At 40.2% G+C, this 72,089-nt stretch overlaps 4 protein-coding genes across 5 annotated transcripts in view; 2 read left to right on the top strand and 2 right to left on the bottom strand.

Annotated features, from left to right (window-relative positions):
* Nucleotides 1–1,205: 1,205 nt before the first annotated feature.
* tgfbrap1 (transforming growth factor, beta receptor associated protein 1) lies at nucleotides 1,206–15,991 on the bottom strand. Of its 2 annotated transcripts, XR_007971857.1 has the most exons (13): nucleotides 15,881–15,991; nucleotides 13,937–14,638; nucleotides 12,845–13,039; nucleotides 10,544–10,698; nucleotides 10,355–10,437; nucleotides 8,014–8,355; nucleotides 7,635–7,692; nucleotides 5,291–5,434; nucleotides 5,036–5,182; nucleotides 4,565–4,724; nucleotides 3,850–4,286; nucleotides 1,516–3,753; nucleotides 1,206–1,291 (listed from the first exon to the last, which is right to left on the bottom strand). XR_007971857.1 is itself a non-coding variant. In XM_052140493.1 (12 exons), exons 2-12 carry the CDS (start codon nucleotides 14,622–14,624, stop codon nucleotides 3,559–3,561), a joined length of 2,604 nt encoding a protein of 867 aa, XP_051996453.1. In that variant the 5' UTR covers nucleotides 14,625–14,638; nucleotides 15,881–15,991; the 3' UTR covers nucleotides 1,493–3,558. The 2 variants fall into 2 exon arrangements, 1 of the variants encoding a protein (XP_051996453.1); XM_052140493.1 differs by lacking the exon at nucleotides 1,206–1,291 and having other exon boundaries at nucleotides 1,493–3,753.
* Nucleotides 15,992–18,701: 2,710 nt separating this feature from the next.
* fhl2b (four and a half LIM domains 2b) lies at nucleotides 18,702–25,670 on the bottom strand. The gene is made up of 6 exons (XM_052140497.1): nucleotides 25,540–25,670; nucleotides 23,045–23,218; nucleotides 20,731–20,905; nucleotides 20,339–20,508; nucleotides 19,659–19,845; nucleotides 18,702–19,221 (listed from the first exon to the last, which is right to left on the bottom strand). The coding sequence occupies exons 2-6, from the start codon at nucleotides 23,198–23,200 to the stop codon at nucleotides 19,070–19,072; spliced, it is 840 nt and encodes a 279-aa protein (XP_051996457.1). The 5' UTR covers nucleotides 23,201–23,218; nucleotides 25,540–25,670; the 3' UTR covers nucleotides 18,702–19,069.
* Nucleotides 25,671–35,196: 9,526 nt separating this feature from the next.
* LOC127653709 (diphthamide biosynthesis protein 3-like) lies at nucleotides 35,197–45,346 on the top strand. Its single transcript, XM_052140500.1, has 3 exons — nucleotides 35,197–35,380; nucleotides 35,484–35,558; nucleotides 45,031–45,346. Exons 1-3 carry the CDS (start codon nucleotides 35,273–35,275, stop codon nucleotides 45,103–45,105), a joined length of 258 nt encoding a protein of 85 aa, XP_051996460.1. The 5' UTR covers nucleotides 35,197–35,272; the 3' UTR covers nucleotides 45,106–45,346.
* A 7,598-nt stretch (nucleotides 45,347–52,944) lies between these two features.
* The window catches only part of nck2b (NCK adaptor protein 2b), a 36,397-nt gene continuing 17,252 nt past the window's right edge, over nucleotides 52,945–72,089 (top strand). The window contains exon 1 of the mRNA XM_052140496.1: nucleotides 52,945–53,455. The gene's annotated coding sequence lies outside the window, so the exon portion shown is untranslated. The remainder of the gene's footprint in view (nucleotides 53,456–72,089) is intronic.

Genomic DNA, 72,089 nt, shown 5'->3' on the forward strand with positions numbered 1-72,089 from the left:
GTTGTATAGCCTTAAGTGTTTTAGGCTCCAAGATTTCATCTTTTAACTACTACATTACTGCTTCATCATTAAGGCATATCACATCAGAGAGACACAACAGATGGAGTAATTGCCTATGTAAACATTTATCATGGCGGACGAGAGTACGCACCAGCTAATGCGAAACACTCAGGAAGGAGTGGGACCCACCGCTCGGGATGGCCATTTTTACACAGAGAAAATAATACTACTAAATCTACAGTACAGGTGTGAAATAAAGTTAAACAGCTATAGCTTTAATATTCATTACTGTTTGGGAGTCGCGAGAGATGAAGGTAATCGCACACCCTCTCTCTCGGTCTCTCACACACATCCTTGTTTCTCAAATGACTTGTTAGAAAGAGCCCAAGCCATCGGTTCTAGTCCTAAAGTGATGTTTTTGAAAAGCGACGTAATGGAGGTTTGTGCACATCTGAACTAGCAATGGCAGATTCCGATCCGTGGTGTAAGAAAGTAGTTCCATGCACAGGTGCGTTTTTTTGTGACAGTCCTTTGATTTTCCTATCTTTTCTTTACTTGTTGGTTGATCTGTTGTAAAAAAGCAATATCACACACAATCATGCTGTATGGCCATATGTCAGCACGGATGGGGCAGAGTAACAGCCTTGCTGATGTAGGTCCGTACAGCACTCTTGCTCGTTTAATATTGCTTTAATATAAAATGCAACATTATAAACAGTGCTTCACTCATTTAAGCAGTTTTGTTTATTAAAATGGACGTCTTTACATTCTGTACATTCCACCCACACTGGCACTGATTTACAAAGCAACAAACAGTTATTAATACAGTATGTACACACCAGTATCTGTATTATTTCAGTATAAAATACATTAAATGATATAAAGAGATGTAGCAATGAAGAGGATATGAAGCTGAAAAATGAAGCATCTCTCATTAGACAATTAATGGGAAAGGAGAATTTGGTTCCATATACAGTATGACAAAACGTTTATGGAAGAAGCAGTTTGACTAACATTAGCAAATGAAAGCAAAGACCTCATATAAAGAATGTAAATTTTACAATAGAGACATTTTAAGATTTAGTTAGCATATTACATGTGCATGTGTAACTAGTCCTGCTCAACCTGCTTCGAGCGGGATTCGAACCGCGGTCTCCAGCAAGGGAAGGGGGCACACTAACCAGGAGGCTAAAGGCTACAGCCCCTAGCATCAGTCGCTAGTGCGCCTCTTGAGGCCAGGGGAGTGAGGCTTACACACTACATAGCTACCTACCAGCTGGCTACCATTACACTCACCCCATAAACCTCATTCCCATCCGGGTCACGGCACCACTGTCACTGGTCCTGATCAACCCGCTTTGACTGGGATTCAAACCAGGGGCACGCTAACCAAGAGTCTAAAGGCAACAGCCCCTAGCATCAGTCGCTAGTGCGCCTTTTGAGGCCAGGGGAGTGATGTTTACACACTACATAGCTACCTACCAGCTGGCTACCATTACACTCACCCCCATCAACCTCACTCCCATCCGGGTCACGGCACCACTGTCACAGGCTCGACCCGCTTTGAGCGGGATTCAAACCGGGGGCACGCTAACCAGGATGCTAAAGGTTACAGCCTCTAGTGTCAGTCACTAGTGCGCCTCATGGCACCACTGTTACCAGTCCTGCTCAAACCACTTCAAGCGGGATTCGAACCAGGGTCTCCAGCATGGGAAGCAGGTGTGCTAATGAGGCGGCTAAAGGCTACAGCCTGTAGTGTCAGTCGCTAGTGCGCCTCTTGAGGCTATGCACTTGTTCAGGGTCTATAAACCAGGGGATTATGTACAATACCCAAAGTGTTTCTTATTTTTGTTTTTACGGTTTCATCATCCTTATAACTAATGATCACTAATGATGTTAGACTCATGTTGTAGGCGACTGCTTATCCTACGGTTCTGGTCCTACGTAGCCGAGGTCACTTTAGTATTGATTTAGTAGGCAGTGTTTATTGTGCTCTTTTTTTTTTATCACAGCTTAAGCACTCTTAAGACATGAGGACACATGCCCACACCAAATGCATTTGAGAAACAAAACGGTAGTGATGTAATAATCAATTTTAGCTTTTTGTTCTATCATGTTTAACAAGCACAGCACAGCCGGAGTCCATTGATTAGTTTAAAATGGTTAATGATATGCTTAAAATATTCTTTATATTATAAGATCTTTATAAGAATAATGAGATACTGTATAGTCCCGGTTCAGTACATGTTAAGCTCAATCAACAGCATTTGATGCATGTTGATTACCAATAAATTAATTTCAACTTGTCCCTCTTATTATTATTGTTACAGTAATGCACTAACAATGGAAATGGACGATGAACATGTGTGTTAACATTATAGCCTGTAAGTTATATCCAATTTTACAACTTCATTGACATGACAACGCAATGGTGTTAATCCGAAAATGACTTAAATTCCATTTGTAAGCCCCTCATATTATCTTCGATTTTTGGTTTTAAGAAAAGAGTCAAAACAATGTTTTGTGGGTATCAACATTATGCAATAAATACCACGGATTGTACTGAACCCGGAATATTCATTTAAGATCACTTTGCATCCTAAACCAAACTTCAGAGGGAAATATTAAGCCGAATCACCCCTCCAGCTCGGGACAATGGAGAAATACACCCTGTTGGGTTGTTTACTCTTCTCCATATCACTGCGATGTAACTTTAAATAGCAAAGCAGTCTTCTCCGATTTGGCTGTAGCTAGATGAACAAGGAACAGTTTCGAAAATCTTCCCTTTTATCCGGTTTAAATGTCTGCGACTAAACGGTTAAAGCCAGTTATTATGATGACAATCATATTCATAATTAAATCAGCATTTTGTCCCATCAAGTATTTAATGGACCAGGACAGAGGGTGTAAGCAATGATGTAAGGCTGTAACTGTCACTCTCGGAGCAAAGAGAAATGAACTTTGGTGTTTGTTAACACATAGCATACACACCTTTTTAACAATTCTGCTTTCTTGGGAAGAGATGGTCAGGACACTGAAATATAAGGATTTTGACCTCAACCATGCTAATGGTTTGTAAACAACCGTTAAATTGTAAGCATGGACTGCACTTCAGCTGCAATAAGTGTCCACTGATTTTGAGTTTTAAAACATTTACAATGCATTTATATATTTAAAAGCAAATTAATTTCAAAAGGGCCTCTGAATCAGCCGTCATAAAGCAATGCTAAAGAGATAAACCAAGAGACAATGTTGATGTTTTTTTGGATCTATAACTTTTTGTTTGACGTTCATTAAAATGTTCAATCTCTCGTATTCATTGACAGTGTTGCATGTACACACAGAGGGACAATGGAATAAACAGTTCTCAAACACTCGCACACTCAGTCACTGGCTAGCTCCGTCACACAGGAAACTTGATTTGTATAGCAGGGTCTTGCTCGCTGCGAACGAGCATGTATGGGCTTTGAACGGGTGCCCTATGCACTCAGCCCTCACTCCATGCATGTGTGCTGCAAAACAGCATCTGTTGACTGTCCGACACAGTACTGATCAGCTTCATGTGTGGTTGCTGTGGTGGGCGTTTTCATTTTGCCGCTCTACTGGCAAGTCCAGGGCTTTCTTGGCGACACAGTGAATATGGACAGGCGTTCCGCCGGGCAGGCAGGCGCAGTCTGGCTCGCTAAAGGTATTGTGGCACAGCCGGCATCCCTTATTTTCAGATACTAATATTGGGCCTCCTCGATACTTCAGCTGCGCAACACAGAAAAAAAATATATATCGAGTTTTGACGCTGTATTAGCGATCTCATAGAGAACTGCATGAAGTTAACACTTAGTTTCAACTCACCCGGTCATGCTGAAGCTGGAGGTTTTCTGCTCGTGCCAGCCCCACTGCAACCTGTGAAGTGCAACGTGCATGCACACTTGCCCTTACTGCCCCACACAGGAAAGGACGGAGCAGCGGCAAAGACCACTCCTCTGGGAGGAGCTTTAAAACCAACACCGCGTCGAAAACGTCAGCATGCTGGTTAAGCAAGTCAACGGCGGCTACGGTTTGAGCCCCTCCTGGTACATCCGGGTCCAGATAAACACTCAAGAGTTGGTGGAAAAGGTTCTGACGGTAGGCCTGGTCCTGACACGCAGAGGCCCAGGAGCAGTATTCCTCCGCAGCAGGGGAGTCTTTGAGCTGGTGCACTAGAATGTGTAAGGCCTTGTCATGTTCCTCTAACTTCCCATGTAGTGTAGCTCGCTCAAGTAGCAGCAACTCAGAGTCCTGAAGTTTACCTGCAAGCACACAAGCAGCTAGCACTGGCACCACATTACAGTTAAAAATGAATGACAAACGTCAACGTGCGTGCATGAACAGTCGACAAATACAACGAGCCATATCTGCAAACCCAGGGAAGATCAATAGATCTTTGCATACATCAATACAACCATCTGCTCCGCTCTCACGTCTGCTGGTGGTGCCTGCCACCCACTGGAAATTGGAAAGGGAAATAGAGCAAAAGGAAGTGAGAAAGGCTGTCCAAGACATTGGTTCACAAGTAGTGGGTACCCACCTAGTAGTAACTGGACTTTATACAGACTGGACTCTTTCAGTAACCGTTGTAGTTTCTGGCGGGCAGCAGACAGTTGCTCCTCAGTGGCTGATGGTCGTGAGATAAGGCTCAGCACTCTGTCTGCATACAGCACAGCCAGATGTGTGTGATACTTCTCTTTCTGAAATAGCACAGACACAATACACGAAGGGGACTTGAGGAAAATGAGAGCCTTGTCACTGAGTAGACGATTTTGTCCAAACTGCCTGGGAGAATAGTTGCAGGGACAGCGCCAAGAGCAAGCTGGGATCAATTACTTTGCCTTTACTGTCTATACTGGAATCTGTACTTTGATTTGTGGACTGCTCCGACCAGGGCTAGAGCCCAAGACTGCTTACCAAGATCCTTCATTACTATACAAAGACCACCCAACTGGTTGTAGAGCACTGGAGTGAACAATAGAAAAATGCTTAGGCACAGTAGTGATCTTACTTGCAATCTCTTCTCCAGTACCAGGTGTTCCAGGTAGAGCAGAAGACCTTGATTGTGCTTCTGCAAATACGTAACAACATCATCTGGGTTTAACTGCCCCCTCTTTTCCTCAGAGATTGGCCTTTTGGTGAAGATCTGTACACCAATCTGTAGGTGATACATGAGAAGGCATACTAACAGTCAATAACATCCTGTAGGTGAATGACAGGGCCCATTAAATATGGATCCCACTCATTACAAGCATAAAACACACACCTTTTGATCTTTCTGTAATGCCCAGTCTGCATGCTGCCACACAAGGTCAAGGTTGGAACAGAAACTAAGAAAGTCCACAACATATTCAAACAGATCTTGTCTTGTTGAGTCCAGGAGATCCCCGTTGACAATCTTAACCCACATCTAAACAGGACGAAAGAAGAGTTCTTGTTCATACATTACGGTGATGTTATTTTAATAGAATTACATCCTACTTGAAGGAGAATTTTAGGTGTCATTATGTGTGTAATTACTTCCATGTTAAAACACAAAATCACATAAAAGGCAGCATAAAAGTAATCTATAAGACTATTCAGAAGAGATATGATAAGTGTGGGTGACAAACAGATCAATATTTAAGTCCTTTTTTACCATCAATCTCTACTTTCACTTTCTTTTTGCTGATTTGCAGTCTTTGTGCATATCGCCACCTACTGGGCAAGGAGAATATATAGTAAAAAAAATATAGTTACTCACCCACACCTATCAAATCACTTCTGAAGACATGGATTAAAACACTGGAGTCTTATGGATTACGTTTATTCTGTCTTTATGTGCATTTTGGAGCTTCAAAATGTCATGTCTAGACATTGTATATTGGCTTCGCTATTCGCAACGCATCATTTTAATTAATTTCAACTGACTGAATACTATTCGCAAGACTACAATGTCATTTAAATATAAAAATTATGGCGCACCGCATCACGTGACGTCAATTTCTGTGAAGTGCTTCTACGGGATTAGTGTCTCTAGTTTTGTTTGATATGCAGCTTTAAATAAGCCATACATTTTTTGCACTTCAACGTGCTGATAAACATGACGTGACATGCATGTATATGGACATAAGGACCACATCAAAAGTTGAAAAAACATGTGTTGTGTTTAATAATTTTCAACATTAACACATCTGTGGGTCATTTCACTACATTTTAATATAAGTTGTTATATTTTATTATGTCATCAAATTAATCCCTTACACCAAAATACCTAATTTTGTACAATATGATTCTTTTCATTAATATTAGTAAATGCATTTATATATAATTTCTGTATATTATCACATTGAGAATGTATTCATGCAAAAGCTGATAATGTGTCTTTCAGAGGCTTTATATGGAGTTAGGTTGAAAACAAGCTGCATTTCAAACTGTTCTGAAACCAGTGCTGACAGACAGCACACTGGAGGTTAAGTCATTCACTAAATAGGGAGCATCCTATATCTCTCCATGCAGTTAAGTGCATTCACTAAATATGGAGCAAGGGAGCATCCTATAGCTCTCTATGCAGTTAAGTGCATTCACTAAATAGGGAGCAAGGGAGCATCCTATAGCTCTCTATGCAGTTTAGTGAATGCACTTAATAGGCAGCAAGGGACCATCCTATAGCTCTCTATGCAGTTAAGTGCATTCACTAAATAGGGAGCATCCTATAACTCTCTATGCAGTTAAGTGCATTCACTTAATAGGGAGCAAGGGAGCATGCTATAGCTCTCTATGCAGTTAAGTGCATTCACTAAATAGGGAGCAAGGGAGCATCCTATAGCTCTCTATGCAGTTAAGTGCATTCACTAAATAGGGAGCAAGGGAGCATCCTATAGCTCTCTATGCAGTTAAGTGCATTCACTAAATAGGGAGCAAGGGAGCATCCTATAGCTCTCTATGCAGTTAAGTGCATTCACTAAATAGGGAGCAAGGGAGCATCCTATAGCTCTCTATGCAGTTAAGTGCATTCACTCCTAAAATCTGATTAAAAGTTCAGTTTCAGGCTGCAGATGATGTTTGAATCATGGGACAATGATCATCAGTACATAGATTCACAATTTATAACGTATAATTGTATTTTAACATGGTTGGCAGTGATTGGATGATGCTGGTCATTACTTTTAATCAGAATTGTTTATTCAGCTTTATAGAAAATCAGCTGTAACGTCTGTAACATCTCAAAAACAAGAATAACCAACAAACACTCCCGGACACATAATGCACAATTTGATGAAAAAAATAATATTCTATAGCTTGGTATGAAGCTGTCCACATCTGCTTTGCATGTTTATTTGGGGCTACAAGTTACAAATCAAAAAGGTAATGGAAAATGCACACAGCAGTCACGCTCGAGTCTCAGGAGGTTAAATGGACCTACAGCGCTGAAATATTCTTCTAAAAATCTTTTGTCATTTGTGTTCTGCACAAGAAAGTCATACACATCTGGGATGGCATGAGGGTGAGTAAATTAGAGAATTTTCATTTTTAGGTGAACAATCCCTTAAACATTTGCAGAACACTTTACTAGCTTGTAACAATAACCAAAAAGTTCAAATAGATCATAGTGTAGAAGCAGATCCCACCTGTAAAGCAGCAGAATCTTGACCATTGTAGTGATATAGAAGCCCAAGAGCAAAATACCTGAAGAGAGGAATGCCATTAAATGTCAAATCACACACAATCATTCAACCAGTGTCAAACACTAACATTTAAAGCTTTTATTCATGTGCTGCCATGGCAGCTTCAAATTCTGCAACTGCAGTGAATAACTGGACACAGGGCATGGATGACTCATGCATCATAATGGTCAAGAGACAACAACCAAAAACACTACAATTCATATTCAGCAAAGGTGTTGCAAACATGGAACTATTGCATTCTTTGCTTTCTTGAAAAAAAAAAAAAAAGTTGTATAAGGTCAAAACTGGACTGACTCAAAGAACAATAAAAGTGAGTACCCACTTGTGATGTTTCTCCAGCCAGGGGGCACAGTCTGCCAGGAGGCAGGCGTTGTCAGAGGCCAGCAAATCCAGAAGACTTTCGTGGCCGGTCTCTGCGTAAAGCTTCAGCAACGCCGTGTCCACATCTTCACGGAAACCATTAGCACTGTCGCTGCTGCGCACCTCGTGCAGGTAGCTAATGAGGAAACGTTTGAAATGCTGTACTTTCTCCTGGTTTCCCTGCGTCAGATGGTTCAGGTCAGCAAATTCGTGAAGTGGTGGATGGCACCGTGTGAAGGAGGAAGAGGCGGGCAGGAGCAGTGGATAAAGGGAGATCAGCTCCCGTACATCCAGCTGACCCTTTCTGAGATATAAAACAAAATACATAAAATGAGACACTTCGTATCTGAATTATTTTCCCATTTAAATGAAGAATTCAAAGACAGCTTTATTGTTGAGGCAATGGATGAACACGTTTGATGCAGTCATTAATAAATAAACATTCTTGTTTTTTTGTCTTTATTAATAAAAATAATTTTAATGCTGTATTTAAAAATACACATTATTGTGGAAAAGCTTTCATGTTTGAGTAATGTTTTTACCATGAAAGCCAATCCAGTCGTACCTCTTGCCTAACAGGTCTACACAAGTGCAATGTGTTAAATATTACAGCTGAAGTCAGAAGTTTACATACACTTAGGTTGAAGTAATTAAAACACATTTTTTAACCACTCCACAGAGTTCATATTATTAAACTAAAGTTTTGGCGAGTCGTTTAGGACACCTACTTTGTGCACGACATGAGTAATTTTTCCATCAATAGTTTACAGACCGATATTTTCAAAAATTCCAGAAAATTATGTCAGGCCTTTAGACAAATAGCCAATTAGCTTCTGATTGGAGGTGTACCTGTGGATGAATTTTAAGGCCTACCTTCAAACTCAGTGCCTCTTTGCTTGGCATCATGGTGAAATCAAAAGACCTCAAAAAAAATAATTGTGGATCTCCACAAGTCTGGTTCATCCAAATGCCTGAATGTCCCACGTTCATCTGTACAAACAATAGTACACAAGTATAAACACCATGCAACCACACAGTCATCACACCGCTCAGGAAGTAGAGGCAAAAAAGTGCAAATCAATCCCAGAACAACAGCAAAGGAGCTTGTGAAGATGCTGGAGGAAACAGGTGGATGAGTATCTATATCCACAGTAAAACGAGTCCTATATGGACATCACCTGAAAGGCTGCTCAGCGAGGAAGAAGCCGCTGCTCCAAAACCACCATAAACAAGCCAGACTACAGTTTGCAAGTGCACATGGGGACAAAGATCTTACTGGAGAAATGTCCTCTGATCTGATGAAACACAAATTTTAACTGTTTGTCCATAATGACCATCGTTATGTTTGGAGGAAAAAGGGTGAGGATTGCAAGCCGAATAACACCATCCCAACCATGAAGCATGGGGGTGCAGCATCATGTTGTGGGGGTGCTGCAGGAGGGACTGGTGCACTTCACTAAATAGATGATGACATCATGAGGAAGGAACATTATGTGGATATATTGAAGCAACATCTCAAGACATCAGCCAGGAAGTAAAAGCTCAGTCACAAATGGGTCTTCCAAATGGACAATGACCCCAAGCACACCTCCAGAGTTGTGGTTAAATGGCTTAAGGACAACAAAGTCAAGGTATTGGAGTGTCATCACAAAGTCCTGAAGCAAGGAGGCCGACAAACCTGACTCAGTTACTCCAGTTCTGTCTGGAGGAATGGGAGAAAATTCCAGCAACTTATTGTGAGAAGCTTGTGGAAGGATCCCCAAAACATTTGACCCAAGTTAAACAAATTAAAGGTAATGATACCAAATATTAACAAAGGGTGTGTAAACTTCTGACCCGTTGGGAATGTGATGAAAGGAATAAAAGCTGAAATAAATCATTCTCTGGACTATTATTCTGACATATTATTCTTAAAATAAAGAAGTGATCCGAAGACAGGGAATGTTTTCTACGATTAAATGTCCGGAATTGTGAAAATGTTTTTGGCTAAGATGTATGTAAACTTCTGACTTAAACTGTACATAGTTTTGGCAATCTCTGAGATGAATTAATTAATATTTCTTGCCATTTGACAGAAGTGGTAGTTTCAAACACATGCCAAATTCAACACTGACAATTCTCTGAGCAATTTATTCAGCTATTAGACAAGTTTCTGTTCTCCATTCATCAGCGTGCAGGGTCAGGTGTGCAGAGGGAGAAGCAGCAATTAGTAAAGAAGTTAATTAACTCTATTCAGTCATCCTCTGAAACATCTGGTCCCGAGTGGCAGTTAACAGTATTAATTACAGGACAAAACGATTCACCTAAAATGTTCTTTTGCTTCTAAAAACTCAAGCTGGCCAAACTGGATGAATCCTGCTTGTTGGAGAATTCTTTTGTGCAATTTCTAAAACAAAAAAAGACAAAAGGAAAAACATCATTTAATATTGCCAGTCTTCCATCAAACAAAGGCGCTCTCGTGTCTCGCCATTTGGAAGAACAGTTTGGTGTACCTGATACTTTTCTTTGGGAATATTTCTCTGTGCAGCTTCTGTGAGCGTCAGCGCCTCTTCGACTCGATGGCTTGCTAAGAGGTCTTGGATCTGACGCTCCAGAGGGAGAGGCACCAACATATACACTGCCTTAGTAGAGGCCAACACCACCTTACCTGAGAGAAGGGACAAGACACCATCTTACCAAGGAGAGCAAATGAGGGAATGACGCAATTCAATGGCTTCTGGGAGGAAAAAGACATTAGGTGTTCTAAATTTACAGAAAAGCCTGTATATGTGAAAGGTACAAGTTCAACTCAATGGACAGCATTTGTGGCATATGTTGACATGAAAATGTGAAGAGGCCTGCAATCAACTGCGATCACGGCAGTTAAGGTGTTTACATACCACACGAAATCGTCATAATGGGCAAAAAGAGTCAACTGGTTTATTCTTACAGCATCCCCATTTTCCATACATATAAAAGGAGCGTGTTACTGTCATATAATTATGACTGACATTCAACAAAAAAGCAGTTAATGCACAAAAGAACACAAGTCTATATTTCTATTCATATGATTCATTTCATTAAGCCCATTCAACACTACCAACTTCTTCTAAATGTGCTGTCTGTTTATATCGCTGGTGCTTGAGGAAATGGACTATATAACGGGATGCAGATGATGCAATAACCGGAGAAGAACCTCAGAATTGAATTGCACTTGACCCAGCCCATTAGCGCATTGAGCGTGCAATTTGCCAAACCCACTTGCGCCTAGACTTAGCACATGCTTGCATGAAAACACCAAATCCTCATGACCATTGAGCTTATGATTTATTGGCGGCTAAAAAAAAATCAGATTAATCACAATCTTCATTTAAACTATCTTGATATCAATTCTTAAATCCCAAATCAATCTTTTACTCTATGCACAACCCTCCACTTTAATGAGAAGAAATCACTCACATTTGCAACCAAATTTTGCGCTATACGACTAAAATGTAAACACAGTATGTTGAAAGGCTGGTAAATGTTCAGATTTCACTCCCCAGTAATTGTGTAGTTTAGTGGTGAAGTGTTCAGCAGTGAGATGCTTTTACTGCACGTTGAGAGTTTAAAGTTGACGCGTGTAATGCGTGTCCAAAGACAAGATCCACGCGACCCATTTATCATTGAATAATGTCTCTTTTAAAACCCTTTACAGTCAGTTATTGATCAAAAACAACAAACAATAAACATTTCATTCTAATCATGCATCGCACAGATGAGATAAAGCCGTTCGAGTCCTCTCTCGTTAACATGCGCTCATTTAAAGGCGCGGTTTACAGAAGTATTTTTCTTAAAGAGACAGTACCGCTTTTAGCACGTGTTCAACAAATCAATGTAAATACTTGTAAATAATGCAAATTATGCATTTAAACAACAAACATATAACAAATACAATATGAAGTATAATATCTTATCTATTGATTAAATACATGGATTCTTTTCATTTCGGAATCATTCGGAATGTAATTGGGAAATCTGTATCAATACCCAGCCCTAGTGCTCAACACAAGTGACACGAAAGGCCCTTGAAGCTGCAGATTGCTGGTGTTGTTAACATATAAAACACTGATTTCACAACAGCCAGATTTATGGAAATAAATGCACTAGCATTAAATAGACAACACTGAGAAAATATGAGAATGTGACAGGTACAAGATTCAACAGCTGAAAAGTAATCAAATTTGTGATCGCCATAATAGTGTGTCTTTGCTGCAACGCGTTGACTGGCTTGATTTAATCTTGTCATAACACATTACATAAGGTGTTTCTGATCCTGACTAAACTGCCTTCTCTACATTCTCTGCACTGCGTGTTTTATCAAAACACTAATGAATCTGGTTTACCCCTTCTGATTCAAGCCGTCACACGGCTTGACAGGACAAAATTTCCTTGCTGCTTTGTATGGAAATTTACCTCAGCAGCACTTCAGAGAAATCAATACTTAGGTAGTACCGCAGTCTAGTGTTCCTATCTAAAGGAATCCCAACGAAGACACTGGATATCTTTCTATATAATTGTCTTAATTGGTGACATTTCTGCTGCCTCGATAAACTGTTCTTTTTATATGGCCTCCAGAGACTCTATGGTTGATAGTTTCCAGTCAGCATTCAAATTAAAGCACAGGGTGAATATGTAGCTTAAACGCAAGGCACAAATACAGTTTCCATCTCAAAGATTGCAGAAAGCATCACATACTCTACTGTAAATGTGAACAGTTTGCAATAATTATAAAAAAATCTAAAACAGGCCTAATTATGGGAGCGAACTCATACCTTCAAAATCCTGCAGGAGTTGTCCATCTCTAAAGGACAGTGTCTGTTTGAGCTGCTGGTCCAACATGCTGTGAATGGTCACAAAACCTTCATCCAACGCAACCACATACGGAAAACACACAGCCGCCGCAATCACGCTCTCGGACCAACTCACCGGGGCACGCTGAGATATGCCCTCTGCGTTAGCAAACATTCCTGAGAGAGAGAGATACAGAGAGAAGCGTCACTCATCATGAACAATCACCATGACGACAACCGAGAAGAGCGATTCTGTGATCAGAGAATTTGGATACTAAACGCCACAGAATGGGTGGAACGCTCCATCACCTTTAACATAAGTGTAATGATGACACAGAAAGAAAATCATGAAAAACATCCCTTCCAAATGTTCATGTTTGAGAAGTGTGACGAGGAAGAGGGCGTGGCTGGGCCGTGAAGGTGCACGGCTGGTGCGGAGTCAGCTGATCAGCAGGAGAGTGAGATAAAGGGGAGCCGGAGACGCCAGTTCGAGAGAGACATGTGACCGCTGTATGTGTGTGCGTTTTTGTTTTAAGTTGAATTTCTGTCATTAAGGTTACACTGACTGTTCTTCCAGTTCCCGCCTCCTCCTTGCCCATCCTTTGCCTTTTACATTGGTACCGAAACCCAGGAAGGAGGAGGGATGCACTGTCGAGGAGTCCTCGCCGCTGCCATCCGCCAGGAAGGAGAGAAGCCGTTCCGACCGCCAGGGGTCGGAGGACTCGCTGCTGTCCGCCCGGGGAGGAGCGGCTGTCGTCCGCCAGAGGGCGAAGGAGTGGTTGAGGACCAAGCGACAGCATGTCCAGGGACCGGCGAGCAAGTGTTTGTCTCTCTCTCTCTCTCACACTCTCTGTGTGTCTCCCGCTCACCCCTTCCCTCCTCCTCGTCACAACAAGCTTTTATAGATAATTTGAATATCAGCCTCAAGATTTGATCATCTGAATGTCTGTGCTGACCAAAGTGCTTTAATGAGACATTGGAAAGCTTCATATCGATGCGTATCTGTATTTAAATTTGAATATATTCAAAAATCAAAAACACTGCTCTAATCAGTGCTGTTTGGGATTAACTCACCAAGCCCGCCTGGGGCAGCCAGGAGAAACTCTTCCCGGCTGATCCTCTTGACGATGGGTTTCCTCTCTTCACAGTCGTAAGGAAACAGGTCCTGAGAGGCTCCTGTGCTGTAGTTCAGAATCATATATCGTGTGGGAAGGGCCATGCAGATAAAGTACCCATCCAGGCTCAAGGTACAGGGCTGCTCTGGTGTGGTCACTTCCTTTAACATCTGCACCCGGTCCTCGTGGAGCGTACAGATCTGGACCGCCCGTCTGCGTGCCGACACCACTGCCATTTCCACGCAGAATGGGTCTCCAGTCACAGGGTTCTCGTTAATACAAAACGAAGTCACACCTTTAAGCTTAGTGCCCCCAGTGGGCACAGGCTCTAGGGTAACCATATCCACAACAATGATGGTTGAATCACAGAGGACAATTAGCCGTTCCAAAGCAGAGGCCGCCTTTAGCTCCACCACCGGCTTCTTCAGACCCAGGTATTTGTGCAGAAGTTTCTGGGCATTGTAGGCCAGCTTACCATTGGCTGTTGTGTGCTCCTCTAGTAGGAAGTGATGGATGAAGCAGTCATTGGTTCCCAGGTACAGGTGTTTGCCGCAGCACTCGATGCATTCAATGTTAACGCGCACCTTTTCGCCCATCAACTGCTCCCGCACCACGGCGGCAACCAGCTCAAAAGCTTTCACACTCATGGTGCCACCCACATCTATGGCAAGAGAGAGGAGGCAAACAGAAACATACACTAAGATTAGATTCACCCAGGCAATGACAAGCTGTACCATAAGGGAGACGCTGATGTGTGTACATGTGTACGGAAATTACGATCGATATTAAAGGGATAGTACGTTCAAAAATGAAAATGCTTGCATCATTTACTCACCCTCATGATATCACAGGTGTGTTTGACTTTCTTTCATCACCAGAACACATTTGAATAAAAATATCTCAGCTCAGACGGTCCTTAAAATGCAAGTGGATGGTGATCAGACTTTTGAAGCCCCCAAAATCACAGACAGTCATTGTAAACATCATCGATACGACTCCAGCGGTTAAATTAATGTATTTTAAAAGGGATACAATAAATTTTGGTGCAAAAAAGATAAATAATTAAGTAGTTTTTCACTATAATCCAATGCTTCTGTTCAGCAGCGGTATGTGCATGTAATGTAATCGTATTGGCATGTTCACGTGAGAACTGATGCACGTGCAGCACACCCAGAATAGCAGCGCTGTTTACAAGTGAGGAGGAGGAACACTGTACAGAAGCTTGGTTGGTTAAGGTTTAGATCTGTATTTATATGTTTCTTTACAGATGGTGCGTTTGTGTGTTTATCCTGGATGTCTCAACCGAGAGGAGAATGTGAGATGAAGCCTAACGGAAGCAGTGATTTAGAGTTACTTTCCTTTTTGGAGCTTCAATATTCTGGTCACCATTCACTTGCATTGTATGGACCTACAGAGGTGAGATACTCTTCTAAAAATCTTAATTTGTGTTCAGCAGAAGAAAGAAAGTCATACACATCTAAGATGTGTCCCTTTAAAGAAGCATTTAATGTCAGTAAATGAAAGTTACTTGAGAGAGAGAGAGAGAGAGAGAGAGAGAGAGAGAGAGTTTTGTTCAAACTACCAAAGGTCAAGTTAGCTCAAACATAATAAATATAATATCACATCTATCCAACAGCCCAAACTGAGCAATAATGTGAACGGCAGACAGAAATGAGAATGAGTCTGAGCAAGTGCTTTGATTGAGGATGATCCGCAGTCTACTTTTGGACATCATAGGCTTTCTGATCGAACGGCCCAAACGTATGATGTCAACAATGATAGGCAGCTCACTAGGTTAGGAGACAGCCTGTGTGTGTCTGATGTCGTGTGTGCATGTTGCGGCATGCGAAGAGCGCAAATGAGGCGACAGGTGATGTGAGAGAGACCCGAGCGCATTTCATACCCCAGCCGTGGCCAATGTGGTCCTGATCAGAGAGATAGCAGCGTTTTAACGGCCTGCCCGCATCATTCAAGCGCCCCACTCCACCTCCACTCGCTAGCCCTGCTCTAGCGCTTCCTGTTTCTCTGTCGAAATACATCCGGCCACGTGATGAGTGTGGGTCCAGAACCCTTCTAATTGTGGGTCTACAAGCTAAACCTAAAATAGCATAACGCGGCTCTCCCATATACATTCTATGGGCGGTACACTTCCGAGTAGACAAGAGGCCGTTCTTTTTGAATGGATGTCTATGGAGGAGATGCATCAGTGTGCTGTATAACTGCTTTTGTGAGGAAAAAGCTCATCACTTAGTGAATTTACCACCTTTTAGCTCATATATAACGTTTTTTACACAAAACAATACTTTTGGAATGAACTATGTGTGGAGTATACTACGATAAATTGACGTTTTATAAGATAAGATTGATTCGCTTAAAATCGGATGATTTTGCGACAGGTAGATGTCAGTTTATGGCTCTCCCATTCATTTGGATGGTATCCGCAAACGGTGACTTACTGTCGTAACACGCTAGATGACGTTACGCTCTTTCATGTTGTAGAGCCGCGGAGGTTGTGATTTAATATAAAATAATCTCTGGTGGGTCCCGGCTTTTTGAACTCGAGAGCGTATTAAATCGTAGAAATCGAAATAGATTGTATAAACGTAATCGTAATTTTAAAAAAATATTTATAAATTAATGACCACTCACATGAGATGAAGAATCCAGTCATATCACCTTATAGGGGCGTTCCCGTCTATTTTAAATAAACAGACTCTACCTTTTATGTTTTTTTTCCTACACTCTGTCAACTTACTTACAATGAAAGTACAGTCATTCCCAAAGGATTTTTTTGGGGGTGGACCTCCAATCCTCTAGAGGGGTCCGGGGACATGCTCCCCCGTAAGAACATTTTGTACATTTTAAAGTTAAATAATTCCATCTGGTGCATTTTGAGAGCAGAATTAAGAGGCTAGTGTTGTGGTCTTGTAAACAATTTTGTGCTCTTAAAGCTGCAGTAGGCAACATTGAAATAAATTGAATTGTGAGAAACAGCGCCCCCAATTCTTCCCCATATACATGATGCTCTTCACCACCAGCCAGGGTTTAATTGACAGAGCCCAGGTCTGCCTCGCCAAAAGCGATTGGCTACAATTAGCTGGGTTGACACTACCCGACCCACAATTTACCCTCAGAGCTCGAGTCTGTGGTGCTAACTAATCTCTCACAGGGCCTCATTTAATTAGACACCGTGTCTCTTCCTCATCTGGGGTTTGACATCTCTTAAAACGTTTTTGTATCCTCATTCTGAAAAGCGTAAAAACTAGGTATGTCAGTTTCAGCTTTTTATCTTTTAATGTTACCTCAGACTGCTAACGATAGCTAGCTAGTGAAGCCATAAGTAGTGTAACATTATGCCACACAACCTTTTATTTTATGTTATTATGAGACTGAGAAGTGCAAAAATATTTTAAATGAGAAGTGTAAAAATGTTTTTGGTTTAAACATGTCATACATTCTGCTTCCCACGGATCTCCACCTGGACGAAAGCATGGGACATTTTTGTGCAAATCTTCTGTACATTTTCACTTTTGTTTGGGCATTCACAGTAATGCCTTGTTATTGGACACTTTCACTCATGGATTAAATGCATCAAAGCTGACTGCGAATTGTGAATTTGTTCAATGGCTTTTGACAACCTTTGAGCTTGAATGATGCTACATCCATGTCGTTAGGTTTCAATGTAAGTCCAAGACAACATTGATAAAAAGTTGAGTGACTGGAGGGGTTTGTCTACTGAGGAGGAGCACTGTGTGTATAAACCAAGTGTGCCGCACAAGCCCTCAAAAGTGAAGCCAAAACGTCTCGATCGCCCCCCGGTGACTGGTCCTAGTATAGGTCATAAACCCCGCCTCCCCATGTTATTCAACGGGACGTGAGACCAACTAAACAATTCAATTACACTTCACATATCTTTTTTCCAAAGATAGTTTCTGTCATTTACTGTCGTTTCTATCACGTTGATGTCATTTCAAGTGTTTGTTTTCAAAATAAGTTTGTTTTTAGTTATTTGATGCTATAAAAATGCTGCTGTGACATCATGATTGACAGCTGTGATTGACAGGTTCTCTGAGCGAAGTAGTCACTGAAGCACCAACTGACTTTTTTTCGGGATCTTCGGAGGACTGAGGAGATTGGAGCTTTAAATGTAATTAATTATTTCACACCGTCAAAAGTCAAAAGTGCAGGGGCGTGTGCTTGCGATTGATTCAGCGAGAGTGAGGGCGGGGCCTTGATTTCGCGGCTTTACTTCCTGCTCACTACTGCGCAGGTCTGGTCCAGAAATCGCAACTGCGCAGACTCAAGTCCCAAGATGTCAGCGCCATATCGGGACACTGGCAGCTTCAGTTCTCACCAATGGAAAAGAGCGAAGGGGCGTCATCCATCTTTTTTTACAGTCTATGGTCCTCCCAGACACGGATGGGTCAAGTAGTTGCGCATCGTCTCCAGGACGTGAGCAGGGACCGAGTTGGGGTGGCAAGTGGGCTGCCACCCCGTGCCACCCTTCTGGCCCGCCCCTGTTGTCTACACCTGTATGGAGTGATCTTTGAAACTCTTAGGCTGAACCTTCAGTTTGATTATTGGGTAAACACTGAGTAGACAATAGACTCATATTACTTAATAAAACTCCTAATTAAGGAACTTCTGTTTAAAGTAATTGCACTAGGTGTTGTTTTGATTATAGTGATCTAAAGTGAGCAAAACTGAGGCTTGCATGAATGCCTTTTCAATTCGTTTATTATCAGCTGCAGCAAGTACATTCTTCACAGTCTAAAAATGAAGAATATTGATAAGTCAAAAGCTTGTTAGTTGCAATAATTGAAAAATAAACTTGCAAATAGGCAATAACATAATCTTTCAAATGTAACATTCACACTTAGTACTACCTCTAAAAAAGATGACTTTTCCACTCTGCATACAGTATGTTGCTTTTGTTGTACTCGATTTTAACCCCTGACCGCAAGAACATGTTATCACAGCATTGTGGTAAGTGGCATGCACAGGCTCCTCATAAACTAAAATGTATATATATTAGACAAATATATTAGCTATAACTTTGATAAAGAGTCAGATATTAGGCAATGCAATCTGATCAGATGTCTTTGCCACAGTCAGGGCACAGGATGTCATCTCTCTCGGTCAGAAAGCCACGGCCCACCAGGGACACAGAGCACTTCTTGCAGTTGAAACAGTCGTTGTGCCATTGTCTCTCTTCAAAGGAGATATATTTGCTCCCTCCTAGACCTGCAGTGGACATGACAGAAACAGATGACAATGCAAAATGTCTGATCACTACTGCACTGATGTCATGGCAAAATTGGCAAATTAAAGAGATGGTTCATCCAAGAATGACAATTCACCATATTCTTTCATTGCATCTATTTTTCTCCAAATAATGAGGGTGAATCGTGATCATTTTCACTCTGCCTATCATTTGCTTTCATGTTCCACCACAGAAAGAAAGTCATATATGGGTTTGGAACAATATGACCTTGAATAAATGACAGAATTTTCATTTTTGGGATAACTATCCCTTTAAGAGTATGATATTTGTGTGTCAAGGATTTCTACTTTTATCTGAAGTACACAGCAGTTGATTGGGTTGTTTATATATTCGCTTTATAGGCTTGGCACCTTCCCAAAATAAGGAGATGTGGATATGTTCACTTTATAGGTCATACCGCTAATAGGGGTGGTGCAGGCGGCACACTTCTTGGCATACAGGTTGCAGAAGCAGTTCAGACAGTAGGGGAAGTCATCACGAGAGGTGAAGCGCTGGCCAGACAGCTGCTGCTTACAGCCGGTGCACAGGAAGCAGTCCTTGTGCCATGGCTGCTCATGGTAGGTCACTCCCCCAGTGGTGATTGGCTAAGAGGGAACGAATCAGGTCTGATGTCATATAATCCTTTGAATGTATTCTAAGCAGAGTCAAAGCACTGACTATAGAATCAGGTTTAAGAAATGTTCCGGGTTCAGTACAAGTTAAGATCAATCAACAGCATCATTTGTGGCATAATGTTGATTACCTCATATGCCAGAACTCAGAAGGTCCAAAAACGACATAAAGGCAGCATAAAAGTAATTGATACGTCTCCAGTAGTTAAATTAATATCAATTACATTGTAAGGACCAACAGAGCTGAGATATTCTTCTAAAATCTTCCTTTGTGTTTAGCAGAAGAAAGAAGGTCTCACACATCTGGGATGGCATGAGGGTGAGTAAATGAAGTAAAACTATCCCGTTAATGTGTTTGGACTGGTCCATTGTAAGTATTTTACTGTAACATTAAATACTGTCGAATATTCTGTTGAACTTGGAACAGTCCTTCAATGCTCTCATGTTGTTTTTCTGATTTTCTTACCTTCTTGCAGTGCACACACTGCAGTGCATATTGCTTCTCATAGCATGGCACGCAGTAGTTACTGTTGTCCTTTGGAATGAAGCTCTTGGTGCCAATGGGTTGCTGGCAGCGCTGGCAGGTAAAGCAGGTCTCGTGCCAGCTGTTCCCCTTATGCTCCATCTTCCTGGAGCCTGAGAGAATAAGCCAATTAAAAAAGACAAATAAAATAGAGACAGACATACAAAGAACAGTACATGTACACGAGTTTGAAGTTTTTTTTTAGGATCACCGATCCGAGGTGTAAAGGGGTCCATTGTGATACATCCTGATGTAGCATTGAGTAATTCTGTAATGCAGGTTTCTAAAGTAATTTTCCATCAACAGGGCGAGCAAATGTTTCACTGTTCACTCACCTGGCATGATTGTCTTCTTGCATTCATAGCATTTAGAGGAATACTCATTAGAGTAACACTCAGTACACAGTAGCTGCTCGTCCTTGGTGGAGAACGGCTTGTCCACCAGAGAACGGTGACATTTAAAGCAGTGGAAGCAGTCATCATGCCAGTGGCGGTCCTTATAAGACAAATCCTGAGGACAAACACATCCAGGTAAGCACAAATCGAATTGAACCTGTGTTGTTTTGCATGCATTAAACTTGAGGGAGAACTGAGGTTGCCCTCGGTGTTCTTTTGGTGCATTTCTCAGCCTTCGAACATAGCTACAGTAATTAGGGAGAGAGGTAGGATAAGGGGTTCCTCAAAGTCAGCTTCACAGCAGGACGCTCTCCAATGAGAGCCGCAGGTGCTGGTGTTTGCAACCAACCCATCGGAGTGTGTTAGTGAGAGTCCGGCCTGTGCTGTGAGCACACATCGCCTTAGCATGAGTGTATGACACCGGTGCTTTAATTATCCACCAATTTGGAAAGAGGGTGCGCTTGTTAAATTGCTGGCCCTAGGTGCTATGAGGTCATGCTGATTGGTTGCTACTAGAGGCGGCTAACTGGGTCAAGGATGTGCCACACAGATGTGGCCCCACCCCAGGCCTGTCCTCCAGGCTGGTGACAGGTTCTTCACCAGGACTAATGACCAGTAATGTGACACTAATGACAGGAGCTCACAGGAGCCTGTAGAGAGAAGAGCACCACCTACATCAATTCAAGGCTGGGAATGTTTTTCTAAACTACCATTGTCACTCATGACCCACTAAAGTTACTGTATAGATAATATAGACTGTATTGTATATTTCTTGCCAGATATAAATAATTGCTTGTGTCTTCTGGTTGGTTGCTTGGTGGTTGATAACTAGCCCAAGTCAAGAATCATGATATTCTGGACCCTGGCTCGGGTCAATACTTTAATGTAAGTCATTGGATTTCTTTGTCTCTTTCATCATCCACCAGTTTGTCCAATTGCATTGAAAACTAATTCCACATAACTTAAAATAATCTCTCCCACACCTGTCATATCCCTTCTGAAGACATGGATTAAAACACTAATGTGTTTCAAAATTTTGGCACATACTCGCTTGTGTTGTATGGACCTACAGAGCTGAAATATTCTTCTAAAAATCTACATTTGTGTTCTGCAGAAGAAAGTCACACACATCTGGGATGGCATGAGAGTAAATGATGATTGGGTGAACTTTCCGTTTAAGGCCTGATTTCACTTAGTTGCTTCATGCTTCTTGATCAGTCAGATTGTTATCCGATTGGGAATGCACATCCCATTTACCATTCCTGCCAACACTCCAGATTTTACCGGGTTTCTACCGTTTTTCCACCCCTACTCCCGCTGTACTCCCGATTTACAATTTCTCCAGATAAACTTGTGATTTTTTGCATCTACACTTTGCTCTTGAGAATGTATTAGACATGCAAGTAGGGTTTCCACCCGTCCCGTAAAATATGGGATCATCCTTTATGTAAATATGAAATGATGCGTCTCATATCTAATCAATAAGGGACGCGATTTGCGAAAACTTGTGGTGGTGTAGTGATCCGCCTCAATCCAGGTGGCAGAGGACGAATCCCAGCTGCCTCCACATCTGAGATTGTCAACCCGTGCATCTTATCACGTGGCTTGCTGAGCGCATTGCCATGGAGACATAGCACATGTTGAGGCTTCACGCCATCCACCGTGGCATCCACGCTCAACTCACCACACACCCCACTGGGAACGAACCACATTATAGCGACTACAAGGTGGTTACCCCATGTGACTCTACCATCCCTTGCAACTGGGCCAAATTGGTTGCTTAGGAGACCTGACTGGAGTCACTCAGCACGCCCTGGGATTCTAACAATCGAACTCGCAAACTCCAGGGGTGGTAGCCATCATCATCTTTACCTCTGAGCTACCCAGCCCCCAGTATACACATTTTATTATTGTGAAGAATGTGGTAAGGGACCATCTGAATACATGGTATTATTCTTGGTATTATTATTCATTTCTAAGGTATTATTGACCTACGGAGGCACCATCTTCACCGGCTGCTCGCACATTTGGTCTTTTCATGATTGGGATAGCTATCGGTACAAAACCCATGAAATGACAAAGTTTAGTTGTGACCAGTTGAATGTATTGAACAATGACAATGTATCAGTGTCTCCAGTCAACTTTTCAAAAGCTTTTTCAGAACTGATTCCAGCAGAATCTAAGCAAATTTAAAAATGTTTGGACTGTACTTTCAAAACATTTCATAAATTGCAAACTGTGAAGATGAACATACTCTGCTATTGCAGCCAATGGGGTTCTTGCATTCGTCACAAGTGTTGGAGTAGAGGCTCTCGTAGCACTTCACGCAGTAAGGATTTTCATCACGCAGAACATACATCTTCCCTAACAGAGACTCCTTGCAGTAGTGGCAGTCATAACGCTCCACCATCTTGGATGTAAACAATGCCTACGAGATAAAAGTGATGTTTTTAAATGTTGCAAACAGGGTGAGGGGTTGACATTTTTGGCATTTTGAAATTTTAGGAAACAGATTAGCACTTAGCTAGTAGGCTAGTATAATACCAGTGCTTAACATCTGCTAGACAAAGCTTGACTATATGACGCAAACTTTCTAAAGCAAGAGAGGAAGGCATGCCAGTGTATTAGTATCAGCTGTTGTGTCTCCCTCAGTAAAGCTGCTGATATTCCTGTGTTATCTCTCAGAACATTGTCCAGACAAGCATTTGAGAACACAATGCTTGCCTGCTCCGATCTCCATACCAAGCCATGTCGCTTGATTTCTCTTAGAATCTCTTAAAATATTTTTCTAACCACTCCTACTCTGAATGCACTGAATGCGCATGCGCCTGGAATTATTTGCACAAATTAGTGGGTCAACAAGATGGCAACACTCACAACTGAGCCACTGCTGTCACATAAAGGCACTAGAAGAAGATGTAATCGGCGCTAAACAACAGGAGACGAAGGTGGAATCAACAACAGTGGATGTGCACGTCAAGAATGCATGTGTGAGGAGGTCAGGAGATACCAGCATTTGTAAAACTTGAGTCTGAAGAACCAGTGGCGTAACTTGGATTTTACAGGCCCCAGTGCAAAGAACCTGTCAGGCCCACTCCTTGAGGAGCCTGGGTCATTGGTCACCCATCGGGCCGTTCAGTCATTTTTATGGTTTCTTTTGGTTGACTATTGCAGGACACTACTCACCCCAGGCCCTAGGGTGGCTACCCATCTGCCCTCCCTGTAGTAACGCCCCTGTGAAGAACTATAGACAACTTTATAGGTCTTAACTCCTGAAGATAAATTGTCCGGTATCTCATAGCATTTGTAGTGTGCAATCGCCAAATGCCTGCATATGCACGCACAGTCTAATAAAGAATACTATGAAAGGCTAGCGTTAGATTGTATGCATACGCTAAGCCTTCAAAGCCGAAGTATTCTTTGGGCTTTAGCCATTACCCACACCACCACAGTAATGGGGTCATGATCTCATTGTATGTCTTTGAACTTCATACTACATTTACATTTATGAATTTGGCAGACACTTTTATCCAAAGCGACTTAAAGGGCAATTATTACAGGGACAATCCCCCGGAGCAACCTGGAGTTAAGTGACTTGCTCAAGGACACAATGGTGTTGGCTGTGGGGCTCAAACCAACAACCTTCTGATTAACAGATATGTGCTTTAGCCCACTACACCACCACCACACTTCATGTTAAGTATGTATGCCTGTAAGTACTGACAGAGAGTTAACATAGGCAGCTAAATCTGCACTGTGAACACTTGTTAGATCTCACTGTTGCTTCTGAAGGGATTCTTTGGACTGTGCTCAATCTGGCACACTGACACCAATATTGGTCTCTGTGGTTTCAGCTGTCCCCAGTGCAACCCCAACTATCAGTAAAGAGGCATATTCCTCTCAGACTCAAATAGACAAAAATACAAAGACTGCATAGTGTCCAATGATTTAATGGGGGTTTTCCACTGTGGATAATACCTGGTACCTGGTACTTTTTTTAGTACCACCTCGGTCGAGGTTCCAAGCGAGCCGAGTCGATACTAAATGTGACGTCAAACCCCTGCAGATCACTGATTGGTCAGAGAGAATCTTCACTGCCGGCATCACTGGATTTCCAACACGTGACATCAACCCGTTAGTTATAAAGTTAGCAACAGTGATAACAAATTCCCAACTATCTTTCGACATTAATTCTTAGTCTTGAGCTAATTTCACCTCTGATGTGCTTACATTTGATAAGTAAACTATAATACGCTGTTACAATATACAGTAGTTCATTGACATGTAAGTAAATGGCAAAGGCTCTCAACATGGATAGTCTGGGAATAATACACCACAAAATATTCTATAGTCTTGCATAACTGCCTTTAAAGAGTGTAACCAGAATTCAATAGAATTTACTAGGCAGCATATTCTAGTTTTAGAAGACTTTAAAGTTGATTATTACAATAATACAGCCCGCTAATGCTGTCTGAGATAGATAATCTCATTCTTCAGTGCAGATCGTAAATGCATTTATTCTGTTAGAAAGTACTTGCCCACAACATTCCTTCAGTGCTAATGAAAAGCAGCAGCCTATAATAAAGCAGGTGGTGTCAGAGAGGTTTCAGGAGCAAATTAATTGTAGAAATAGTGGCGCAAAGCAGATTAATAGTAAAGACGGCTGTTGCAAAGAGCATCTGCATACAACTCTTCTGCCTGGATGACAAAAAAAGAGGAATGAACGAAGCTTCTCAATGTCCAACTTGCCTGTGCTGTGTAGGGATGTGCGGTGCTTTGCGTCTTGCCGGGCTGCCTTCCTGAAAGAGAGATGGAGGAGTGATTTTTGTCCTCCTATTTATTGGATTACTCCCCCTTTGGATGGGGCAGTGGAGTGACTGAGATGGGTTGGACACTTTATCAGGAACTATTAATACAGAGACACCACTAAGACACAAAAGTAAATCAACTACATGCATCCTATGCAACAATTCAGCGAAAGCGTATGTTCTGTCATTTTATCATGTCCTTTGGGGTTCCCTGTCCCACCCTGCTTCTATTTACTGGCCTGTGCATGATATTGTACAGGTTGCTTGGTGACGGAGTGGAGCAATGGAAGGGAACTCTGTGAGCCTTCGTCACTGTGGCTGATTGTTTATAATGAGATGGTGAGCCCCAACACCTGTTGGCTCCATGATTTGCCCACTCTCATCTGTCACTCCCATGTGTAACAAGATTTCTCTGTCATCAATTAACGCATGATTTCCTATGGTCAGATTGCAAATGGAGATGTCATTTAGCCCTGAAACTCTTATTTTAACAGGATATAGTTCACAAATACTCAAAAACCACCATTACTACATATGTACATTATTTGTTTATGTGTTGTTGTTGTTTTGCCTTCATGCACAATTTCTGCAAATTGAAACTGAGAGGCGAAATGAATATAACACACAATATTAGTGATGTTATGCCATCTCACAATCACAATCCACAGAAGTGGTTTTGTAGTAGTAAATGAAAGTCATCCAAAATACATTACAGCGTTTTAAAATGTTGTAATTGTCTTATTGCAGATTTGACTGCAATATAAACTTTAACACAAGACAATGTTACTGTTAGCCTTTCAGAAACGCGTGCCAGTTAGCACAGCAGAGCTCCAAATATAAACTCAATGTCGTATAGCAATCAGAGAGATATTCACTCCAGGGCTTGATGCAACAAAGCCACTAACTGATTGCCCCACTGTGGACCTGTGGTAACTCTCCAATTCATACCAGTAGTATAACAGGAGAATGTGCAGACAGAACTATGGATGCCACCGTATGTGCCCAGACCAGGATGATTAGCACACATGCGTAGGGCTGGCAGTGTCAGACATCTTGGTACAGCTGTGCCAGCCTTTCTGCCCAGTGATAAGGCCCTGGGTGAACCTAGCAACTGTCTAGATTACAGTATGAGAGGTCTCCAAATGGAGATAATGGCCTGAAGAGAAGGTCAGCAGTGATCCTCTTGGGCACATCGCACTGACTATAAATCCCCCAGCACTGGCAGATCTCATTGGTCAAACTACTGTGTGCATATCTAAAAAACATGTGTTAATGTCAGGATGTGATGTACTTTTATAGTTAAGTGTTATTTGGCCTAGAAAGCATATCAACAGAATGTACCTGGCCATGGATGTAGATAAGTTCTCTGTGTGTGGACGTGCCCATTGTTTAATCCAGGCTCCAAAAACAATTCTTTATTCTTCTGATCAATCAAACCGGTGCCATGCTTGGGTTTGTGTTATGTCTACATGTCCTCCATAATGTAAATTACAACTTCATGCAGATGCACAATATTGTGCGTCAACACACTTCTCACTTAATTCTTAGAAAAACATTTTTTTATGAGTTGGTCAAAAACATGATGATTGATGATTGTTTCTAGATCAGTGTCTTCCATTTTTTAACCTTAGCAGTTACCAACTCTTCTACACTGTGTCCTATTCACCCAATTACACTCACATTCACACACCAATGACGGCAGAGTTGCATGCAAGGTGCTAGCCTGCCATTGGGAGCAACTTGGTGTTCAGTGTCTTGCCCAAGGACACTTCGGTATGTGAAGTCATGTTTGACGGGAATCGAACCGCCAGCCCTGCCAACCTGCTCTACCACCTGAGCCACAGCCAACCCATGATAAGGTGTTGTCTTACCAACGGAGCAATTCAAACTTGAAGTGCCATCTTCAGGTTTTTGTTAATCTCAGTCAGTAGAGGACAGTCAGCGCAGCTCCAGCTGTACAGGCACCAAACCAGCTGCTGATCAAAAACAGCTGAATGGAGCAGATGGCTGGAGATGCATTTTTGAAGTACATTTAACTTGAATCCGCATCCTAAAAATGCAGCGTTTATGGCAAGAGACATTGAAAACCAGTGAAACGCGATGCAATCACAGTGAGACGCTCAAAGTCTCTGTCTGACGCGTGTACAGGCAGAATGCAAGAATGTGTCATGTGAGAACATCTTTTTATGTCTAAGTTGGACAGATTGATGACCTCAATGGTAAAATGGATCGATGTGGACTGAGCCACTGATAGGCTTAAGTTCAGGGCTGCATTAATGCACAACCTTACCAGGAGCTCATACCAGCATGGTCATAGAGTAACAACGTTCCCATACTGTGAATAAGGTCTATCTGTGCTTTTCTCGTCAGCCACAATAATGCATTGTCTTGTAAAAGTCTTAATTATTCTATATTATATTTCTAATGATTTGGTCCCTCTTTAGTTTAGGTGTCTGTAACTACTATGCACTTAAGTATTTGATGCAATGTACTTATAATGTACATAACGTGTTGTTGCATTGGACTTAAATGTAACATTTGACTACATTTGTAGTTACAATGTTACCCTTAACCTAACCCAACCCTTACTCTAACCCCTAACCCTACTTCTAAACCTACCCATACCACAACCTCAGTAGCAGCAAATGTGAATCTTGTGAGAATTTTGCAGAACAACATGTAGTTGCACAGTGTATACATTGTATTTTATGCATTTTTACATTAGTACATAGTAGTTATAGACAAATAATATAAAGTGTGACCAATGATTTTGATTATTATTAATTGGATTTAATTAAATTGTGTAATTTGAATGGTTGCACCAGTATGTGTGCTCTTAATCATCATCAGTGATCTGCTGTTGGGGTAACTCTAAAGCTTTCTTTCTTTAGCAACTGTATTCAACTCTTTAATTTAGAAGATAATGTTGCTGTGCATGCAAGCCTACAAGAGCTCTCTGACGCATGGAAGGGGTCCCCTAGAGCCTTGGTCTAAGAGACCACTGGTGTCCAACATCAATATCCAAACCTCTCAGTTACTCAGTTATGTACAAACTCCCAAAGCTATGAGTGCTTATAGGACCTTGATAATGACTTAATAAGTCTCCCAAAAGATAACAAACTCTTCCATGGCTAATGACAACCCCCCCGAGACGATTTACCAGCATGTTTAGAGTCATTCTTGGCCAACTCGTTTTTTTCGATTGACCTCTTTAATGTACCATAGCACTGTCTGGAGTCAAGGCAAATTAAGTTAGAAGAGGTTTCAATGCTCATTATATATTTTGCTAAATCTTTGGGTCATGAGACCTTCGAAAGAGGCACATTCAGGTCAATGCATATTTTTCCAGTGCAGTGCAGCTGAATGACATGCAGCTATCGACATGTACCTTGTACGTTTATTATAGTGATTTTTTGATAAGAAACAGGAATTTTAGAAACAAATAAATCCATTGGCTACTCATTAAAAAGGAAGCGATTGATAAGGTCGACAAAACACTCACTGTATGTTTTTCCATGAAAAATGTTTGCTTGTTTTATCAGCTAAGACAAATATGACTTAATCAGTTAATTAACAATTAACCTTGGAAATCTAAACAGAAGTTTGGCCCTATTTGGTGGCTTGCCATTCAATTAAGTTATTCTTCAGCATTATCTGTCGATATGGAAGAGTCTTCAATGCACGGTTAACTGTAGCATGTAATTGCATTAAAATAATCAATGATGAGTGTCACTCGGAGGTTTACATTATTACTCCACTGACAATGAAGTTTAGGACTGGGGTGTATGGCTATTAAAATATGCCTTACATTTGACTGCATTACATATTTTAAAACTAAAATTACAACTTGCTTTTGGCACCCCTCTGTGGACATTTCATCCGGAAAATGCCGCTCACACTTGCCCATACGTTCAAAAACACTTCCCATTTCGGCCACTGGGGGCAGAGATTTCACTCGCAGTAATCACAGACTTCACTGACCTACTGTCGCTGAATTCACAGTAATATCACACTTTCACAACACTTTCACTGTAACACATAATAATAATAATAATAATAATAATAATAATAATAAAAACGATAATTTGTTTTACTTGTATTACTGACCCATCTACATTTACACACTTATTCCAAAGTAATTGCCTTGCACGGTGGCTCACCTCATAGCATGTTGGGCTTTGAACTCAGAAGACAGTGTGTGACGAGGACGAGGGAGTGGCCGGGCCGTTATGGAGCTAATTAAATTCAGATTCAATTAAGAGCTAATTGACTCAGTGCCGTACGTGCTCCATCACGGCCTGGCCACGCCCTCCTCCTCATCACACCGTGGTTCGAGACCAGCCAAACACTGAAGCTGACACACGAGACGAAAGTGTTATTGAAACAACACAAAATGACACGGTTGCATATGCACACAACACTCGGGTTAGGTTTTGTTTACCTCTCATTTGCTATTGTAACACTATTGGTTAGGCTTAAGTTTTAGTTTGGGGGGAACGTTAAAACCTCTATATATTCACCTTCAAACCCATGTTTGTTTAAGACACCGTTTCACTCGCTTTTGGTGCCCCCCGCTGGACATTTCATGCGGAAACTTCAGCGAAATGTTTAATGAAGCACGTAACTTTGTTTTGCAATTCTGTTGCCATGGTTACGTAATCAGGCTGAACTTATTCACAGCAATGCCATTTTTGAAAACGAGGCTGTGAGGGATTGACCTGCTGTCGTTTCAGTGCCATGCACTGTATAAACTATCAAACAGCTCCAAGATCACATATTTTTTGCCACAACTCATGTTGTCTAGAGTTTTATGTCTACTGAAATTTCTTGGAAATATTTGTTTTCTATGTTCTATCAGCGGAACAGTCCAAAAACACTATAAACATCTGTTCAACCCAATGATGAAACTGTACGTCTATCCCTCACAACCTTGTTGTCATTCCCGTCAAAAATCAAAGATGGCGCTGCTGTGAATAAGGTTTTTCTTAAAGGGTTCATGACATACTCTTTGCATTATCTTCCCTAAGGTTTATCAATGTCAGTAAAGTTTGTTTTTTTGCTGCAAAACAGTCATAATTTTCCACCTTGTCTCTGGACCTCTGTCTGACGTTCACCTTTATGTGCTACAGGACGCTCGGCAGATTTGGTTGGATTTTTCAAATTGATGGAACAGAAGTTTGGAGCCATGTACTTATATACTTTTTAATTATGAACCGAGAGTACCCGACAAACCTACGGGTTTTGGGCCAGGTTCGGGTCACTTTTTCAAGTAGGCGATAGGGCGAGTTACGGGCTGTTCACACATTGCCGAAAAATAGGCATTGATGTCTTGCTGGGCAGATGTATTTGCAGATATGCAGATGTATTTGGTCCTTGTGACATCACAAGTTACACAAATTTCAAATGAGTCATTTCTGGAGGTTGGAGTGAATAAATGCTCTTTTTCTATTATGAGTAAGTTTTCAGTTCTGACACTTACCATGTGTTTTGATAGTACAATGAACTATTACATGTCAAAAGATCAAGGAAAATGGATGATGTTATGACCCCTTAACTCATGGGGTTTCTAGCAACTGGCTACAAAGCGTTGCTGTTGTAAATAAAAGCCTTTAGTTGAGTGTGTCTTTGACCAAGTGTTTGAGGCTCTCTCAGGACTAACAAATCCCTTCTGACACTTCTTATGCAATTACTCAGTCAGAAAGTCTTTCAAGCTCATTTCACCTTAAAAAACAACAGTCCTCTGTGTTTTTAATGAGAGTACACAAGGCATAGATAGCTCCTCTTTGGCAAATCATTTCATTCCATGTGCATAATTTCAATGGATTTAGCGCCTCTATAAGCAAAGGTATTTTAAGCATCTGTGTCTCGAAGTGTCTTTCCTTGTTTTGTCCATCCTTGTCAATTCAGTTTATCTTCATTATGAACTAATGAGTTTGTAAAACTAATAAAATGTTCTTGTTGCACAACAACATAACAACTGTGTCTAATGCAAACAACCAACACCATGATGGAAACGGGCTTTAGTGTTTCTGATTTCTCACTCTGGAGCCCCTCCAGTGATGTAGAAGCTAGTCATTGAACAGGACCCTGAAGAAGAGTCCGATAAGTCAGAGTGATTCTCTGCTGAAAAGACCAGCATTAATGGTTACCAACTTATCTTGTGATTTGGGTGCTGGTCTCCTATGGGATGCTAGTGTGTCAAGGATTTGAAACTAGCTAAACCAATCAGAAAGACCATGCTGGTCAAGCAGCTTCACCAGATTGGTTGATGTAGATGATTTCCTTCTTCAGACTGGCTTAAAGTTTAAGATATTTGGCAGTGACCACACACTACTATCCTAGCATTGTGTTGTGACTGCAGTCCACATGGGGACATTCCCCAGCTCCATTCCTTTGATGTCAAGCTAGGTGTGTGAAACTGGTGGTTCATGATTATCTTGTGTTTATTTCTTGATTGGTTTCCCTAGAAACATCCTGGACTACCAGACATGTGCTGGACTGGTTTTTCAAGTCATAATGAAACCAAAGTTGACCATAATTACTTTCTTAACCCATGGTCCTGGTCTTGGTGTGCATGTGCATAATTTATCGATGCCACAGAAAAGACTTTTCAGCTCACTAATTCCTCTTCTTTTTCGACCTCTCGCCAACAACCTGCATTCTGTAGAGAACCTCCACTTTTAACCTTTAACCTTTTTCTGATGTATAAATATATTTGATTGAATATCATGTTTCACTCGGAAATATGCCAGATTATGCAAGTAAAATGGGTTGTGAACTGAACAACGTTTCATGTTGACTTTAAGGTAAAATACAACAGCACATATTTGCAAGAAACCACTTAATTGTTGGATGCGGCGGCCTCATTAGAGCCTCAAGAGTTCTTGGGAAAGTTACATTCTCCTCTCTTACCTCCTCAAATAGGGCAAATCTGTTTAATCAGTTAATCCCATTGGCATTGCTAGAAAGAATGCTTGTTTTTATTCCAGTTACGTCACGGAGACTAACTGAACCAAAGGTGCTATAATGTCAGAAATATTGTAATCACCAAAACTAATTCAATACTAAACTAAATTCCTTCCAACAATTACAACATTAGATTTTCACAGAATCTGGGGTGAATTTTTGAAAACATATTAGACAGCCAGTTGCCAAGTATGTAAGGGTTTGGTGCCAAAAGATGCAGGTCTATTTGAATTCTTCCTAATGCTTGAGTCTAGTGTACATGCACGAGGGATTCAAGTGAATATGGCCGGATATGCTTCCCGGATATATACTCACCGAGCACTTTATTAAGCTCAGCATCGTGGGAGACCTGGGTTCAGATCCTGTGTTAAATCGCGTTCACATAATCAGTGACGAATATCTGATGATTCTGAGGTTGCATTTTCCCCTCTAACATTAAAATTGTACCCCACTGATGTTACTGTATGTGTAGGCAGGGTTGGGGAGTAACAGAATACAAGTAACGGGATTACGTATTTAAAATACTAAATATAAGTAACTGTATTCCACTACAGTTACAATTTAAATCATTGGTAATTAGAATAGAGTTACATTCAAAAAGTAATTGGATTACTGAAGAGATTACTTTGCATTTTATTGTCATTTGTTTCATTTAATATTTAGTTCTTTCAGATGGAAACATTTATACATATAAATGATCCAAAGTGCATTTGAACAGCAGTGAAACACTTTCTGATGATGTGTGACATTCATACGAGCAGACAGAGAAGTACGTTTGAAGTACGTTTGGAGCAGAAGAAATAGAAATAAAGCTTGTGTAATTGTTAGCATTTTATGCTAAGCTAAAATGCTAATTCTAGCCATTTTACATGCACACGTGACCAGACACGATCATAGTTATTATCAAGAAAATTCACATTGAATCATAATTTCTTATTTTCTAGTAAGATCTTTGATATTATGGCAAAAATCGTATTCTTGATAATAATGTTTATACTGTTTTCCTGTAAAAATATCTAAAAATCCTTAAAACAAGATCAGAATTTGATTTATCTTGTTTTAGAAACACTGCATGAGATATTTGGGTTTTTCAGAGAATATATTTTTAACATGTATTTTGAGTTTTTATAGTCAAAACAAGTTAATCTACCAGTGCTGAAGAAGTAATCCAAAGTATTTAGATTACATTACTGACCTTGAGTAATCCAACAGAAGACGCATGTATTCTGTAATCTGTAGTGGAATATATTTCAAAAGTAACCCTCCCAGCCCTGTGTGTAGGTTTGGTGTTTGGGTTTGGGGGTACAGTTTATTTAATATGCATTCCTCTTCACTTTATTAGATCCAGTACCCTATTGCTGAAAACAACTCGCTTTACGAATAGCTTTTTGGCGCCACCCTGTGGACATTTCACCCAGAAAATGGAGCTCACAAGTGTCTATATGACCAACAGCATTTACCGCTTTGGCCACTGGGGGCAGTGTTTCACATTTCAGGAAGCACAGCAGACCAAGTTTAGCTAAAGAAAAGTGAACCTGCTGTTTCCGATTTCACTATGAGATCAAACTGCCTCATCATGTTTAATTTAGGGGCACTCGAATCAAATTACAAGCCAAGAGATGTTCAAATCACAGCTGATGTTACTGTACTTCCAGTTCATTCGTCACACTTGAAGTGTGGGGTCGAACACATTGCATTGTTGGATACAGCACACATGCAGCACAATGTGATCTGTTGTATTCTGCACATTTTGACAAATGTATCCATGTATTCCATGCAGATAGAAAAAGTGCATACTCTGCACAGTATACACACTATATAGGAGAGACCAAGAATAGTTGTCACACTTTTTACTCCAATGCCGATTTATTTTTTAAAGTTAATCTCTGCATAGTCGCTTACTTCAAAGATACATTGGTTCCCCCGTCATTCCACCACCACCAAAACTAAATCTCCACCTCTTTAAATTTACACCGGCATTAAATTGCCTTCTATTGGATTTTCTGCAACATTTAAAAACAATTATGAGGCACACAAATATTCATGAAAAAACAAAAATGGAAAAGGATTCGTACAAAAATATCAAACCATTGTTTTAAATAATGTAGACTAAGACAAGGGTTATTAAAAATAATAATTCTGCCTTCATAATGTAGTTGACCCTTGCCTTAATGTATGCCAGTGTGGCTTGTTCCATTGTTTATTCAACATACAAAACCTGCGAAACCTCTGCGAAATTTCTGTACTTTTGACTCATTGCCCTTGTGACTCCCGTGGTTTAATTCTTCAGAAGTGATATGAGATTGTAGGTGTGGGTGAGAAACAGATCAATATTTAAGTCCTTTTTACAATTATGAATAATCTGAAAATACAGATTAAACCACTGGAGTCTTATAGTTTACTTTAATGCTGCCTTAATGTGCTTTTTGGAGCTTCAAAGTTCTGGTCATCATTCACTTGCATTGACCAACAGAGATGAAATATTCTTCTAAAAATCTTCATTCGTGTTCTGCAGAAGAAAGAAAGTCACACATTTGGATAGAGATTTGTCACCCTCTGGTGGATAAATTGTGAACAGCCTGTTTGCGTTAATTCGCTGCTTGATTACGTCATATGTCTGCGCCACCATCACTGTGACAGCGGGCACATGTTGGACCGGTACCGGTGAGGCTGTGTGAGGAGCAGCAGAGCAAAACAAACAGATTAATATGGCGGTATTTCACGACGAGGTTGAAATCGAAGATTTTGAATATGACGAAGAAACAGAAACATATTATTTCCCCTGTCCTTGTGGGGACAGATTCGCCATAACGAAGGCAAGAGTTTAATTCAATGGCAAATATCTTAAATAGTTATAGGTAACATTTAAAAAGTCTTTATCATGCTTGTGTGTTTGATTTAAGTCCTTATGGTGTGCAGGAGGATCTGGAGAATGGCGAAGAAGTGGCCACCTGCCCGAGCTGCTCACTAATAGTGAAAGTAATCTATGATAAGGTGAGATGTTTAGTATGCTTCTGATATTTATGTTGTGATCTTGCTTGGTTTTTGATCTGTTATGCTGGACTGCCAAAACAGAAAAAAAAAGGTTATTAGTACAATCACACCAGGCGTTAAAGTTAATGGAATTTTTTTTTTTTTTTATGGAAAATTGTGCTAAAACTTTCCTACTCCTTTAGATATTAATGAAATAAGTGTTATCACCAGTCTCTGTGACAGCTGTAGACTTTGTAAATGTGACACTTTTCACCTGTCAATCATTGTGCTCATTCTCATAGTGTTGTATTTGAAGCGGATCATTGAGGCTGTGATTCATGATGTTTGTCAGTTGAGGGCGCTATTGTGCCAATGTTGAATTTAACAGCCACAGGAACAAACAATGCTGCTCTTTTGCTCAGTTTTGGTCTCAAAATTATCTTTTAAGGGCGGGGTTTTGGAATGAGGGGGCGTGGCTAAGTAAACAACTCCGTCACATGAATGCTTCAGAACGCTAAAATCACTTACAAATCCTTGTACGTCAATAAAACAAATAGTTACTCTGAGATCATTCAAGGACAAAAATGTCCATGTTGAAAAACTGCCATAATAATATTTTACATTAATATTATTTTCCACTTGCAATTATTATTATTTTTTTTTTTAAAGTTTCAAGATTTTAAATGCCAGTTTGCGTTTATAATTCCATATATATATTAAAAATAAAAAACACTCACACAAATGAATTATTTTCCATATAGGCTACTAAATGCTAAGGGGATTTTTAGTCTGGAATATCTCAATGATGATCAACAACATTGATTTTGATGCATTATTATTTTTTTTGTGCAGTGTCATAAAAAAACAACAAAAAACACTCAGAATCTTATGGGGCTGCACGATACAACTCGACTCGACTCTGCTCACTTTTTGGGGGTTTTCCACTCTGGATAGTACCTGGTACCTGATCGAGGTTCCAAGCAAGCCGAGCCGATATTAAATGTGATGTCAAAATCCTGCAGATCACTGATTGGTCAGGGAGAATCGTCACAAATTGTGAAAAAATAAATGTCTGTGCGCAAAACGACGCAGACAATAAACGAGGTGCAGATGTTCCTCTCGTGAGGCGCGATGAGCGAAACGACGCAAAACAAAGTTTCTCAGGAAGTGTCTCAGCTGTCGGCCGCACACGGCTAACACCGGACCGACCAAATTACCTCAGACATCAGTTCAGGAGGTGCTTTGAGTTCAGTTCACTATTTAAAATAATACAAAAACACCTCGAACCATGATTTATATTTCAGTGATTATTATCATCATTATAATTATTATTTTTACATTTATAATAGTTTTTTTGTCTTCATTATAAGTAATTGTCCATCTGCATGTTTAGACGGATTCTTGCCTGACGGTAAATGGAAATGTGGTTACGTGTGTGTGTGTGTGTGTGTGTGTGTGTGTATATATATACACTCACCTAAAGGATTATTAGGAACACATACTAATACTGTGTTTGACCCCCTTTCGCCTTCAGAACTGCCTTCATTCTACGTGGCATTGATTCAACAAGGTGCTGAAAGCATTCTTTAGAAATGTTGGCCCATATTGATAGGATAGCATCTTGCAGTTGATGGAGATTTGTGGGATGCACATCCAGGGCACGAAGCTCCCGTTCCACCACATCCCAAAGATGCTCTATTGGGTTGAGATCTGGTGACTGTGGGGGCCATTTTAGTACAGTGAACTCATTGTCATGTTCAAGAAACCAATTTGAATTGATTCGAGCTTTGTGACATGGTGCATTATCCTGCTGGAAGTAGCCATCAGAGGATGGGTACATGGTGGCCATAAAGGGATGGACATGGTCAGAAACAATGCTCAGGTAGGCCGTGGCATTTAAACGATGCCCAATTGGCACTAAGGGGCCTAAAGTGTGCCAAGAAAACATCCCCCACACCATTACACCACCACCACCAGCCTGCACAGTGGTAACAAGGCATGATGGATCCATGTTCTCATTCTGTTTATGCCAAATTCTGACTCTACCATCTGAATGTCTCAACAGAAATCGAGACTCATCAGACCAGGCAACATTTTTCCAGTCTTCAACTGTCCAATTTTGGTGAGCTCTTGCAAATTGTAGCCTCTTTTTCCTATTTGTAGTGGAGATGAGTGGTACCCGGTGGGGTCTTCTGCTGTTGTAGCCCATCCGCCTCAAGGTTGTGCGTGTTGTGGCTTCACAAATGCTTTGCTGCATACCTCGGTTGTAACGAGTGGTTATTTCAGGCAAAGTTGCTCTTCTATCAGCTTGAATCAGTCGGCCCATTCTCCTCTGACCTCTAGCATCAACAAGGCATTTTCAGCCCACAGGACTGCTGCATACTGGATGTTTTCCCTTTTCACACCATTCTTTGTAAACCCTAGAAATGGTTGTGCGTGAAAATCCCAGTAACTGAGCAGATTGTGAAATACTCAGACCGCCCGCCTGGCACCAACAACCATGCCATGCTCAAAATTGCTTAAATCACCTTTCTTTCCCATTCTGACATTCAGTTTGGAGTTCAGGAGATTGTCTTGACCAGGACCACACCCCTAAATGCATTGAAGCAACTGCCATGTGATTGGTTGATTAGATAATTGCATTAATGAGAAATTGAACAGGTGTTCCTAATAATCCTTTAGGTGAGTGTATATATATATACAGGTGAAACTCGAAAAATTAGAATATCGCGCAAAAGTTCATTCATTTCAGTAATTCAACTTAAAGGTGAAACTAATATATTATATAGACTCATTACAAGCAAAGTAAGATATTTCAAGCCTTTATTTGATATAATTTTGATGATTATGGCTTACAGCTTATGAAAACCCCAAATTCAGAATCTCAGAAAATTTGAATATTACATGAAATCAATAAAAAAAAAGGATTTTAAATACAGAAATGTCGGCCCTCTGAAAAGTATAATCATGCATATGTACTCAGTACTTGGTTTGGGCCCTTTTGCATTAATTACTGCCTCAATGCGGCGTGGCATGGATGCTATCAGCCTGTGGCACTGCTGAGGTGTTATGGAAGACCAAGATGCTTCAATAGCGGCCTTCAGCTCTTCTGCATTGTTTGGTCTCATGTCTCTCATCTTTCTCTTAGTAATGCCCCATAGATTCTCTATGGGGTTCAGGTCAGGCGAGTTTGCTGGCCAATCAAGCACAGTAATACCATGGTCATTGAACCAGGTTTTGGTACTTTTGGCAGTGTGGGCAGGTGCCAAGTCCTGCTGGAAAATGAAGTCAGCATCTCCATAAAGCTTGTCTGCTGAAGGAAGCATGAAGTGCTCTAAAATGTCCCGGTAGACGGCTGCGTTGACTCTGGACTTAATAAAGCACAGTGGACCAACACCAGCCGATGACATGGCTCCCCAAACCAACACAGACTGTGGAAACTTCACACTGGACTTCAAGCATCTTGGATTGTGTGCCTCTCCATTCTTCCTCCTGACTCTGGGACCTTGGTTTCCAAATGAGATGCAAAATTTGCTCTCATCAGAAAAGAGGACTTTGGACCACTGAGCAACAGACCAGTTCTTTTTTTCTTTAGCCCAGGTAAGACGCTTGACATTTGAAGCCCATGTCCAGGACCCGCCTGTGTGTGGTGGCTCTTGATGCAGTAACTCCAGCCTCAGTCCACTCCTTGTGAAGCTCCCCACACATTTGAATGGCCTTGTCCTGACAATCCTCTCCAGGCTACGGTCATCCCTGCTGCTTGTGCACCTTTTTCTTCCACACTTTTCCCTTCCACTTAACTTTCTATTAATGTGCTTTGATACAGCACTTTGAGAACATCCAACTTCTTTTGCAATTACCTTTTGAGGCTTTCCCTCCTTGTGGAGGGTGTCAGTGATGGTTTTCTGCACAACTGTCAGGTCAGCAGTCTTCCCCATGATTGTGAATTCAACTGAACCAGACTGAGAGACCATTTAAAGGCTCAGGAACCCTTTGCAGGTGTTTAGCTGATTAGAGTGTGACACTTTGAGCCTACAATACTGAACCTTTTCACAATATTCTAATTTTCTGAGATTCTGAATTTGGGGTTTTCATAAGCTGTAAGCCATAATCATCAAAATGATATCAAATAAAGGCTTGAAATATCTTACTTTGCTTGTAATGAGTCTATATAATATATTAGTTTCACCTTTTAAGTTGAATTACTGAAATTAATGAACTTTTGCACGATATTCAAATTTTTCGAGTTTCACCTGTGTATATATATTATTTTCTCACTTTTATTATTTATTTATTTGCTTTTTCATTTCATTTGGAGTGCAATTTGAATTTAGAAATGTATTTGATTTAAGTTTTTCGTTTTTTAATTAATTGTTTAATTTTCAATGCAAATCAATAAAGCAAGAATATTACCTAGTCCCTCAGAGGTTTCTGATGTAATTGGATATATATATATAGTGAAGGAGGGAACTAAACAAATTTATTCACACATGATATATTTTCCCGGATAACGAAATACTCGAGAGGTAGAGAAAGCACAGATGAAGCTTCTTTGCTGAGAGATGTTCACAACTGTTGTTCAACTTTTTGAAAGATGGTTTTACAACACATTTTAAATGCACTTATTATTTTCCAATTTCATTTGAACGTTTAGTTAAAATAAATAAAAAATAATGTAAAAAGTTTGAAATCAAGGTGTCTTGCTTGCTAACCCTGCTTAATGAAAATTAACCCATAGAACCACCTAGCGTCCAACCAGCGGTAATACAGAAATACAGTTCCTCGAATTCTTTTTTTCCCCTCGACCAAAGTTTTGACAAAATTATTGTTTAGGAACCGGTATCGATATAGAACATTTTTGAACGATACCCAGCCCTTGTAGAGGCGGCGTTACTATGACGATCATCCTATAATCCCACCCACGTTGAGGCGGCACTAAACTGCAGTGGAAAAGTGCCATTAGAGAAGAAAACTGCCATAATAATATTTTCAATGAATACCATTTTTTAACCAACATCAGTCCTGATCAAAACTACAAAATATTCATTATTTTTCAAGATTTTAACCCTTTAAATGTCAGTTTGTTTACATAATGCCACTGTTATTTATATATAATATATATATTTATATATATATATATATATATACATAACACTGACATCCATACCAACACACACACACACACACACCCACCCACCCACACAGTTTTATCTGCATCATTTATTCAGTTGTCCTGCAGGTCTCTATAATACAGGAAACGGAGAATAGGGGGAAAAGCTTGTATTTGCTCCATAGGATACACATGAGAAAAATGGCGCCATCTTGTGGAGAATATTATAAAAGTAATTTGTGAAGCCAGGGCTCCAGAATGAAAGCAGATTATCAGATAATTCATGATTTTATGCTATATCGGAACTGATATCAAATATTGCCTTTTTAATGGGTTTAAATTGGGACATCTTTGTCCTGAAGGTCCTGAGTGTAACTATTTTGTGTACACAGTGTGTTATAGATGTGTTGTAGGAACTGAGGTTGAAATAACAAAAATTCACACCTTTGGCCGTTGGCATTAACACGTGCAAAATAATCGAAAAAAGACAAAAATTTCCCGAAGGTCGCACAAGCACTAATAATAATAATGGTAACATTTCAATTCTGTGGTAATTTATGGAAAGTGAATGGGGCTAGGCTCTCAATCTCTAACATTCGGACTAATTTCTCCTTTTTTATTTTACCAGAATGAAAAAAATAAGGAAGAATGCTTTCACTGGAAATGTGGCTTTAAGCGTGCTGTGAATTATTTAGGTTTTGGAGAAATAAGATGTCCACACTCTTTTTATATCTTTGCCTCCTCATATCTATCAATAAATCAAAGGATAAAGAATTGTACAAAGCTTTAGTAATAAACAAGCTGTAAATCCACTTGACATAAATGTTTTACAGAACTAAACTGAATTGGAAAAGTGAAGGTCAACAGACGTAATAATTAATAGTTTATGAAAAATAAAAACCCTAAGAGCTGCACTATGGGTCAGTATCATTCTTTAGGTCAGGATATGAATATACAGTGCATTCATAAAGTATTCAGACCTCTTCATTTTTTTCACATTTTGTTATGTTGCAGCCTCAGCTTTAAATTATTAATTATTTTCACATCAATCTACACTCCATACCCCATAATGACTAAGAAAAAAACAGATTTTTCACAACTTTGCAAATGTATTAAAAAGAAGAAAAAAAACTGAATTATCACATTGACTTGTGTATTCAGCCCCTTAACTCAGTACTTAGTTGAAGCACCTTTGGCAGCGCTTACAGCCTCAAGTCTTTTTTGGGGATGCTGTGACAAGCTTTGCATGCCTGGATTTGGCGATTTTCTGCCATTCTTCTCTGTAGATCCTCTCAAGCTCATGTTGGATGGGGACTGTCGGTGGGAAGCCAATTTCAGGTCTCCCCAGAGATGCTCGATTGGGTTCAAGTTCAGACTCTGGCTGGGCCATGCAAGGACATTCATAGAGTTGTCCCGAAGCCACTCTTGCGTTGTCTTGGCTGTGTGCTTTGGGTCATTGTCCTGTTGGAAAGTGAACCTTTGGCCCATTCTGAGGTCCTGAGCACTCTGGACTAATTTCCATTAAGGATATCTCTGTATTTTGCTGAGTTCAGCTTTCGCTCAACCCTGACCAGTCCCCAGTCCCTGCTGCTGAAAAACACCCCCACAGCATGATGCCACCACCACCATGCTTCACCGTTGGGATGGTGTTGTGCAGGTGATGAGGGGTGCCTGGTTTCCTCCAGACATGATGCTTGGAATTGAGGCCAAACAGTTCAATCTTTGTTTCATCAGACCAGCGAATCTTGTTTCTCACAGTCTGAGAGTCCTTGAAGTGCTTTTATGTGTCTTGAACTGAGGAGAGGCGTCCGTCTGGCCACTCTGCCATAAATCCCATATCGGTGGAGTATTGCAGTAATGGTCGTCCTTCTTCCAGTTTCTCCCATAGTGTTCATGGTCACCTCTCTTACCAAGGCATGATTTTAATCATGTTTCGCTTGCGTCTGTTCTGCCAACTTTTACCCAGTTTGTAAAATGTCCAACCAGAGACAATAAAACTTTGGTCCTTTTATATGCCAATCTCAGTGATGCATACAGTGCCTCTCCACCGCTTGGCAAATCTGATCATAATTTGGTTCATTTGCTATGTAGATATAATCCACTTGTTCAGCAACCATCAATTATGGCATGAACAGTGAGGAAATGGTTTAATGAGGCAAATGATGCATTAAGGGACTATTTTGGAATTACGGACTGGAATGTTCTCTGTTATTCTAATGGAGATAGTATTGATGAGCTCACTCAATGTGTGACAGGATAAATAAGCTTCTGTGTGGACCGTGTTTTGGCAACAAAGACTGTGCGTTGCTTCCCAAATAACAAGCCATTGGTTACCAGTGAACTTAAGGCCCTCTTGAATGAGAAGATATCGGCCTTTAGAGATGGGTGCAGAGGGAGCTGAAGGTGAGAGTTAAAGAGGGAAAGGAGGCATATAGGAAAATACTAGAGGACAGGGTCCAGAACAACAATGTGAGAGAGGTGTGGAATGGAAAGAGAAAGATTTCTGGATATAAGATATTAAGCAGCCAGCAACGAGATCAGGGTCTGGACAGAACCAACGAGCTGAATGTTTTTAATTGGTTCATCTCTGATGCATCTATTGGCTCTGTACCAACCACTCTTTTACCATCAACTGTTCCACTAACAATCCTCTCCTTAAATATTGACATCACATTTACCAATACAACCCATTAATTCCCCACTCTCCATATGGCCTGTACATTACATCTAGGCTCCATGCTGGAAAGGCAGCCAGCCCTGATGGCATAAGCTCAATGGTCCTTAAGGTATGTGCCGAACAGCTGAGTGGAGTGGTGCTGCATTTGTTTAATATGAGATTGATTGTGGAAAAGGTTCCGGTCCTCTGGAAGACTTCCTGTGTGGTGCCAGTGCCAAAAATTGGGAACCGTAAAGATCTGAATGACTTCAGACCAGTGGCGTTGACATTGCATTTGGTGAAGATACTGGAGAGAATAGTCTTCCCCCACCATAAATCCCAGGTTGGCACTTTATTGGATCCTATGCAGTTTTTCTACCAGACACAAGTGGGATTGGAGAATGCCATCATCAACCTACTACACAAGGCTTATCTACATTTGGAGAAGCCAAGGAGTATGGTGCGATTTATTCTGTTGATTTCTCAAGTGCTTTTTATTCTATACAGCCACACTTCAAGATAAGTTAAGGGCAGCACATGTAGATGCACCTACTGTAACGTGGATTATGGATTATTATCTGACAGGCAGAATGCAGTATGTGCGTCTACAGAACTGTATTTCAGATTTGACAGTCTGCAAGGTAAGGTGTGCCACAGGGGACTGTTTTGGCACCATTTCCATTCACTTTTTACACCTCAGATTTCAAATATAACATGGAGGCATGCCACCTCCAGAAATGTTCTGATGACTCTGTGATCATGGGGTCTATTAGTGAAGGAAAGGATGAGGAGTACATGAGGCTTGTGGAGAACTTTGTGGACTGGTGTAAATGAAACCACCTCCAGTTTAACACCAATAAAACCAAAGAGATGGTGGTTGATTTCAGGCGGGCAAAACCAGCACCGTCTCCTACCAGTATTCACGTGGAGGACATTCAGATGGTTACCTCATAAATATCTTTGAGTGCACTTGGACAATAAGTTAAGCTGGGCCACCAACACAGACATTGTATATATTAAAAAAAGGCCAGAGCCAACTCTCTTGAGGAGGCTGAGATCTTTTGGAGTTGGGTGGGTAATGCTCCATTCCGTCTATGAGTCTGTGGCGTCAGCAGTACTCTTTTATGCTGGTGTGTGTTGGGGGAGTGGCATTAGGGCTGGTGACTTGAATGTAGATCCTGGTGGCTTTCTGCAAACTGGTAGGCTACTTTAATATATGTACCAGACTGGCTAGTGCAAGAAAACAAAAGGTAATGTAAACAGGAACACATTTGCATGGTATTTGTAACCCGATGAAAGCTCTGCATGTAGAATCAACATTAATTAATTCCCAAATAATAACTAGGCTCTTTGCTTTGAATGCTGTGCACTATTGGCTACCAAATAAATTGCATGTTAAGTTGCATGTGATCATGCAACTCGACCATCCATGTTCAGCATTCAGGACTCAAAGGACTTTGTTTCAGCATGTCGAAGATCTAACTGGAATCTCCATAGTGATTCAAAACTATAGCGGCATTGCAGGCCTCAAATTGTGTAATTACAAACTGTAGCCAGGATTATACAGTATGTCTGTGATTTGTCAACTTCAGGCAGTCAACACAACAAAGATACAAAAGCAAGTGTTGAACATGACATCCTCAATGTGACTTAAAGAACATTTCAGGTTAAATTATGAGAAATGGTGTTGCTCAAATAGACTGAAATATGTGATCTCTTTCCTGTAGGAGCAATTCATGTGCGGAGAAGTGATTGAAGCACCAAATATGTCCGAAAACAAACTGGAGCTGGCCCAGAGCTGAGACGTTCACAGAACTCCTGCACGTGACTCTTGGATATCATAATGGACTTAAAACGCACATCTCTCATTTCAGTTCCTGCTATGTTTGCAGATCTTTTGTGAGGACAACTTACTGGGCCTCAGTGACTCAAGACACTTTTAGCACCAAGATTTGCACATGAATTATCAGTTTGTTGTTAAAGCTATTTATTTTTTTAAGACCTTTTTAAAATATCCCTCAGTTCTCGTTTGAAAATAAATGTTCAGGAATTTTAATCACCTGGATTTTGTTTGCATTGTAATCTTAAAGATTTGTATTCCTGCTGGTCATTGGAGGATACACTCCCAATCATACGTTTGGACGCACCGACTCTTATTTAAATTGCTGCATTTCACAATGAAGGTAACTCACAACTCAAAAGACTAACGGTTAAAAACAAAACACAACTTCCACTTAAAAAATTATTGCCCATGTAATGTTAAACATGAGGACTTTCCCAGAGCTGCACAATCTCTGTGAGTAAATTCTGCAATGTGAGCTACATGCTTTTGCTTTTTGAACACCAGAGAGTGCCATTGGGTCAACAACTCTGATAAAGTACTGTGTGTACAGAGGAATTCCCTATTTCACTGTAGGTAAGGTATGACACCAGTTTGAAGTTTACTAAATAGCCTAAGAGTAGCCCAGTTGCAGTGTTTGAGGAAAACATTGTGTTCTGACCATTTTTAATAGTAATAGTAATAATAAAGAAATACAAAGTAATAGAAAAGGATGAGGCTAAAATCACATTGCCCACACAGTACAATTGCATTGTACTGTTAAAAAGAGAAGGGAGCATAAATGATGCACGAAGGAATTTGTTTCGGGTCGTTAAACAACTGATGCTTGATCGAAAGATTATCTTTCAGCTGGACAATGATCAACGATATAAAGCCAAATTAAGATTGAAGTTTCCCAAAAACAAAAAGGTAAACGTCCTGTATGCCGATTCAGATGACATTTTGTGCCACTATTTCATATTTCAAACATTCTGTAGCAAATCGGCTACCTGCGAGAGGGCTGAACACATTTCTGAAATATTATGCAACGCTTGCACATTAAAAGCCCAAATATTTAATGCTGTAATTGCTGCAAAAGATGGCTGTCCCAAAGGTAAGGATTGTATTCTTAAACGGCTTATTTCTGTTTTTACTGTTAGAGGTAGTTCCTCAAAATTATGTCAGATTAAGGTTAATTTAGAGTCCGAGTGCTTTGAAATAGATTTTAGATTAACTAACCCTTAAAACATATTTTCAAGATGTGTAATTGTATTGAAGCAAGATAATTCCATATGCACTATGTAAAGTATAGCCTATTACTTTATTATTATTATTATTTTCTCCCCAATTTGTAACGCCCAATGCGCTCTAAATGCGTACTGCCTCAATCTGGGTGGCGGAGGACAAATCTCAGTTGCCTCCACATCTGAGACCATCAGTCTGTGCATCTTATCACGTGGCTTGTTGAGCGTGTTACCATGGAGACGTAGCGCTTGTGGAGGCTTCACACTATTCTCCGCGGCATCCACACATAACTCGCCACACGCCCCTCCGAGAGCGAGAACCACATTATAGCGACCACGAGGAGGTTACCCCATGTGACTCTACCATCCCTAGCAACCAGGCCAATTTGGTTGCTTAGGAGACCTGGCTGGAGTCACTCAGAAAACACTGGATTCGAACTCATGACTCCAGCTGTGATAGTCAGCGTCAATACTCGCTGAGCTCCACAGACCCCCTATTCTTTTTTTTTTTTAAGAAATATTTTTTATTAAAGGTTCAGCATATTTGAAACCATGTTATCAAAATTCGGGACATGGCTTATTGCAGTTTAAAACTGATTTGTGTGATTTTGTTGTTTAGAAATAAACATTTGGTCCCAAACTAGCTGAGAGAAAGCTTAATTTGGGCTATATTTCTAACCCTGTTATACCCATTCTGACCTTTTATATATATATATATACACTGATCATCACTGACCTGCCTAATATTGTGTATGTCCCCCTCATGCCACCAAAACAGTGCCAACCTGCATCTCAGAATAGCACTGTAGAGTTACTGTAGACTTCCATTCGGAGTAAATTCTAGAGGCCAGCAGTTACAGAAATACTCAAACCAGCCTCTCTGGAACCAACAATCATGCCATGGTCGAAATCACTGAAATCAAATTTTTTCCCCCATTCTGATGGTTGATGTGAACATTAACTGAAGCTCCTGACACGTATCTGCCTGATTTTATGCACTGTTCTGCTCCCACACGATTGGCTGATTAGATAATCGCAATTGTGTTGAGAAGGACATCATCTCTGAATGCTATTCTGAGATGCAGGTTGGTGTTGTTTTACCGGCACAAGGGGGACCTACACAAGGTCAGAATGGGTATAACAGGGTTGCTAATTTAGCTCAAATTAAGCTTTCCCCCCCGCTAGTTTGGGACCAAATGGAGATTTGTGGTTACAGTATAAACTTCTATTTTTTCAAATCGAGGAAGCATTTTTGATCACTTTTCTTACAGTACATCTGCAACAGGATTGAATGGTGGTGAAGCGGTATGCAATCATCACTACTGCTTTACTGTAGAAAGTTCCATGTAAAAATATTTATATTTTACTTTCCATGTTATTTACACATTTATAACCAAGAGATTGTCTACAAATGTTAATAGAACATGGGCTTCTATTGTTGTGACACCAATGTGTATCCAGTGCATGGTGCCAGTCTCTGGAAACGATGTTAAATATAATCTTTAAAAAGTAATTCCTGTAGACTGAAAGTCCAGCCTTGGACCAGTGCCATGAGTTGATCCTTTTGTGTTTTTCTGTCATCTAAATATTGTTATTTGGCTTGTCATCAGTCAGCCTTGGTGTGAGTGTCTGTAACTGACATTTGCTGTCCTTCAGATGGTATTGAAAGGCCCATCTTTCCGATGACTGGCATCAGAAGCCAGCAGCAGGAATTCTGCACTCAATAGTATTTTAACTCTGTCTCTCACTGAGCGAATCAGGAAACACACACACACATTCAGTACTGACAGTCAAGGGTGATCACAGACTTCAACAACATGATAACAGCACATGCTCTGCTTGGACAATTGCCATTAATGGTGACCTTTCTCATGAAACATGCTCTGTTGCATATATACAGATTTTTCCAATTGCAAGGACCGATTTGCTGAAACTCATTACACATTCTCAAAAATCCATCCATCCATTCATCGTCAACCGCTTATCCTGTGTACAGGGTTGCGGGGGGCTGGAGCCTATCCCAGCTAACATTGGGCGAAAGGCGGGGGACACCCTGGACAGGTCGCCAGTCCATCGCAGGGCCACACATAGACAGACATACACTCACACTCACCTCCACATCCACATCCACACCTAGGGCAATTTTTTTGGAGACACCAATTAACCTAGCCTGCATGTCTTTTGGATGGTGGGAGGAAGCCGGAGTACCCGGAGAGAACCCACGCAGACACGGGGAGAACATGCAAACTCCACACTGAAAGGCCGGGGCAACCAGGGTTTGAACCCACGACCTTCTTGCTGTGAGGCGACAGTGCTAACCGCTGCACCACAATTTAAAATGAACACAAAATACACAAATGCAGTATGAGAAAAACACTTTGTATACATAATGTAAAATCCCATTTATTCTCAATCAGCATCATATCTTTGGTCTGGGACCTCTCAATTATTCAAGCGAAGGTGTTGCGTGTGCTTTCTCTGCCATACTGAAGCATGAGCCAAAGCTGCACGTGACCAACACCTCTGAAATACTTGTTTGCTACAGGCATTTTTGCAGAATAGAATCTAGAATTATTGGACAGGATTTGTTTGATACACTGACATTCTTACTTTCAATGCAACATTGAATCTATCAAAAATGAACAATTACAAATGCAAAATTGTATTGTTGTTTATTTTCTATGCAGTGTGCATTCTTGTGCAAATACAAACAGCTCAGCATTTATTTGTGAATTAATTCAGGACTCATTTAAAACAGAAGCCAAATACCCCGTGTGTATGTGCGTAGTTGTGTTGTGGGCCATAAATGCAAAACATATTTTATATTATATTGATTGTATTTTTATAATTCATACAAATATCGTGAACATGTATAGAAATCCTCCAGGTGCTTCTTCAGATTAGACATGGAGTCTTTTCCAGTGGATATAATTGTTAAATGCTAAGACTGCATTGCTCAGTTATTTTTCCACGTGTGTCTCTTTGAAAGTTATTTTGCATGTTTGCAGGGCAGTAAAACCCCCGTGCATACCAATATACACAGTCATCGGAAATATCAGGGAATTTTAAAATTGTGATTTCCAGGCCTGGAAAAGTCATGGAAATGTATCAAATCTGCAAAGTAATGGAAAAATAATGGAATTGTTTAATGGTTCATATATTTGTATTTAATATGCTCTGTCCTAATATATTTAATCGGGGTGTTGCGTTGCACTGGATAAAAAACACAAGGTGAAGAGATTAAAATATATCATGTTATTTAGAATACCTGCAACAACGTACCGGTAATCCCTGCCCATTTTAGGATCCATGTTTTCAGGCTAATTGTCATTTACCTGCTTATTTCAGTGAAGTGAGTCTCTCTTTGCTAATTTTCACATAACCTACTTTAGCAGGTAAAATGAGCTTTTACAGCTAGCTTTAGCATGCCAGGACAGTGCACCTTTAACAATGCCTTGCTCAGCATGTCCAGGCATGCAAAATGGCTGGCAAAGGATCAGGATCCTACGGTGCCCAGGAAGGGACAGATTCGGTTCATTTAGTTTTGTCATTGCCACATCATAATAACTCGTGGGAACGTGATAATTTGTTGTGGCCACTAGATATTATGTTGAGAGAACAACTTTTTAATCTCGTGGCCACAAGAAAATGTTCTCGTTCTCTAGACAAAATATTTGTCCCACGACTTTATGTTGATGTAAAGGGCTAAAAAGACCTACTGTGTATATGAAGTGAGGTAAAGTTAGTTTTAGGCTCGAAATTCGTTTTCTTTTACCCGCACTCAGAGTGCGAATTACCCCACCATAATTGGGGGGTACTGCTCCTTCCAGCCAGGTTTCTTAAGCAACCAAATTGGTCCGGTTGCTAGGGAGGGTACAGCCACATGGGGTAATCTCCTCGTGGTCACGATTAGTGGTTCTCACTCTTTTGGGGCGAGTGGTAAATTGTGCATGGATCGCGGAGAATAGCATGAGCCTCCACATGCTGTGAGTCTCCGTGGTGTCATGCGCCTCACGGATTGAGGTGAGTAGCCTCGCCACCACGAGGACCTACCAAGTAGTGGGAACTGGGTATTCCAAATTGGTAGAAAAAGGGATAAAAAAAAAGTTATATAATAGGTGTGGGTGAGAGACAGATCAACATTTAAGTCCTTTTTTTACTATAAATCTCCACTTTCACTTTTTTCTTTTGTTTTTGCCGATTCAAATTCTTCATGCATAACGCCACCTACTGGCCAGGGAGGATATTTATAGTAAAAAGCAACTGCAATATTGATCTGTTTCTCACGTACACCTTTCATATCGTATGGATTACTATTATGCTACCTTTTTTGCTTTATTGAGCTTCAACTTTTTGGTACCAATTCATTTGCATTGTATGGACATACAGAGCTGTGCATGTACATGACTTTCTTCTGTTGAGCTCAAATGAAGATTTTCCTTCAAAGTGAGTGAGTAAATGATGTGAGAATTGTAATTTTTGGGTGAACTATTCCTTTAAGGACATTTATATTTGCTCAGTCAACACATGGAGGTTATTCTTTACATGTTCTGTTTTAATATGGACAATGACCGAGGGTCTTATTCACGGTAACATTGTTATGAATTTACCTCAATATGCCAGCCCTTACATTCCAACTGTTTTGTTATGTGCGCTTTGAGCATAAAAAAGGTCAAGAGAATTTTTTTTTGACTGGAAACATACCTGAAGAGAGAAAACCACGACATAGTTCTCCACAATCAGATGATGCAAGCAGAAATATGGGCGATGACTCGTTTTGTTGTTGGGTGAGCAAAGTAAACTGTTGTTGTTTCCAGTAAGATGTGTCACTAAAGGTTAAAAGCAGGGCATGTCAACAAGGCCAACGTGTAACCATATGTAGTCAATACATTTTATAGTGGTTTATAGTGAAACCGGTAATCGTCCCATCCCTACAGGTAAGTAGCCGGTAATTCAATGTATGAAGACATGACATGAGCTATGAAAGAACAAAACACGTTAATAAATGAAGGTTGTAAAATCAACAAGCTAGACGTCAGCTAGCAACTTATAATTATCCATGCACGTCAGCAGCAAACCGTTCTCTATCTCCAATGCTTCTAGCCGCCACGGTGGTTAAAAATGGTACGGTCCACAATAGGGGTGTCTGAAATCGCTTTACATTAAAATGTTCCTACAGTGAAAATAGGAGTTGACTTATATTGTAACCGTAAATATATTTTTTCACAATATCAGAAAAATTATCTGACCCCCCAATACTGATATTTCTGTCCCTTTGGGGGGTACTGGGTCTTCATTGGGGGGTATAGTACCCCCCAGTACCCCCTGTAATTCGAACTATGCCCGCACTCTCTAAAGGCAACAGTTGGTCTAAAGGGTATATAACTGTACCACAAGGGCCATAAAACATTCATAGTCAACACTTGATGTGGCAGCAGAATTATGACTGAACATGCACAGATGTGTTTTCATTGCCTAGAACACTCAAGGGACCATCTGACAATTCCACCCACTATGATGTTTACCTGCAAATAAACAGAAGTATAAAAGTGCAGTATTTTTACATTTCAAAAGTTGTAGTGAGTTCCAGTGGAAAGACTAAATATACTACAGGTGAGATTATTTATTTTGGATTTTCTCCCCTTTTTCTCCTAATTTGGAATGCCCAATTCCCAATGCGCTTTTTAAGTCCTCGTGGTTGCATAGTGTTTCGCCTCAATCTGGATGGCGGAGGACTATTCCCAGCTGCCTCCGCGTCTGAGACCGTCAACCCACGCATCTTATCACGTGGCTTGTTGCCACGGAGACATAATGCAGGAGGCTTCACGCCATCCACTGCGATATCCATGCTCAACTCACCACACACCACACCGAGAACAAACCACATTATAGGGACCACGAGGAGGTTACCCCATGTGACTCTACCCTCCCTAGCAACCAGACTAATTTGGTTGCTTAAGAGACCTGGCTGGAGTCACTCAGCATGCTGACCATCAAATTTGCGATTGTGATTTCGTTGCCATTTTCAGAATTAAAGGCTAAATGTTCAGGCATGGAAATGAATTTGTTAAAAAGACAAACCCTGATATATGCACTGCATACGGGTGCTACACAAAGGCCCTTTGTTTATTTGTGTGTTCACATTTTGTAGTTTTTTAATGCTGAATTTGTGTTCCGATTCAAAAAAAAAATCTTAGCAAGTAATTTAAATCTCAAATGTATTAATTGTGCAGCCCTAACAAACCACGAACAAAACTTTTAAAGCATTTATTAATATTTGTTCATGTTAATTTCAACATATAGAATACAAACACATTTTTAAATCATAAGTTGTATGGTAACATTTAATGCATCCGAACGTGAGCTAACAATTAATTGCATTTTTATTAATTATTCATCCCAAAGATGAATAAATACTGTGTGTATATATATATATATATATATATATATATATATATATATATATATATATATATTGCTCATCATTAGTTCATGATAACTAATGTATTAATTAATGTAACAAATGTAACCTTATTATAAAGTGCACCCGTTATCCACCGTATTTCCTAGAATGTGTATTGGAAGTACTGTACACTCCCTATCTATCTGTGTACCCTTGAATGTTTGCATTATTTATGTGATTTAAACTGTTTGGCGGGGGGGCTAGGCAACTTGCATTGTTTGCCTATAGGGAGGACCAGCACACACTATACATCCTTAGTAATATAGCAGATGATGATGATGATGATGATGATCCTTTGCTCGATCCAAGATTTCCTCAGTACACAGAAGCATATTCCAAACAACTAAACTGTCATCATGGCAATACAGTGTCGAATCTTGCATGCCGCTCGCGTTTGAACCGTGAACAGCTGGCTTGAGGGCAGTCCTGCCCTGGCGGCGGTGACGTCATCGAGCGCTGAGTTGGGCAGGAGCGAGAGATCGCTGCGGACGAGGGACCGGGAGAGCTACGAAAGGCACGCTAAACGGGATTTACCACCACCCTCTTTTGCAAGCTGGTCGGGATAAAGACCGTCTCCGTCTGCACCCCTTCTGTTTACCCGAACTGTCCAGAGTCAACCTGTAAAGGTAAAGCAAGACGAGCATAAAGTTGGTGCGTGAGTGTGTGGCAGCTTTATTCTGTGTCTCGCGGTTCACTATTATGGATGTTTCGAGAGAAACAGTCTATGCGAACAGCTTGTTTAAGTCGCTTATAACTACTAATGAGACTCTTGAACTCACATACTGTGACTGTATCTTCTCTTGTCGCTGGTGCTAAATACGGAATGACGCTTTTGTGTACCGACGCCAGTACAACAACAACGAGGTCAATAAGAATCGATTCTTCGAATCTTCCCTCGCAGTGTCCGCGAATCAGGTCGCGCCGCTGTTGTTATTGCATCGCAACCAGTTGACATTTTGTAATATTAGGCCTAAGTAATAATATATTTTATTTTTGGTCATGTTGATTATAAAAATAATTATAATCTTTTTATTTTTTTATTCTATAATTTTATTTTATTTATTTATTTTTGGTAATGTTGATTATAATTATTTTTATATTTAATATATATATATTATGAAATGAAAATAATTATGACCAAAACAAATATATATATTTGGTCATGTTGATTTATAATTATTTTAATTCTATATATATATATATATATATATATATATATATATATATATATATAAAATTTAAATAATTATAATCACATTACCAAAAATAAAGAAAATAAAAATTATAGATTAAAAAAAAGATTATAATTATTTGTATATTTTATAATCAACATGACCAAAAATAAATAATATATATATATATAATTTATTTATTTTTGGTCATGATGATTATAATTATTTTTTATTTTATTTTTTTACATTATTTCTGTCTGTTTAGTTTCTGTTAGTCTGTCTTTTTGTGAAAAGGAGCATCCCTGGCTCTTTTTTATAGCGTTCTCATTCTAGACAGTGTGCATGCCAGAGATAAGAGAATTGGACTGCCTCTCTGAATCCTGTAATTCTCTCATTTGCTAAGAGAAGGTCAAACATAGTGTGAACTGGCCTGTTTTCCTCTGTAGTTTGGGCTGAAGTCGATATTGGAAATGTGGTCGGTCATTTATGCATTAAAGGGACAGTTCACCCAAAAATGAAAATTCTGTCATCATTTACTCACCCTCATGTCATACCAGATGTGTATGACATTCTTTCTTCTGCAGAACACAAACGATTTAGAAAAAATATACGCAAGTCCTTTTATACATAAATTCTCCTACCTAACCAGTAGGTGGCGATATGGACAAAGAATGCGAAGGGCCAAAAACTTTTTCAAAGACTTTAATACTGTTTCTAACCCACACCTATCATACCGATTCTGAAGATATGGATATAACTACTGAATGATGCCTTTATGTGCTTTTTTTGATGTTCAAAGTTCTGGTCACCATTCACTTGCATTGTATGGACCTACAGAGCTGAAATATTCTTCTAAAAATCTTCATTTGTGTTCTGCAGAAGAAAGAAAGTCATATACGTCTGGTATGGGCACGAGGGTGAGAAATTATGAGAAAATTTCCATTTTGGGGTGAACTGTCCCTTTAAGTAATCAGTATCATAGGATTAGAGTTCAGTTTAGGATACTGTCAACCCTGTTAAAAAAAAATAGGTTGGAAGTAGGCATGGTTTAATGTGCCTCTCCTATGACATGTGTTAGATTAACAGTGTGCTGTGAAATCAGCATATAAAAATAATTTTAGCCTATTTTTGAGATTTGCACATTTTAATTTCATACCAGAATTCCATCAGATTGACATGAGTAATATTTTATTGTATTGAATTAATGTATTGAACTTGAGTAAATTAAAGTTGTATTATTTACATTTTGGTAACGATTTATTTGTTGGATATATCCCGTAGACAGCACATAAATTAGCTACAGCTCTTAGCAGAATTATTCATAATTGGAAGTTTGGCACATTACAACAGGACTGGATCTCATCCTTATCCCAATATAAATGCTGAACTGTGTTTGTTAGGACAGTTGATTGGAGAGACACACTTCACTGTCATTGTGCTCTTTCTTGGCGGGGTTTCTTTCTGTTTCTTGTCTCTGTTGGTGTCAGCTCTGCCAAAAATAACATCCTATCCCCAGGATTGAACTTTGTGTTCTCTCCCCTGTTGGGAGTTTAATTGCTGACCGTGACATAGCATTTCAACGGCTGTCCTATTGATCTCAGATGATACTAATGAATCGGTCCACAGCAGTTATGACACGCCTGAGAGATTGATTTATTTACTTATTTTTACCTAGAATAAAATAACAAAGGACATCTGCACATATTGCTGTCTTGTGACGCTTAATGACGTATTCCATGAGTATTATTTCCATGTTATTTCAGTGTTTTCTCTGCTCTGCTGAGCTGTTCTCTGCCCTCCTCTGTTACTATAAAATTAGATTTCATATTGCAGTGTGTGTTGCTGTGAACTGTAGGTTATATCGTCATTAAGAAAAGCCTGTGTCTTTATATTGTAATATAGTCCCCCATGCAGCGCAGGAATGGAACAGTTAGCTGCTCGGCGTGGATGATGCATAGTTTATTAACCGTCTGGGAGAATGTAGCATCTCAATATTTCATGCGAGCAAAGCTTGTCATCAGTGCCAGGAAAAAGTATGAATCCCTCCAAACATAGACATGGGTAAAAGTTACTACAAGGAGGACAAATAACATAAGTTCTGGCTCCTTGTCTCTCCGACAGCTCCTGCTGAGCAGTTATCTCAGAAAAGACCTTGAGAAGGGCAAATTCTAAAACGTAGTTTTTTATTGCTCAATATACTTGGAACATAAGACAGAGGCTACTACAGCAACGTCTTATTTACTGTCATATAATTCATGAGTAAAACAGCTGATTATTACTTTAGAGACCCTTTGAAAACATTGGTTTGAGAGGTTTGAATATTTAATTAAATAAAGTCACACACAAATACACACAGAGCATCTGCCTGTAATTCTCTCTCTCTCAAACTGTCATCTCTGGCCACCCTTATCCCTCGCGTGCACCATCGGGCTGATTGGGGACCGGGCGTGCATAGTTCCAGCACGGCTCCGCCCTCCGCGTGGGCATCGATCACTCCTCCACCCTCTCAGGTGGATGGTAGCTGCTCCTCCCCGGGCAGACCGGAGTCAGACCTCCAACCCACAGTGGACAAAACGCCCCTCCGCGTTCCCGGTGACCCGTGGGGACACACCTCTGTCTCTGGCAGCGACCCTACCGCTACAGGTGGTCGTACGTACTACTCACCACAAGCCCCATTGAGAGCGAGAACCACTAATCGTGACCACGAGGAGGTTACCCCATGTGACTTTACCTTCCATAGCAACCGGGCCAATTTGGTTGCTTAGGAGACCTGACAGGAGTCACTCAGCACGCCCTGGATTCAAATTTCGCTGAGCTACCCATACCCCTGAGTTGTCCAGTATTTCAACATTGTTGTCTTGGCGATGAAGCATCGGTAAACCCTGTTGGCCTAAATCCCCATAACTTTGGCACAACTACTGTCCATTGTGATTGGGGACAAATAATCGCTAAAATGTATAATTATCGCTAAAAAAAATATCGATTATCATTGACAGAATTCTTGCTTTAGCCATTGTGGCAAGCAAAACAATGACATCCATGGCAGTGATTACCCACAAGGCCTTGCATGATGGAAAGTGTCTGTGGTCACATGAGAGATTATCCCAGATGCTTGCTTGAACCCATGCACAGATCACTGACCCAGTAACAATGATACTCTCTGTTCAAGAGCAGGTGTGGATGCATTGATTTCCCATGTTTTGAGCCTTTTTGACATGGACCTCCTCTTGCCTCAGTCCGAGCAGGCGGTGTCAAAGCACCTTTCAACCGACCTAAATTAAGCTTTCACCTGTATGGTCAAACTATGCTTTAGAATCACTACACTTACCATCCAAATTCTAAACCAGTGTATGCACATTAGGAATAGTGTGTGAAAACTGTATTTAGACTTTTCAGTGTTGTATTTTTTGTAATTAAAAATAGAATCTAAACCCCCATTTTCGAGAGCAAAATTGTCACATTATGGTGTCGTCATAGCCGCAGTTGCTGAACTTTACTGAAATGAAAATTTACGCTATATACATATTGAGTTGTGTGATTTGGTGGATCAGTTTACTGGTGCAATGGTCGATCCAGAATGTCAACATCATTCACTGCGAGTTGCATGAATTGATTGATGAATATTTGTAACTGTATGTGAGTGTGTGTATTGTGTATTTGTGCTGTGTTTATTGCTATAATATAATATATATATATATATATATATATTAGTTTTATGAGTGACTGGTTAAGTGCTCATGGAAAAGATGTGTTTTTAGCTGTTTTTTGAAGACAGAGAGTGAGTTGGGAAGGTCATTCCACCAATGAGCTACAGTGAAACCGAAAGTCCAGGAAAGTGTTTTGGTGCCTCTTTTTGTTGGTACAACAAGGCACCACTCATTAGCCTTGTTGCTCAAGCTTCTGATTTGAACATAGCTCTGCAGAAATGATTTTAGACTCAATGACTGTCTTGTATGCCAGCATCAGAGCCTTGAATTTGATACATTCGATTGTTTTTGTTGAAATGAAGATCGGAAAATCAATTTTTGTTTTAACCAACCCCACATCCAACTAGATACATTTCAAAAATATACATTTTACAAATGTTATTTTATAATCTATTTATTGTCAAATTTAAGCTTTTTAAAAAATACAATTTGTGGAGTGCAGGATCTCATCTTTGATGGACACACATTATACGGAATAAATGGTCCATTTTAATCGCTAGCACTTTCAACAAGGCGATTTCCCAGGTATTCCAGGGCTTACATTTTAACAGCTATATTCGGGAACTTCAAGGACCTTGTGTGAACCCTGTTAAGTGTAGGAAAAAAGTGCACTAGGGGTAAAATCAAGCAATAGAGAGATTATAATGTTTGACGATTCGAAAACAATATTTCAAATTTCAAAATATCAAGTTTTGCTTCAATATGGTTCGTCATTTTTTTTTAGTTCACGATATATAAAATATCTAAATATCATCCCATCCCTATATACAGTGTATATGTACAGTATATGTATGTGTATATATATATATATATATATACACACTGCATGCCCTATTATTAGGCAAATTGTATTCCTCAGGGTTAATTTTATTGTTGAACAAACACAATGCTCTCAGTCAATCCAAAATGATAATTGAACCTCAAACCTGAATGTTTAACAAAGAAAAGGTGAGTTTTGTCTTTCTCAGGGGGATATTTAAGTGTGCACAATTACTAGGCAACTAAATTACAAAAATAATTTCTCCAAACTCAATTGTTTATTCTCAATTTTTAGAGTAGGTGCAACAAATAATTAACACAAAATGACATTTAAATAAAAATGTTATCCTTTCAGAAATATTCAGTGACCAATATATCCACCCTTCTGTTCAATAACGGCCATGAGCCGTCCATCCATGAGTCCGTCAGTTTCTCGATCTGTTCACGATCAACTTTCACTGAAGCAGCAACCAGAGCTTCCCAAATGCTGTTCAAAGAGGTGTGTTGTCTTTCTTCATGTTTGAGAAGGGTCCACATGTTCTCAGTAGGATTTAAGACAGGTGAGGAAGGGGGCCAAGTCATTATTTGGGCATCTATGATGCATGCGGTGCTAAACATCTTTACTACTATACTACTCAATTACTGGTGAGTTGCATATGCGCGTGATATATACTCACTTAAAATCGAGAAAATCTTAAAATCTCACATAAAATCTGCCCAGAATTGTGTTTGTGTGACCACTGGCGCAGAAATGGTTGAGAACATAACCATACCTGAAGCAGAAGGTCCTTCTTCGGATGTGGGGAGGACTGAATAAATACACAAGAGGAGAGAGACGGTACAAGAGGTCTTGTCAGATCATAAAACAGCCTGTCAAACAAAATTACTGCTTGTCTCCTTGGCTGGCTGTCTCTCCCACTTTTTCTGCTCCTTCTTTGATGTGAAGTGTTGGATGGCTGCTGACTCTTTAAATGACTTCATTAAGTCAGATGACCTTAGCTGCTTCCTGTGAAATCAGACACGGGGATTCTGTTCAGCTGCAAGAGCATCTCATCCTCCTGTCTCTTGATGATGTTTGACAATTTAAAGGCCTGGTGCTAGATCTGTCAAAACGATGCTATCATGCTAAGGCTGGAGCACCACTGATTCCTGACTTTTCCAGGAAAATGGAAACCACAGAGATTCAGCAGAACACACGTTTTAGGAAGTGTTCATCAAATCTAAAATTTTAATATTATTGTTTTTGCTCAGTCAGTTTCAGTGTTGGCCAGTAACTAAAAGTGGAGATGATTTTTTCAGTAGTGTGGCAGTAGCACATCAAACCCAAAGCAGACCCCTCTTTAATATACCCAATAAACCCAATTCAAGTCCCTGACTGGCATCAATATTTTTTCCTTGATTAAATATTTGCAGTACCGGTATGTTAAAAGCTGCTGATCATTACTATGTTCTCAACTCCAAAAGTAGTTTTTGTTGTTGTTGTTGCTGCATGTAGTCGACATGATCACATGGGAAGTTGGTATGTTGTTTCCAAGAGTTCCAGTACCCTGTGATCGGCCACATTATGCCAACTCACTGAAAAGCACTATCACCTATCAGACTTTATATATATTTTTTTTTACTACAGACGCTCCAGGAAGTGCGTTGCGTCAGCAGTGTGGGAGACCCGGGTTCGTATCCCGCATTGAAACCAGGAAGTAATCGTGTTTACATAATCAGTGACAAGCATGATTATGAATTAGCATTTTTCCCTCTAACATTAAAATTGTACTCCACTGATGGTTAGGTTTATGTTTAGGTTTGGGGTTTGGGTGTGGGGGGTACAGTTTATAAAATATGCATTCCTCTTCAATCTATTACAGCTTGTACAGTTGAAAATAACTCTCTTTTGGCACCTCTCAGTGGATATTTAACCCAGATAATGAAGCTCTCATATGCCCAACAACATTAACCGCTTTGGTCACTGGGGGCAGTGTTCCGAATTTTGGTAAGCACATGTAACTTGTCTTGCTCGACCTGCTCCTAGTGGGATTCGAACCAGCGTCAGCCAGCATGGTGGGAGCGCTAACAAGGAGGCTAAAGGCTACAGCCCCTAGCGTCAGTCGCTAGTGCGCCTCTTGAGGCCAGGGGAGTGAGGTTTACACATACCGCACAGCTGTCACGTTCCACCTGGCTTCCGTTACACTCACCCGCCTAAACCTCACTCCCATCCGGGTCACGGCACCACTATAACCAGTCCTGCTTGATCCACTCTGAACGTGATTCAAACTGGTGATTCAAGTTTAATGCTGTCACCCTAAGTGAGATCACATAGCTGCTTTTTGTTGGAAGCTTGAGGTGTTGCTAACTGCTTTTTGCAATAGCATAACCTGACCTTTGTTGAACTACTTTAAAATATAAATAGCTTCAAAGTAGCTTCTGCAACACTGGTCAGGTCAAGAATGTCTCTGTAATGCTTGTGTGCTCATGACATTGTGACTCTGCTAGAGGTTTTTATTAATACTGTATTGCAGTTAGGGCTGGGGCGGTATGGATTTTTTCTAACCGCGGTTGAAAAGAAAGATATTCCCGCGGTATAGCGGTAAACCGCATTAAATACATTACATTGGATCAGTGAAGACTTTGGCGCACACATCAGAAGTCGCTTTTGATAGACAGACTTTAAATATTGTCACCTACATCCGAAGAAAAAAAACGAGCACAATTTTAAATAGTCAAATTTTCATCAAGCAGTAATTTGGCATGAACTAATCACTGTATAGATTTCCTTATTTAAGATTATTCTCAGATACATTCGCATTGAAGATGGGTCAGACATGATTTTGACCACTTTATTAAGTTTTGTTTTGTAGAAAGCCTTTCTTTAACTTAAAATTTCGTTTTGTATAAATTGTATCTTAATTTTAATCACTGTTTCATTAACTAATTGCCTGGAATTAATAAATAAGAAGCAAATATAGCAGACATATAATCAGCAGCAGGACGTGGACGCGCCGATGCGATCTCTTGCGCGTGAGCTCTCTCATAAATGAACCGAAACTCTGCGGCTAGGCCTACTGCCTCACAGACATGAGAAATAAATAGAAATCTTAAAATGCATTTTAAACAAAATTCAAAACAAAATGATAACATTTTAGGCTACAGCAGCCTAGTAGTCAGGTTTGCCGATGTGCGTTACTATTTATTTATTTATTTTTATCCCTGTGCGCCAATCGGAAACGGACTTCACTGCTGATATTCTGGGGATTCAACATAGCCAATAGGCTATAGCCTGCTAGGGACTTTAGCCTTTAAAATATCTTTGCTGCATTGGATCAGTCTCCTTTCTAGAACAGCCAAGAGCTTTCTAGCCTCGCGGCAGCAGCGCCTTGCATCGCTCAGACCTTAAAACAGTCAGCGCCGCGGATGCGGTTTTGAAAATTTATCAAAAAACGTTGGTGCGGACAGATGAGTTTTGTGATGCGGTTGCGGATTAAATAATAATAGCCCATCCGCGCATCTCTAATACAAATGGAATGTTATTATGTGTCATGAAACATTGCGCTCCCCAACTCGCGAAAGGTCGGATTTGCTCCATATTTTGATAAGTTTTGTTTAGAAAACCTTGAATCCATGTAGGCTAATATCATTAGACATAATCCATATCATTAGAATCAATGAATCCATGTCATTAGACACAACGAATCCATGTCATTAGACACAACGTGCACACATGTGCAGGCCAATGTTTTTTTTGTTTTTGTTTTTTTGCGGTGACGACGGTGACAAGCTCAGACCCGCGGTTGGAGTCACGTGACCGCGGTATTGCGGTAATGCGGTAACCGTCCCAGCCCTAATTGCAGTAACACTGTAATAGTAGGCCTAATAATCTGGTGGTAAATAATTGCATGGGGTGTGAATAAAGTGTATTTGTGTTTGTGAGCAAAGTGTGAAATGTGACGAGAAAGACGAGACTTTGATATTTTATCTTTTTGAAACTACAGCAAATGTAATAACCAATCACAGCACCGGCTTTCCTTCAGGGCCTGTTGCCAACAGGTGGCCATTTGGTTTTGTTTTGTTTTGTTGTACTTTGATTCAAAATAGGATTTTGGCAGAGCTGTGTACAATGTACAATCATAGCCTTAAAACCAGCTGCTGAAATGCAGTTCTACTCCGGCAGAGTTCATTTATTTGAGCACTTAAGTGGCTTTTCTTGTCACTCTCTTTTGTTTTTCTCACTCTAAATCTAAAAGTAATAGTTTCTGTCTCAACACTCCAACTAAAGCATTTAGGTGTTTAATTTCAACATGAATACTTTGAGGACTGAAGTATGAATTAAGACATATGCATATGTGAGAATGAAGCGAGGCAAGAGCGTTGATGGATGGGTGCTGTTCTGATTACTGTGACTAAGAAGAGTTCCAGCATTTCAGCGGAGGCTTCTATACTTCTCTACTACTGCATTTCGACCAGCTTCATCATTTTTTCCTTCTTTTTCCCCTGCTCAGGCATGATGTTACTGTATTTTTACCCACTTGTACAGTCTTAGACCAGACCAGAATGGAGAAGAATCGTCACCCATTCTTGAGTCACCCCGATGTTCCTCTTTCTGATTTCTTCATTAGTTCAAATTAAGAATTCACTAGATGATGAATCTTATGAATCATTCTATTCCTGGATCTCCCTCCTACTTGCATGACTGAATAATTTCCTAAACATGCTTGTTCTTTTAAATCTTTTTTTTTTTCTAATTTCAAATGATCTGATGCACTTTTTAATTTGTTCTTCTGCTCAGCAAACATTATTTGTTGGCCTGTATGGCGGCGTTCAGGGGTGATTAAAGAATTAAAGACCTATTGAATTTATTTCCTATTGAATGTTTTGAAGAGCTCATCCCCTTTTAAAGGCCAAAAGCCTTTAGTTTACATCACAGCTATGAACCATGATTTGCTACATGTCGGTTGCAGATGGTATTAGGGGGAGGGACATTCTTATTTTAGAGAGCATTTGATTGGACCAAATCTGTGTAGTTGGTCTGCTGAGGGAGCTGATGACATCTCGACAACCCTAACTCGCACACTTACTGGACTTACACATCCGATTGTCTTTACTCATGCAGATATTCTATAGTCCTAGATACACGTGCATGAACACTATGTTTGTGTTCAGTAAGCTAATGCTTTCTGGTAAGTGTTTTGTTCTGATGTGGCCAGCTGCTACCGTGGACGTTTAAGAGGCAACATGTACATGTACCCATAACTGGGGGTATGTAATTATGTAAGTATTTAAGCATGTAATTATGGTTCTGTTCACTTTATCTCACTTTTAAAAGTCTTTTTTTATTCCACTAGATGGGATCAAGTACTAAAATTTATTTTTTTATTCCATCACATTCCATCACAATATACAGATCTGAAATGTAGGTGGCGCTCTAACGCATTTTAGCCCTCAAAGTTTATGCACCACCCTTAATGTTTTATTGAATATCTCGGTCTCTGAGTGGACTAGAAGCTCAATCTAGGTGTCGTTAGAAGCCATGTTTGTGATGATACAACATACTATCATCAAAAGTCGAAAACATATTTTTATGATGATTTGGTTAACATGCTTTTCCTACTGAATGGCATATTTTGTTCTGAACATCTAATATATAGCTTTGGGTTATTCAACCAAGCTTGTCACTGTCAAATAAAAACTGCCTAAGGTAAAAGCAGATATAAAATTTTTTGCAATTTGGGACTTAGAAGCAATAATCGGTGTTTAAAAGATACATTTGTACAGGATTTGATAACATAAATCGTAATTAAGTTTTTTATTATTTTGAAAATCTTTAAAACTGTGGTTTTAGAGCAACAAAATAAGCTAAATAGTCACACTCCTGAGATTGAGAGTTTTCATTTGATATATGACTTGTCAATAATTTATGTTCCATGTGAAACATTTTTATATTAAAATGAATAGTTTTAACCTATTACCTCTAGGGGGCGCTAATTTTTGATGCAAATGTTTTCAGGCCTTATTTTGTGTAAAATGAATGCAAAAGTGACGGTATTCTCTGAAAAGTTCACATTTCAAAATGATACCACATTTGTCTGATAAATGTAAACAGAGACTTTAAAGTTTGACTTGAATTGTTTTCGCGACATAGTGCCCCCCCCTGTGGACCCGAACTTCAGAGTTTAAGCTTAATTTGTGAAAATCCTCCATTGACTTCGTGGACTTCCATTTCGCCATTCAAAATGTTACCGACATTAATTATATAAGTGTAATATTTGCATACCAATCGGTCTTTCTTAAATCTGTTTGCATGCTGAATTGTGATTGGCTTTTAAATGGCTATTTTGGCATCCATTTAATCATATAGAAAGTGTTGCATTGTATGTTGGCAGGTCAGTATTTTCGAGTTACCTACTTGGACCATAGTTTCAGATACTCTGGCAGAAGAAAGATATGAGCTTTGATCTATGAAACTGATGAGTTATTAAGGTTCATATTCATTATTGTGCCCTTATTTAACCCCAGGTTGCTTCATGGGAGGATACCTGCAGTTATTATTATTTTTATTTATTTATTTTTCCCACTTTTTGCACCTAATTTGGAATGCCCAATTCCCAATGCAGCTTTCAAGTCCCCGTGGTGGCATAGTGACTCACCTCAAGATGAATCTCAGTTGCCTCCGCGTCTAAGACCATCTTATCACGTGCCTTGTTGAGTGCGTCGCCATGGAGACACAGCGCATGTTGAGGCTTCACGCCATTCACCGCGGCATTCACGCTTAACTCACCACATGCCCCACCAAGAACGAACCACATTATAGCGACCGCAAGGAGGTTAAACCATGGGACTCTACCCTCCCTAGCAACCGAGCCAATTTGGTTGCTTGGGAGACCTGACTGGAGTCACTCAGTGCAGTTAGTCATTTTATATCAGTGCAACAGCAAATAACGAAAGTAACCAAAAAGTTTTCAAACATTACCACTGCATTGATCAGCAGGTGACTCCTGAGTCATAGAGAGAGAGAAGGAAAAGTAAACACAGGTGTTGAACATGAAGGGAGTGTCAATGTTAACAAGTAAGGCTAAGACTGCTGAGGCACTTCACTTCAAAAACTATGGAAATGAGTGACTGAAATAGAAAGATGGGAAGACAAGGCACTGACGCCAAGTGTCTTCTGCTTTGAAGTGTGTTCCCTTCTTCAGTTGCCAAATCAGATGTCAGCGCCCTTCCACGTGGTTAATGAATAACTATCACAATTATTATATTATATACAATTATTCACAAAAGCCACTAAGAGCATAAAGCAATCTGTACAGTGGGTACAGGGTTTACATACTTGTTTGTTTCTTGTTATCTATTTATAGTGTTGGACAAACCTGTTTTTCAACTCATCAGAGAATCAAAGAGGTGAAAACAAACAGGATCGCTCATAAAGCTTGTTCATGGAGCTATAAATGTGGCAAGACTTATTTTCCTCATGAATCTCGTTTTGCACATTGTAATGTTGTATTAATGTGTTTTGTCTCCTGTTGACCCTACATTAAAAGGGGAATTGCATTATTGCAACTTGAATAACCCCTTGTGAGGTACTGAAGGGTTATTCAGTGACATGGTTTTAAATATTCCTCATTGGCCTTTCATTGCCAAGGAAATGGTCTCTTTTTCCCCTGTCTGCCTGACTGTCTGTAGACATGTGTTTATCTCTTCACAATGCCTGATATCTATGGCAACTGCATTTTGATGATATTTGGAAACTTGTTCAGAAATCCACAAACGATTTCATTCACTTTTGATTTACATGTTTCCATTGATCATGGTATAAATAATGGAAGGGGTGTACTTGCTTGTTTTGATTATTGGATTATTATTACATTCAGGATGTTTTAGTATAAATTTGTACTTGTGTTTTACACACTATCACGGTTATGCTGTAAACGACTCCATGGTTAGCATGGAAGTAAAGGATGCACGCCTGTTTTTTTTGTTTAGTGCCCTTTAGCGGCAGATGACTGTATAGACAGTCTGTTCTCTAACTGCTGGCAAGATTACTAAATGCATTTGTGCTGAAATTAGGGGATCTACAGCCATGGCCAAAAGTATTGTCAGTGACATAACTTTTGTGTAATGCAAAGTTTGCTGCTTCAGTATTTGTAGATTATATTTTCACATGTTTCTATGGTATAATGGAAAACAATGATGAGCATTTCATAAATTTTAAAGGCTATTATTGGCAAAAACATTCAATATATGCAAAGAGTCTATATTTACAGTGTTGAACCTTGTTCTTCATAACCTCTGCAATTCACTCTGGCATGCTGGATATCAGCTTCAGGGCCAAATCCTGACTGATGGAGATCCATTCTTGCCTTATTAGTGCTCTTGAGTCGATCACAATTTGTGGGCTTCTGCTTGTCCACTCGCCTTTGAGGATTGACCACAGGTTCGCTATGGGATTAAGATCGGGGAAGTTGCCTGGCCACGGATCCAAAATTTCAATGCAATGATCTCCGAGCCACTTCATTATCACTCATGCCTTGTGACATGGTGCTCCATCATGCTGGAAAATGCACAGATCATCACCAAATTGCTTCTGGACCGTTGGGAGAAGTTGCTCTTGCAGGACGTTTTAATACCATTCTTTATTCATGGCAGTGTTTTTGGGCAGGATTGTGAGAGAGCCCACTCCCTGTGATGAAGAGCAACCCCACACATGGATGGTCTCAGGATGCTTCACTGTTGGCACGACACGGGACCCATGGTAGCGTTCACCTTATCTTTTCCAGATGTCCCAAACAGTCGGAAGGGGGCTTCATCAGAGAAAATAACTTTGCACCAGTCTTCTGCTGTCCAATCTTTGTACTTCCTGCAGAATTTTTATCTGTCCTTGATGTTTTTCTTGGAGAGAAGTGGCTTCTTTGCTGCCCTTCTTGACACCAGGCCATTGTCCAAAAGTCTTCGCCTCACTGTGCAGACGCACTCATGCCAACCGTCTGCCAATATTGAGCTCTGGACTGGTGGTGACACGATTCCGTATCTGACTCCTCAGGAGGAGACGGTCCTGGCTCCTGCTGGACACTCCAGGACGTCCTGAAGCCTTCTTCACTGCAGTTGAACCTCTCTCCTTGAAGTTCTTGATGATCAGGTAAATGGTTCTTTCAGGTGCAATATTCCTTGCAGCAATTTCCTTTCGTGTGAGGCCATTTTGATGCAAAGCGATGATGGCTGCACGTCTTTCTTTAGAGGTAACCGTCGCTTACAAGAACACAATGATTGGAAGCACTAATTCCCTCCTTTTACAGAAATCAGTCTGCTCTTATAATCCAATCAGAATGATCGAGTGATGTCACCTGACTAGTACTCGTTCTCACTTTCACAGGTGCTGCTGATATGATTAGTGAAATTATGTTAGCTGGTCATTTTGTGCCAGGGCCAAAAAACAGTGACATTTGGGTTTATGAACATTTTTGCAATTATTTAAAATGCATCTGATCACTCTGCACAATAATCTAGAAACGATGTGAATCAACACCACAACAACTGAAGCAGAAAACAGCGTAACAATGTTTATGTAACTGCCAATACTTTTGGCCACGGCTTTATGGTTTAAACCAGCATATCGGGAAGCAGTCAAATATTAAACTGGGGAAACAGATTTTACGTCCCTTGTGCATAAAAAGCGTGGGATTTTGGAGAGAGGACAGGATACATTTATAGATAAAGTCAAAGGCTCAATAAAAGCTGGCATGAAGTAATACAGTGTCTCAAAGTTCAACATTCTGATGATGTCTCTGGACAATCCAGTGTCTCCTCAGATACTCTGAACATTAAAGGGATAGTCACCCAAAAATGGAAATTCTCTCATCATTTACTCACACTCATGCCATCCCAGATGTGCATGACTTTCTTTCCTCTGCAAAACACAGATTTTGAAGATCACTTGAGCATTTTGCCATCTTTCGTGAATCAGGCTTATGTTGAAGATTTCTCTTCCTGTTGCTCTCTCTCTCTCTCTGACTTTCCAAGTCATTAAGGTCACATCTATGTCTCCCCGTGTGTCACACAGCTGGCCCATGTGGCCTCACTCCCCTACTCCTCTTTCTCTCTCTTTTCTTCTTCCCCTTAGGGTCAAGGATTTCCCAGCAGTTGGGTTACAAGAGTACACAGTCACGTGATGCAACTAATGGACTCAGAAAGAAATAAGAGTATCCAGAGATGAGACTTGGGCAACACACACATGAATACAAGCATTCAAACATACATAATCAATTATAGACAATATCTGATATGGGGCAAGATGGTGTTATAGGGTCAGTTCACCTAAAATTGAAAATGATCTCATTATTTACTCGCCCTCGGGATATCCCAGGTGTGTTTGACTTCCGTCACCAGAACAAATTTGAATGTTGAATGTTAAATTAATGTCTTCTAAAGTGATACAGTTGCTTTTGGTGCAATAAATATAAATATTTTTGTACTTTTTAAGTATTGTCCAACACTTCTGGTAAGCTTCACGAGAGGGTGGAGTCCAAGCGGTCTCTCGTGTGATGTTTTCACGTTGCTATGATACCGACGTAATCTCACGTTCTCCTATCAGTTGAGACATCCAGGATAAACACACAAAAGCACCATCTGTAAAGAAACAGATAAATACAGATCTAAACCAAAACCAACTGAGCTTCTGTACAGTGTTCCTCCTCCTCACTTGTAAACAGCGCTGCTCTTCTGGATGTGACACACGTGCTTTAGGCCGAACACACCAAAGCGATTACGTCACATGCGTATACATACCGCTGCTGACCGAAAGCATGATTTATAGTTAAAAAAGTACTTAAATATTGATCTGCTTTGCACCAAAATTGATCGTGTCTCTTTAGAATAGGGCTGGGCGATATGGAGCAAAAAATATATCTCGATATATTTTGCTATATCTCGATATACGATATATATCTCGATATCTTTACAGGAAAAATAACCCCCCAAAAACTACTGCAAAAACAAATATGCCAAATACCACAGTCTTTTTTTATTAAAGTGCAAAGAGGTAGGCAGTGCACGTAAGAACAAAGTGCTTCTTACTATTTAACTGTAAAATAAAGGAAGAAATACATATTGCCTTTTCATTCAAAAATGAAACAACTCAACTCAAGGTAGGCAGTGCATATATAAGAACAAAGTGCTTCTGCGACATTTAAGAAAAAAAATCCCTGATTACATAAATAATAATAATTTAACTGTAAATTAAAATGTCCTGCTGCTCCACATGTCTGTAATCAGGGCATAGTCAGTAACCTTCTCCAATTCAGCAGCAAGCCGCTCTCGCTCCGTAGTGTACAGTCGCGGGAGTTCTTGTCTCGCAAAGTAATGCCGACTAGGTAAACTGTATCTTGAATCATTTTTTTTTAGCATGCGTACAAAGCCACGTTGTTCAACGACGGCAATGGGTGCCATGTCCACCGCTATATGAAATGCCACGGACTCTGTGATGTTACACCACCTTGCGCTCTTTCTTTCATATTCTACACTCCGCGTTAAAGATTTGTGGAGTGTTATCTGTGTAGTGTTTGGAGTGTTACCAGAGCTAGTGGGTTTAGTGGCCGGGATCCTTAGTCTGGTGCACTCCTCGTATGCGAGCTTGTGCCTTGTCTGTAAATGGTGGAAAAGTTTTGTGGTGCTAGAAACTTTGGTTGGCACCAACTTTCGGCATTCACGGCAGTAGACATCTGTCTGCTGTTCATCCGATTAAATGTTGAATGAGACAACACGCGAAGGGAGGGGGAGCAAAAGCAAGGAGGCGGGAGCGAGCACAGCACAGAGAAAGCAAACGAGCAAAGTGGCGAAATCAGAATTGAATATAAACAATATATCGATGTATACGATATGTCAAAATTCATATCGTGTTTAAAAAATATCTCGATATATTTTAAATATCGAGATATCGCCCACCCCTACTTTAGAAGACATTAATTTAACCGCTGGAGTCGTATGGATGATGTTTATACTGACTGTCTGGGATTTTGGGAGCTTCAAATGTCTGATCACCATCCACTTGCATTTTAAGGACCGTCTGAGCTGAGATATTTTTCTATTTTACTTCAAATGTGTTCTGGTGAAGAAAGAAAGTCAAACACACCTGGGATATCATGAGGGTGAGAAAATAATGAGAGAATTTTCATTTTTGGGTGAACTGTCCCTTTAAACAATGAAGTGGCCAGTGTTTATGTATGGTATCATGACGTATCCGCTGTTCCCTCTGACTGCTGTTTAGTTGTGTGTGTGTGTGTGTGTGTGTGTGTGTGTGTGTGTGTGTGTGTGTATGTGTGTGGCAGCTGTCAGAGTGATTGGACAGCAACACGCTGAGTGTGCCCCGAGCAGGAAGCAGCCCTGTCACAGCACCATCATGCACCAATAAAGCCTCTTTCACTGACACATCCCCCTCTCTCTATCACACACACACACACACAGACACTATTTCCTTTTCTCTTTTTTACATTTTCTTTGTATTTATCTGCTACAAATTGTGGTAAACCGGTGGTAAAGTTGCAAAATGTATTACTTATTCCTTAATTGTCTAATGTAGTGTTAAGTATACAAATAATACTGTCATTGCAACTTATCCCACTAGCAGGGTGTACATTTTTACTTTAATTTGTGCTTTAATTTATTGTGATGATCAAATGTATGGTGTAAGTGGGGAGGCCTGGGTAGCTCAGAGGTAAAGATGCTGGCTACCAACCCTGGAGTTGCTAGTTTGCTAGTTTGAATCCAGCGTGTGCTGAGTAACGCCAGTCAGGTCTACTAAGCAACCAAATTGGCCCGGTTGCTAGGGAGGGTAGAGTCACATGGGGTAACCTCCTCGTGGTCGCTATAATGTGGATCGTTCTCAGTGGGGCGGGTGGTGAGTTGATGCCGCGGTGGATGACGTGAAGCCTCTACACGTGCTATGTTTCTGTGGTAACGCGCTCAACAAGCCACGTGATAAAATGAGCGGATTGACGGTCTCAGACGTGGAGGCAGCTGGGATTCGTCCTCCGCAACCCGGATTGAGGCGAATGTATAATTCAAGATTATACATTTTATTTTCATATTTCTAGAGTGTTAGACTTGGAATTCAAAAAGCCAAGCACACAAGTGAGAAAAAGGATCTTAGAAGTGACTCAAAATTACGTACGTGCTTATGTCAGAAAATATGCTTTTCCAATCGCATTTCCTTTTAGGACACTAATGGTTAGGTTTAGGTTAGGGAGATACGTTATACTCATTAAAACACTTTACCTATCTAAAATTAACATTAAAAACCTTGTCTGGTTACGACACCATTTCACTCACTTTTGGCGCCTCCTGCTGGACATTTCACTGGGAAACTGCTCAAAATGTGTAATGAAGCACGTCATTTTGTTTTGCAAAAATGTTGTCACAGTAACGTAATTTCAAGAGATCAGGCTGCATTTAACACGATCGTAAATCAATTTAGAGACCATTTTTACTATTTTTACTCCGAGACAGAACTTCTACTGTCACCTCAGGAGGGCGGTGGGCCTGTAGTATAGACATCTCTCCGGTATCCTATTTCTAATAGGTTAAACTAATGGTGTTACAACATCAACCTATTTTACAATGCTCCCTGGCGTCCCCTATTCCGACAC

The sequence above is a fragment of the Xyrauchen texanus genome, chromosome 13 (assembly GCF_025860055.1).
Source record: "Xyrauchen texanus isolate HMW12.3.18 chromosome 13, RBS_HiC_50CHRs, whole genome shotgun sequence".
Taxonomy (NCBI): Eukaryota; Metazoa; Chordata; class Actinopteri; order Cypriniformes; family Catostomidae; genus Xyrauchen; species Xyrauchen texanus.

Bases quoted from the DNA above. Each gene is read 5' to 3' on its own strand.
- fhl2b (XM_052140497.1), bottom strand. From the start codon at position 23,200: ATGGTGGAGCGTTATGACTGCCACTACTGCAAGGAGTCTCTGTTAGGG. The intron at 20,509-20,730 runs GTGAGTGAACAG...TTATTCTCTCAG, and splicing joins CAAGAAGACAATCATGCCAG to GCTCCAGGAAGATGGAGCAT. The intron at 19,222-19,658 runs GTATGACCTATA...TGTCCACTGCAG, and splicing joins CTGCACCACCCCTATTAGCG to GTCTAGGAGGGAGCAAATAT.
- LOC127653709 (XM_052140500.1), top strand. From the start codon at position 35,273: ATGGCGGTATTTCACGACGAGGTTGAAATCGAAGATTTTGAATATGAC. The intron at 35,381-35,483 runs GCAAGAGTTTAA...TATGGTGTGCAG, and splicing joins ACAGATTCGCCATAACGAAG to GAGGATCTGGAGAATGGCGA. The intron at 35,559-45,030 runs GTGAGATGTTTA...TCTTTCCTGTAG, and splicing joins TGAAAGTAATCTATGATAAG to GAGCAATTCATGTGCGGAGA.
- tgfbrap1 (XM_052140493.1), bottom strand. From the start codon at position 14,624: ATGAGTGTGAAAGCTTTTGAGCTGGTTGCCGCCGTGGTGCGGGAGCAG. The intron at 13,040-13,936 runs GTGAGTTAATCC...TCTCTCTCTCAG, and splicing joins GGCTGCCCCAGGCGGGCTTG to GAATGTTTGCTAACGCAGAG. The intron at 10,699-12,844 runs GTATGAGTTCGC...CCCTTCTCTCAG, and splicing joins ACTCCTGCAGGATTTTGAAG to GTAAGGTGGTGTTGGCCTCT.